The 72,089-nt window shown below is 47.4% G+C and overlaps 1 protein-coding gene across 1 annotated transcript; it reads right to left on the reverse strand.

The window, feature by feature from the left end:
- Window positions 1-4,180: 4,180 nt before the first annotated feature.
- Window positions 4,181-47,935, reverse strand: xkr9 (XK, Kell blood group complex subunit-related family, member 9). Its single transcript, XM_072467583.1, has 3 exons — window positions 47,408-47,935; window positions 17,586-17,773; window positions 4,181-7,105 (listed from the first exon to the last, which is right to left on the reverse strand). Exons 1-3 carry the CDS (start codon window positions 47,704-47,706, stop codon window positions 6,369-6,371), a joined length of 1,224 nt encoding a protein of 407 aa, XP_072323684.1. The 5' UTR covers window positions 47,707-47,935; the 3' UTR covers window positions 4,181-6,368.
- Between the last annotated feature and the right edge of the window lie 24,154 nt (window positions 47,936-72,089).

Consider the following 72,089-nt stretch of genomic DNA (forward strand, 5'->3'; position numbering starts at 1 on the left):
AACTTCATTGGAAAGTTCAAACCAAATCTCTCAGCAAAGCCAGCATGTCTTAGAGATATCCTGAAGAAAGTGAATAACTTCACTTGGACTGAACAGCATGAACAAGAATGGATAAGACTAAAGAAAACTCTAATGACCACACCAGTAACATTTTTCGATCCAACAAAAAATATCAATACTTTAACAGATGCATTAAAGGATGGTCTAGGTGCAGTATTGCTGCAACAAGAAAATGGTGGTGATTGGGAACCAGTAGCATATGCTTCAAGATGTATGACAGAATCTGAGTGTTGTTATGCCCAAATAAAAAAAGTGTTTCGGGCTAGTGAATGATTTGGAAAAATTTCATAGCTACATATATGATCTGCCTACGTTCATTGTCGAGACAGATCGTAGACCGCTGGTTGCAATAATCAAGAAGAATCTCAATGAGATGTCTCCTCGTCTTCAACGTCTAATGATGAAGCTTCAGAGATATGACTTTTGAATTAATCTATACACCTGGCAAGCATATTGTGGTAGTGGGTGCGTTGTCTAGAGAGCTACAACAGAACACGATGACAACTCCACTGGAGAGGAGGTGCAGGTTCATGTAGATATGATTATGGAAACACTACCAGTGTCGGATGCAAAGTCAAAACTGATTGTTGAAGAAACAGAGAAGGATGGAGTATTACAAATGGTGATACATAATCTCAACAATGGATGGCCGAAAGGTTCATGTTTTAAATATCATCACAAACGATCAGAGCTAAGTGTAGCAAATGGTTTGTACTGAGGCAAGAGAGAATCGTAATTCTGCGCAAGGAGTTGCTCCAAAAGATTCATGAGGGTCACCTTGGAATCGAGAAATGCAAGCGAAGAGCACGAGACACTGGATATTGGCCAGGAATAAACAAAGACATACAGAACATGGTGGACAAGCAAAGGAACCAATGAAAATAGGTGAAATTGTGTCAGTTCCTTGGCAAAAGATTGAGGTAGACTCATTCTACCTTGATGGTAAAGAATATTTGATAGTGCTAGATTATTACTCAAATTATCCAGAGATAGCACAATTATCGAGCTCAACAACAAATTGTGTAATCATGCATACAAAAGCAATGTTTGCATGGCATGGAATACCTGAGTTAGTAATGAGTGATTATGGGCCATGCTTTAACAATAAAGAATGGCAGGAATTTGCACGGCAATATGATTTTAAGCATGTCACGTCAAGTCCATTATACCCGCAATCAAATGGCAAAGTAGAAAAGGAGGTTCAGATAGTCAAGCAGTTACTGAAGAAGGCTATGGACAGTAAAGATGATCCATATTTAGCACTGCTAAGTTAACAAACATCTCCATTAAGTTGTGGTTTATCGCCAGCAGCAATATTGATGAATCGGAAACTATGAACAACTCTGCCATGCCACACCAAGCAAAGGCTGACTGAGAAGATCAGAGATCAAATGGAATCGCAGAGGAGGAAACAAAAGGAATATTATGACAAGTCTACCAGGAGTCTGAAACCTTTGAAACCAAATGACATGGTGAGAGTGGAGGATCCTGTTGGCTGGTCAAAACGTGCTAAAGTATTGCAGAAAACAGGTCCAAGGTCCTATACTGTGATAACTGAGCAAAGACAGGTTTTAAGGAGGAATAGACAAGCACTCTTAAATGTGAAACAACCTGTTGCTGAACAGCAAGGCGAGGATGTATATGAAAGGTTACATTTATCGAAACCGACATAAGCAGTGAACAGGTTAAATGTCAATATACAGAATGGTGTTCAGAGCAATGATACAATCATACTAGATGTACCAACAGAAGTTCAGAACTATCCACAGATTCACCAGATTTACCAAAGTTGAGATGATCAACGAGAAACAGAAAGAAACCGGTACGATTGAATCTGTCAATGGACAATATAACTGTACATGATGTAAAATACATTGTTATGCATATCATATGTAAAATTTACTGAAATATTGTATGTTTTCTTCAAAATCTCAAGGAAAGGGGGTGTAATGATATGCATTAACAATTGTACATGTAAATATGTATAGCCTCTGACCAGTAGGTGTCAGGCAAGAGGTAGCACGTGGCTCTATAGCCTGGGGGGGGGGGGGGGGGGGGAGTCTTGAGGAGAAACCATCGTGCTCAGTCGGGTTTGTATTAGTTCCAGTTTTACAGCATTAGTTTCCGATCCAGTTTTTTATACTATAATAACTTTTCTTTTTAATAAATTTAGAGTATCAAATTCTTTTTTACTAATTAAGGGACAATTTATCATGGCCAATTCACCTACCTTGCACATCTTTTTGGGTTGTGGGGGTGAGACTCACGCAGACACAGGGGGAATGTGAAAACTCCACATGGACTGTGACCCAGGGCCGGGTTCGAACCCAGGTCCTCGGCGCCATGAGCCAACAGTGCTAACCACTGCACCATCTTGCCGCCCACTGTAATAAAATTAACTATCTTGGACTAGATTTAATTTGGTACACCGACTCAGTAATTGTCTCTGTACAAGAACATAACACTGACTACACCTCCTCACCCGACTACACCTCCTCACCTGACTGTCATCCTGACTACTCCCCCTCACCTGACTGTCACCCTGACTACATCTCCACACCCGACTGTCACCCTGACTACACCTCCTCACCCAACTGTCACCCTGACTACACCTCCACACCCGACTGTCACCCTGACTACACCCCCTCACCCGACTGTCACACTGACTACACCCCCTCACCCGACTGTCACACTGACTACACCTCCTCATCTGACTGTCACCCTGACTACACCTCCTCCCCAACTGTCACCCTGACTACATCTCCTCGCCGACTGTCACCCTGACTACACCTGCTCATCCGACTGCACCCTGATTGGACCTCCGCATCTGACTGTCACCCTGACTACACCTCCTCACACAACTGTCACCACGCTGACTACACCTTCTCACCCGACTGCCACCCTGGCTACACCTCTTCACCCAACTGTCACCCTGACTACACCTCCTCATCCTGCTTTCTGTAAGAGCTCCTTTCCATTCTCCCAGTTTCACTGTCTCTGCCCAGTCAGTTTTGGTTATGCCAACTTCCCCAATGACGCTTCCAACTTGTCTTTCATTTTCTTCAGCCAAGGATTACCCCGCATTGACAGGGCCCTCAACTGTGTCATATCCATCTAATCTCTTCCCTTTCCTTTCAGAACCGTGATAGGGTTCCCCTTGTCCTCACTTTCCAATCCACCAGCCTCCCTATTCAAAGGCTAGTCTTCATAATTTCCACCAACTCTCGTAAGATATCACGTCACTCTCCTGTCAGCATTCTGAAAGGACCGTACCCTCCTCGACACCCAGCTGCAGTCTTCCATCATCCCCAATGCCTCACTCCTTTCCCATACCATTTCCCATGCAATCACAAGATGTGTAACACATCTCCTCCATCCTCACTGTCCAAGGCCCAAATACATCTTCCAAGTGAAGCAGTGATTTGCTTGTACTTCTTTCAATTTGTTCATTGTATTTGATGCTCACATTGTGACCGCTCTACATTGGGAGGGCAAATATAGACGGAGTGACCTCTTTGTAGAACACTGCCATTCAGTCCGCAAGCATGACCCCGACCTTCTATGTCGCTTGCCATTTCAGTTCCCTACCTTGCTTTCATGCTCAGAATTCTGCCCTGGGCCAGATGCAATGTTCCAGTGAAGCCCAATGCAAGCTTGAGAGACAGAACCTCATCTTCTGATTGGGCATTCTACAGCCTTCCGGACTCAACATTGAGTTCAACAGATCATTAACTCTGACCGTCATTTTATATTTGTTCCTCCACTCATTATTTTGTTCTCTGGGTCATCACTTTGTTCCTTTACAACTACCATTCCCGCTCTCTTTGCCTTTGTCCCACGATACCTTTGTCATGTAATCTCCCCTGCCCTGTAACCTACCCCTGAACTTCCCTTTTGCTCAACCTTATCCTCTCCCTTTTTTAACAACATAAAACCCATCACATTTCTACCTCTCTTCAATTCTGAAGAAGAGTCAAATTGGACACAAAATGTTAACTTTTTCTCTTGCCACAGATGCTGCAGACCTGATGGGTTTTTCCAGCACTTCTGTTTTTATTACATTCAGTGACTTCCGTTCCAAAAGGAGTCACCTGCCCAAAGGAAATCAGAATTGGCAGAATTAAAAAGAAACATACTTTATTCACAACAATAACAGAAATAAGTACAAGAGAATAAATACAAACAAATTCAGAGATTAGATGGCCTCAGAGACTCCAGTTAGGAAATCCATATCACAGTTGTACATACTGGTGAAGCAATGTTGCATGCTTCAGAATCAGGATGTTTAATTGTTGTGGACATTGGGAGAGGGATTTTCTAGACAAAGGTACATTTTTCCTTGTCTGAGTTTGACTTGCGTAGTCACTAAATTGCTTAGTAAGCAGCTGGAGCTCACTGGAATCAAGGATGCCTCTAAGTCTAGAATGTGCTTTCCAGTCTTACACCTGGACACATAATCTTGGTTGGCACACCAGTACAGCAGAGAGCGGTGCCAATCCTTGGATGAGGTGTCAAATCCAGCCTCTGGTTTCCCTCTCAGATGAATATGAGCATGGCACTATTCAAAGAACATCAGAGGAGTTCCCCTGCTATCTTGGCCAAGAATTATCACTCAACCAACATCATTAAAGCATATTGCCTGGTCATTCATCTCAATCTTGTCTGTGAAACCTTGCTGCGTGCAAACTACAGCATTTCCCAACATTATTGCAAGAAGATGCTTCAAATGTGCTTCATTGGTGAGGCCATGAAAGACGGTATGAAAATGCAACTTCTCTCTCTCACTGTTCTTATTGTGTCTGTAGCAGCAAGATGTCATTACAGCTCTCCTCTTGTTATCAGCCCAGCCCACTATCATAAATTCTAAGTTTCTTTTGTTTACTTGGTAATTACCGAGGCTAGAGACTTTTGAGCTTCCAAATGGTTCCTATTAATATTTGATGGAATTATTGTGAGAAGTTGATAAACTGTTTGGATATTCCTCGCCCAGATGTTCTGATGAATAGATTATGTGAATTTTGGTACACTGGCATAAAGTACATAGTTCATAATTTGCTAAGTTTGTCCTCTTTATTTGACATGCAACTTCTTGAAGTTTATTTATAAATCTGGCTTAATTCTTTTAGCACCCTATAGTAAAAATTATTATGTTAAATTGTGCAGAAACTGAAAGTTTTATGTGAAAATGAAACCACTGAATTGATTTTGCCAGGAACTTGTGTTTTTCAAAAAACAGAAAGAACTACCATACCAGTCACTAAGGATAAATGACCCGTTAAAGGTATCTCTATGGGTACATTTGAATTTGGATTTGATTTATTGTCACGTGTAACGAGGTACAATGGAAAGCATTGTTCTGTACAATCCAGACAGATCATTCCATACATGAAAAACATAGGACATACATAAATACACAATATAAATACATAGACCTCGGGTGAGCATATGGAGTGTAGTACTACTCAGTAGAGAAGATGTTGGAACAGATCAGTTCAGTCCATAAGAGGGTCATTCAGGAGTCTGGTAATAGCGGGGACGAAGCGTTTTTTAAAAAACGTTTTGATGCGTGTTCTCAGACTTTTGTATCTCCTGCCCAATGGAAGAGGTTTGGAAGAGAGAATAACCCGAGTGGGAGGGATCTTTGATTATGCTGTCCGCTTTCCCAAGACAACTGGAGGTGTAGTTAACATTCACTGAACATTTGGGCTTCATCTATTTAGCTGTAGCTAAATGTATTCATTGTTTTAATCTATAAATTCAGATCTAGATTTAAAATATGGAGTTAGAAATTATTGATAGCAATGCACAAGGATGTGTGCAACCAATTATATATATTACCGCAAATTGCTTTACACATGCTTTTTATTTATTCATGGGGTGGGAACAAACAACCCTGTCAATCTTTCAGCAATGTCACCAAGTACTTTTGGAGTATAGTGATCATCATTCAGCCATATAGTACAATGATTTTGCTTACAGGTGATCCCATGAGACGAGGGGAGTGATTATTTATGTTGTTTCTGTGTTAGCTGAGGAACGAGAAACATTACTCACTGCTGCCAGGTAAACTCCCTATTATTTTCTGAATGGTGTCACGGAATGTTTAATGTACACCTCGATGGCAGGAGGCTTCATTTTAACAACTCGCCAATCATCAATTCTAAATTGTAAATATAAATATAGCTTTCAGACTGGAAAGAACAACATCCACCAGTTATGAGAGCTGCTGTGAAACTTGAGAGAAAATGGATCCATGCAAGTCCAAAAGGTGTTCAAATAAAATCCGCTTGTGCCCTATTCTCATTTAATTAAAATGTTAAACAATTGGTTATTCTACTGTTTCCTATTCTAGGATTAGGGACCGGTGAATGAATCATGCTGCTGTTTTCATTTATGTTGTTAAGTCTCACTGCTGGAATTTCAGGCAGGACTCCATCAACTTCATCAGGAAACCTTTGAGAATTATTAGAGTCTTCATCAGTTGCAGCTTCTGAATAAATGTGAGGATGGAAACATTTATAGTACAGCACAAGACAGCCAATCCCTATAACTAATGATAGCCCTACAGTTATGCTGATGGGCAGATCATATCCTCTGTCGTGCAGAAAGCCTTTCATGAACCAATATAAGAGAAGTAATGCGGTAGTTTCAAAGGTTCTAAATAAATAATAGAGAGTCATCACTAGTCTTGTATTCTGACCTTTTATATTGAAAAAGGTGAAAAGTAAGATGACGCCGACTACTATCCTGTAAATAGTTTCTTGACAGTTAGATTTACCAAATGTGGTCTTTTGCATCAAGACACAGATAAACATGATTAGCCACAAAACAACCAGGTAAGCAACAGCAACCAAGGGATGCAGAATAACCAGTAGGGTTATGCTCAAAATCCTGGCACCAAGTGTTAACAGCTTGTAAGAAAAGTACGTCACATAAGGGAATCCACAAGTTAGTCTCCGTTGAGTGGACAAAGATTTCTTTAGTGCCGCATAGTAATCCAAAGTGGCCCATGAAATGCTCATGCAAGATGCAATCACAGAACCATCTGCAATAGAAAAGGAACATGATATGTTGATATAATTCAGTGTCCTTCATTACTTTATGGTATTAATAAACAGCAATATTGAGCACTTTAGAACTTCTCTATCATTGCAGCCTCAGGATCAATCTCAGAAGATACATAATGCTTCCAATCATGTTATTATTATTCATGGTAGTTTTATTCCAGGCCGCTAAAATGATTTTTGACACTCTATGAACCATCTTAGTCATGTTGTGTGTGGTCTATCATAACTTCACCACCAGGATGTAACATCGCTGTAAATTGAGTGGGGAATAGTATAATTTTAATGTTAATAATTTTTAGTGTTCCTACATTACACTTCAAAAGTACATCATTGACTGTAAAGTGCTTTGAATATCCAGTGAAAAAACACTAAATAAAGCAAGTCTTTCTATCTTTAGCACAGCCACTGTGGGCTGGGACAACATCTCCAGTGTAACTTGCTTTCACGCCAGGCATTAGCTGTAGTAATATCACAGCGACGATAGTGGAGTTTTATCCCCTTGCTCTTAAGTCTCAATGAACTGAATGGACACATGCATGAACGTGTCCTAGAACTATAGAAACATAGAAATTAGGAGCAGAATAGGCCCAACGGCCCTTCAGCCATTCAATATGAACATGGCTGATCCTCTACCTCAGCGTGCTCTCCCCATCTTTGATACCTTTAAAGCCTAGAAATCTATTTCCTTCTTCTTAAATATATTCAGTGTCTTGGCCTCCACAGCCTTCTGTGCTTGAGAATTCCACAGGTTTACCATCTTCCAAGTGAAGAACGTTCTTCTCACCTCAGTTCTAAATAGCCTACCCCAAATCCTGAGACTGTGACCCCTTGTTTTACACCTCCCAACCAGAGGGAAGAACATCCCTGCATATCGGTCATCATTTTATACATTTCAATGAGATTCTCTCTAATTCGTCTAAATTCCAGTGACTACAGTCCTAGTCAACCCAATCTCTCCTCAAACGGCAGCTCTGCCATCCCAGGAATCAGTCTGGTGAGCCTTCACTGCACTCTATCAATGGCAAGTATACACTTTCTTAGATAAGGAGACCAAAACTGCACACAATACTCCTGGTGTGGTCTCCCACCAAGGCCACTACAGCGGCAGTAAGACATTCTTGCTCCTGTACTCAAGTCCGCTTGCAATGAAGGCCTTCCTAACTGTTCACTGTACTTGCATGCTTGCTTTCAGCGACTTGTGTACCAGGACACTCATGTCCCTTTGTACATCATGTTACCACACACTGGGTTAGTGCCCGATTGATTCCAGCCCCACAGGCCCCAAAGTCCCAACTCAAGTGAATTAACCAATAATTCAGATACAATTCTCCAAATCTTTGGATATTGCAATAATCTGCAGTCATCTGGTTTACTACCTTATAAGTATATGGAATAACAGCAAGCTGGTATTGGCACGGTAGCATTGTGGATAGCACAATTGCTACACAGCTCCAGGGTCCCAGGTTCGATTCCGGCTTGGGTCACTGTCTGTGCGGAGTCTGCACATCCTCCCCATGTGTGCGTGGGTTTCCTCCGGGTGCTCCAGTTTCCTCCCACAGTCCAAAGATGTGCAGGTTAGGTGGATTGGCCATGATAAATTGCCCTTAGTGTCCAAAATTGCTCTTGGTGTTGGGTGGGGTTACTGAGTTATGGGGGTGGGGTGGAGGTGTTGACCTTGGGTAGGGTGCTCTTTCCAAGAGCAGGTGCAGACTCGATGGGCCGAATGGCCTCTTTCTGCACTGTATAATCTATGATACCTCTATGGTCTACTACCTTTAACTGCCCACTCTCTACCCATTCACACACATAAGACAGACACACACAGATGGGTGGAAAGGGGTGAAAATAATAAGGGTTAAGGGCAAAAGATAAAAGTCTTTGCTTCAGTTGATGATTTCTTCAGTGCACTTTCTTCCCAGTATAAGTGAGGTTTAAAGTCTCTAATTTTGCAGCCCGCACTGGTATTCCTGCAATTTTTAAAACATTGAACCTTTTTTAAACATTCCACGGAGGGTCAGAGACTTTGTTTCCTCAGACTGTGCATCAGCTCATGGGTTCTCCTCCTGGTGCTGTTTTCAGCAATCAAACACTCACAGGCTTGTTGGAGAGAAAGAGTTGGCTGGATCTTTTCTTGCAGAGGATTAGCAATCACTTTTTCTGGAGAGAACTCAGCTGGGTCTTACACCTCTGCTGCCAGAATTCAAACTCAAAGAAAAAATGGAACCTCATGTCTCTGAAGAACATTCCAGAAAGACAATATCCAATCACTACCCAGGACCGAGCAGACAGCCTCTTTGGCTCATTCATTGGCCACCAGCCAAGTCAGTCGACCTGAGACATCACTGATGTCAGTTAAATCGTTCTGGATTCTGATTGTTTGAATTAAAGGCAGCACAACCCTCTAGAATCTGCTGGTTGAAATTCCAGACAGCTCCACGCAGACTGCTTTGTCTTAGGGTCCAGTCAATCTTCAGTTTAAACCACCCAAGGCTTCTCCTCGAATTAAAGGCAAAATCCGCATTAAAGGCACAGGCCCATTAATTGTCCATGGACAAAAATTGCAATAATAAAAATAAGAGAAATAAAAGAATGGAGAAAACAGGAATAAACAGGGTTACAGGAGGATCCTTACAATCAACATTTCAACAATCTCTCACCATTTCAATAATATTCTACCATTTGGTTTCTCCATCTGTAGTGGATAGCTTCACATTTGTCCACATTATACTTCATCTGCCACGTATTTGCCCACTCACTCAATTTATCTCAATCACCTTGAAGCCTCTTAACATCCTCCTCACTGCTCATGTTTCCACTATGTTTTGTGTCATCAGCAAACTTGGAAATATTACATTTGGTTCCCTCATCCAAATCATTGATGTGTGTTGCGGATGTCTAGGGCCACTCACTGGTCCTTGCAGGACCCCACTAGTCACAGCCTGCCACTTTGAAAAAGACCTATTTATTCCTACTCGTTCTTTCCAGTCTGCTAGCCAATTCTCAATCCATGCCGCTATATTACCCCTAATCCCATGCCCTTTAATTTTGCACATTAACCTCTTATGTGAGGCTTTATCAAAAGCTTTCGGAAAATCCAAATTCACCACATCCACTAGTTCAGCCTTAGCTATTCTACTAGTTACATCCTCAAAATACTCCAGATTTGTCAAACATAATTTCCCTTTCATAAATCCATGTTGACTTTGTCTATTTTCCAAGTGTCCTGTTATTGCATCCTTTATAATGGACTTTAGCATTTTGCACCCTAACTTCTTATGTGGGACTTTATCAAAATCTTTCTGAAAATCCAAATACACCAGATCCACTGGTTCACCAGTGGAGAATAAAACATTCCAGTTGTAAGAGAGAACAGGAATTTGCTCTAAACAGTTTGTTGAATTGAAAGTGAAGACGTCACCAGACCCAGGTGACTTGCACTCGGGGCTGTTGAAAGAGGTCAGGGAAGAGATTGCAGAGGTCCTGGTCACAATTATCATTAGTTATGTCGACATCCAGTGAAACTGCAGAATTGCTTGTTTAATATGTTTATTCAGGAGGGGAGTCATAAACCAGTTAGTCTAGATCCAGCTATGTTAAATGTAGAATTCTGATTGCCAAACCAAAGAGCTGGCATTGACAAAATGGGCCAAATTACACCCACCTGTATAGTTCTCTGGTTCTAAATGGGCAAAATCCAATTGGAAAATTGAGCATGAATCATAAACTCTCCATCTAGTTTCAAAGCAGTGAATGAAGCAGGAAGCTGCTGCTTGAAGTTGTGCAAAAAAATATATCATTTTGACATTCACACAGTTTTCTGCTGTTATGTACAGTATTACACTGAGTGAGATAAGCACCCATATGAAATGGTGTATATGGTTGCAAGGGAATGAGCTTTATAGAAAAGTTAATTTAAAGAACCGAGTCAGAAGACAAAGCCAATGATTTTTAGAGCATTTTATTTGCTTATGTTTCTGCTGTCATTTAGGCAGTGTAGCAATTGCTGTATTGCTGCTATTTCCCCCACAGTTCCAATAATATCACAATAGGTTTCTCAATGGGAGACGAGGGCGGTCGATGAAAGGACACTTAACTCTTGAACCAGCAAGACTTTGAAGAAGCTGCCAGGTCCCCTGATGCTTAGGAAACCCGGCCGGCAACAGTTACATTTCAATTAAGCTTGCTGCCTCATTATCATATTTAAAGTTCCAGACCTCCTCTGTGGTCAGTGTCATGATATTCAAACACACACATCATGATGGACACACTAACAGGCAAATCAGAGTACACAACACCACAACCAATCACAGACAAGAACACCAACCATATAAAAAGCACGAGCACGACACCTGGTGGTCAGTAGGTCTGGGGAGAAGGGAACAAGAAAGAGCTGTTAAAACACCACAAGCAGGGAACCCCCCACGTGCAGAGTGCAAAGACCAAACTGTAAATACCAAGTTTAAATAAAGAAGCGTTGTACCATATGCAACTGTGTTGGCTCATCTGTGTGTCAGAACACCCAACACCACATGGTACAGGAGTGGATCGATACCTGCCTACTAACCTGCCATTCTGGACATGGACCACACCGGCAAACCGCAGCCGATGCAAGTCACGGGGAACCTAGGTACCAACTGGAAGCTCTACAGGCAGCGATTTGACCTGTACATCCGTGCCACCGAAAAACAGAATGTCTCGGATGACTCGAAGATTGCAATGCTCCTCTTCTACGCAGGTCCGCACGCAACCGACGTCTTCAACTCACTGGTGTTCGAAGAAGGCGAAAGCCAAGCCAAATATGACACGGTCATCCTCAAACTGGACCAGCACTTTCAAGTTGAAGTAAATGAAAGTTTTGAAAGATACCTCTTTCAGCAACGCCTGCAAGGTAAGGAGGAGCTTTTTCAACCCTTTTTGACGCACCTCCGGATTCTAGCGCAGTCCTGCGGTTACGGCACCACCACAGAGTCCATGATCAGGGACCAGATTGTTTTTGGCGTTGCCTCCAGTGGCCTACGCCAGCAGCTTCTTAAAATGAAAAGCCTCACCTTAGCGTCTGCTGTGGAAGCCTGTGTCCTCCACGAAAATGCTACCTGCCGTTTTGCCCGATTTCAGGCGTCCGAGTTGGCACGGAGGGGGTCCCCAGCCGTCGAATCGGCAAGCCAGGCCGCCCACGACGTCGAACGCATCCAGGCCGTCGATTACCTCCCGACCCACGGCCCGGACGACAGCGGCCGCTTCCCGCGCTTTTCGCGGTCTCCCGCGCAGGTGCGCGCCAAAAATAACGGCCACAACGAGGGACGCACTGCGCAGGCGCGCCCACCGCAAGATCGCACTGCGCATGCGCAGTGGCGCAACGAACGCCGTGACGTCATGACGTGCGGCAATTGTGGAGCTCTACATTTAAAAGGGCAATGTCCTGCAAAAAACCGACAGTGCCACAGATGTGGCACGATGGGCCACTACGCAGCCCACTGTCGTTCGGCTCAACCCATGGATCCGGCGCATCCTCGACAACCTCGCAGACGAGTCAGGACCGTCCAGCCCACGCATCAAGACTTCCAGTTAAGTGATGCAGATGACCAGGATGCCTTCCGAGTTTCCGTCATTGATGTCAACAAGGTCAATGCCATCAATCCAGCCGATGAGTGGTGTGCCACCCTGACGGTCAACCGATCTCGCGTCGCCTTCCGTCTGGACACCGGCGCATCTGCCAACCTGATTGCTTACTCTGCAGTCCAGGCCATGAAGGTCAAACCACCCATCACGCCATCCCGGCTCAAGATGGTTGACTATAACGGGAACGTCATCCCGTCCATAGGATCTTGCCAGCTACAGGTGACTCACAAGAGGTACACGGCCACACTCCCCTTCGAAGTTGTCAGCTCATCAAAGGACTCGTTACTGGGCGCACAGGCGTGTAAGGTCCTTCACCTGGTACAGCGCATTATGTCTCTCTCTCCAGATGAGACATCCGACTTCCCGGATGCTGAGTTCCACGCAAATCTCCATTCCCTCCTTGCTCACAACCAGGAGGTTTTTGAAGGCATGGGGACATTGCCATACACGTACAAGATTCGACTCAGACCGGACGCCATCCCTGTCGTTCATGCACCTCGCAGGGTTCCTGCGCCACTCAAAGACCGCCTCAAGGCACAACTGCAGATTCTTCAGGACCAAGGGGTCCTATCCAGGGTCACGGAGCCCACGCCATGGGTCAGCTCCATGGTCTGTGTAAAGAAGCCCTCTGGCGAGCTCCGTATATGTATAGATCCAAAAGATCTGAATAACAATATCATGCGGGAACACTATCCCATCCCGAAACGAGAAGACCTCACCAGCGAGATGGCGCGAGCCAAAATATTCACTAAATTGGATGCGTCCAAAGGATTCTGGCAGATCCAACTGGACCCGGCCAGCCGAAGACTATGCACATTCAACACCCCTTTTGGCAGATTCTGCTACAACCGGATGCCATTCGGCATCATTTCGGCATCTGAAGTATTCCACCGCATTATGGAGCAGATGATGGAAGGCATCGAAGGGGTACGTGTATATGTGGACGATATCATCATTTGGTCCACCACTCCGCAGGAACACATGCATCGTCTACGACGTGTCTTTACCCGCATACGACAAAATGGCCTGCGTCTCAACCGTGCGAAATGTGCCTTCGGCCAGACGGAGCTGAAATTCCTCGGGGACCACATCTCAAGGTCAGGGGTCCGTCCCGATGCAGACAAGGTTAGCGCCATCACAGCCATGCCACGACCGGCTGACAAGAAGACTGTCTTAAGATTCCTGGGCATGGTCAACTTCCTTGGGAAGTTCATTCCCAACCTGGCTTCTCATACAACAAATATGCGCCATCTCGTAAAAAAATCGACAGAATTCAACTGGCACCAATCGCATCAGCGGGAATGGGAGGAGCTCAAGCACAAACTGGTCACGGCACCAGTGCTGGCCTTCTTTGACACGACTCGCCCTACAAAGATCTCAACAGACGCCAGCCAATCTGGTATTGGAGCGGTACTCCTGCAAAAAGACAGCACGTCATCATGGGCCCCGGTTGCGTATGCCTCACGAGCCATGACCCCTACCGAACAGCGCTACGCGCAAATCGAAAAAGAATGCCTGGGCTTGTTAACTGGACTGGACAAGTTCCACGACTATGTGTATGGCCTGCCACGATTTACGGTCGAAACTGACCACCGCCCCCTGGTCAACATCATTAACAAAGACCTGAACGACATGACTCCTCGCCTCCAGCGCATCTTACTTAAACTCAGGAGGTACGATTTTGAACTGATCTACACTCCGGGGAAGGAACTCATCGTGGCGGACACTCTTTCCCGAGCAGTGAGCACACCACCAGATGCGGAGGGGTTCGTGCGTCAAATTGAGGCACACGTAACTCTGACAGCAGCAAATCTGCCAGCTGATGATCCTAGTCTGGCCCACATACGCGCAGAGACGGCGACTGACCCCCTTCTGCAGCGAGTGATGCGCCACATGACGGAAGGGTGGCTAAAAGGGCAGTGCCCCCAGTTTTATAATGTGCGAGATGATCTCACCAACATAGACGGGGTCCTTATGAAATCACACAGGATCGTTATTCCGCACAGCGTGCGCCAGATGATTCTTCATCAACTACACGAAGGCCACTTGGGCGTCGAAAAATGCAGACGAAGGGCCCGGGAGGCGGTATATTGGCCGGGTATTAATGAAGACATAGCCAACATGGTGCTCAACTGCACAACCTGTCAGAGGTTTCAGCCGGCGCAACCTCCGGAAACACTTCTACCACACGAGATGGTGACGTCCCCCTGGGCGAAGGTGGGTGTTGACCTATTTCACGCGCTCGGCAGAGATTACATTGTTATTATAGACTACTTCTCAAACTACCCGGAAGTCATGCCTCTCCATGATCTGACGTCGTCCGCAGTCATTGGGGCCTGCAAGGAAACATTTGCTCGCTATGGCATTCCAAGGACTGTCATGTCAGACAATGGACCTTGTTTTGCCAGCCGTGAATGGTCGTCCTTTGCCGCAGCATATGGTTTCACTCATGTGACGTCCAGCCCTCTGCATCCACAATCGAACGGGAAGGCTGAAAAGGGTGTCCACATCGCCAAGCGGCTCCTGTGCAAGGCGGCTGCTGCCGGATCGGACTTTAACCTTGCCTTGCTGGCCTATCGATCGGCCCCGTTATCCACGGGTCTCTCGCCAGCGCAGCTACTAATGGGTCGCTCCCTCAGGACGACGGTACCGTCCATCCTGGCACCAACGACAGACCATGAGGCGGTTCTTCGGAACATGCAACTGCAGCGTGATCGCCAGAAAAGTCGGTACGACACACGAGCGACGGACCTGCCCCCCCTGTCCTCCGGAGACAAAGTACGCGTCCATCAACCGTATGGTGGCTGGTCAGCACCGGCCGAAGTCCTCCGACAAGTGGCTCCCCGCTCGTTCCTGGTTCGCATGCCGGATGGTTCCGTGCGTCGCCGCAATCGGCGCGCCCTTCGCCGACTTCCACGCTCACAGCCACACAGCACGCACACGCCAGATCCTCAACAGGCTTCCGAGGATGACTTTGTGGAGCTGCCGCACATCACGCCCTTTCCGTCGCCGCCCATGGCCAGGCCTGCACAGCAGCCGGTGGTTCTTGATCCACCCTTGAGGCGGTCAACCCGAACTCGTCGCAAGCCCATTAGACTGGACTTATAATACCGTTCATATGTTTAACAAGTTGCACAATTTTACATGATAACCTGTTGTTGTTTATCGTTCCAGAGGTCGTCTGACTGGACAACTGTTCAAGTTTTTTTTCTTCTTCTCTCGTTCGCATTTATGTTATGGTACAACTTGGCTCATGTGACGCACCCGACATCGCCCCATGTACATAGTTCCGTCATATGCACATGCTGCACACGACACACACACACTCCTAGATGCACTCACGACACGATCATATTTATCACCACGTAGGCACATATCTTTGTAAAAAGGGGGGATGTCATGATATTCAAACACACACATCATGATGGACACACTAACAGGCAAATCAGAGTACACAACACCACAACCAATCACAGACAAGAACACCAACCATATAAAAAGCACGAGCACGACACCTGGTGGTCAGTAGGTCTGGGGAGAAGGGAACAAGAAAGAGCTGTTAAAACACCACAAGCAGGGAACCCCCCACGTGCAGAGTGCAAAGACCAAACTGTAAATACCAAGTTTAAATAAAGAAGCGTTGTACCATATGCAACTGTGTTGGCTCATCTGTGTGTCAGAACACCCAACACCACAGTCAGGTTGTAAAGAGAAGTACTTTGTCCGTATGCTGGTATTTCATACCCGCATCTTCAGACAGCGGTGTTCCAGGAGGTTACAAATTTCTCTGGTAACCTTCTTGGAAATCTTCATAGTCCTCAATTCATATGGGGAGAAGCAGCACCTGGAGTAAATATAGGATAGTGAGGCCGGAGTTACTGTGACAACGTCTAGACCCCATTAACATGGGAACTCAGCCCTCCGACCTCACCTCCCAAGATGCCTGTAACATCTATGGTGGTTTGTTTCCAAACTCGAATGGAAGATGAGCAGACACCCCAAAGATATGGTGTAAAGGTAATTTCATTAGTTTCTCCAGAGTTTGAACAAATATTGAGCCAATGTTATGATGGGAGATCAGTAAATCCCAGTGGAAATTCTACCATGGCAACAGGAAAACCATGGCTGGTCCTTTTGGGACATTAAATGAGGACTGTGAGATTGCACACAATTTTTAAAATGTAACAAAATATGTATTAAACTCATGAAAATATACCCTAAATAAACCATAAACCCAGTTCTTCAAACAACTATGTTTAGGACTAAATTTTTAACTGAAAATAAAAATAGTGGATTTGGATTGGGGGCCGGGGTTGGTGGTGATTAAAGTCTCAGGAATTTGTTTCTCCACCCAAACCTGTCTCCAACCTGCCCATTTCCAGCTTTAACTGAGGCCAGACGTTGGCCCGGTGAGAAATCCGATCCACAGAGGAGGTCTGGAACTTTAAATATGATAATGAGGCAGCAAACTTCATTGAAATGTAACTGTTGCCAGCAGGGTTTCCTAAGCATCAGGGGACCTGGCAGTTTCTTCAAGGTCTTGCTGGTTCAAGAGTTAAGTGTCCCTCTCTGGTCAGCCACCCTCCAATCGTGGCCCACCAGTTGACACTCCCGCCTCATTCCCATTCACATTATCATCTGTTACTGCGATTGCCACTGACTGGCTTTCTGCCTGACTAAAGGCCCAGCTGTCAAACATGCTGCACCTCTGAGCAGGGAACCTAACACTAATTTCAGAGAAACACTGTGGAGTTAAAACTCCTTGCAGATCAGGTCAGTAAAATTTCTGCCCCTGGGGCCAGTGACATTATAAGTAAAAGCAATATCAAATAAACTTACACTGAATATACTCTCGGTCAGCAGACACCAGGAGGATGAAAGTCTGAAGAACAAGTTGAGGTATGGTTTCCAAAAATGCCTCAAACAATCGTAACATGCTTAAGTCTGTTACTTCATAAATGACAGCCATGTGAGTATCTTCTTGTTTAAATGCTGCTTTGTATCCTGTCACAAGTGCTTTTATGAACCTTTAAAAGAGAAAAATGCTTTTGGAAGTAAAGGCAACATAGACCCACGTTATATTAACTATTTACTTTAAACACAACTGCCATATTGTTTTCTGATCAAAAGCAAATGAGAAGCATCAGGGCAGAGAAACTAGTCAACAAATATGTATTTTGTATGCAAGAACTTTGGTAGAGCTGAAGCATAGAAAGGATGAAACTTCTTGAGTGCTGTTGCAGCAGTGCTTGATCAGCTGGGTGATATCTATTCCAGCCTTCTACTGGTCTGAAGCTTATAGATGTTGGAAAGGCTTTGAGGGATCAGGATATGGGCCACTCATCAGAGTCTGACCTGCTCTTGTGGCTACTGTATTGATATGGCTGTTCTGGTTCAGATTCTGGTCAAGGGCAACACCTGGAATGTTGATGTTGGGAGATTGGTGTTGATGCTGCCACTGAAGGCCTAGGTTTACTATTATTAACAATGGTCATTACCTGGCACTTGTGATGCAGAGGTTAGCTGCCATTTGTCAGCCTGATTATGGATCTTAGGCCAAAACTGGTATTAGCCCAGACCTGCTGTAGGCTGGCATGGGCTGCTCCCTCATGAGAGAAATTGTAAATGGAGTTCTACCTTGTGGAATTAACAGTAAACAACGCACCCTGACCTTATGACACAAGGAAGGCCATTGCCGGAGTAACTGAGGGTGATTGGGTCAAGGATAATTCTAAGAGGAACTTCTATGGTACTTCTTTTGGGTTTTTCCTCATGAGTCTATTGCTCTTTTTCAAGGATCTAATTTCCTTTCAAAATCATTTATGGACTTTGCTTCCATATTATTTTGCAATTGATAATTCAATATCCTAAATATCTTCTATAGAAATAACTTTTTCCAACCTCCTTGTTGTTCTCTTGCTGACCAATGGTACAATGACCAGATTTTCAAAAATCAAAACCGGCATACATTGCAAAGCCTTGGGAAGGTGGGACTTGGTGATAATTGGCATGTTGGGCAAAAAATGGCAGACATTGGGGGAGGGGTAGTTGAAAATAGGAGGTTGTGTGATGACATCTCCTGAAAAATGTCCAGCCAGAGTTTGGAACCCTATTCCTTCGATTTAGAATCACTGAGACGTGCCCAATCAATTTACTATAACCCAGTATTGCTTCGCTGGAACACACTTCAAGTTTTCAAGAAACCATTTCAATTATTCTTCATTGTGCTACAATTTTACATATTGCACTGTTCCTCCACTTCTGTACCAACAACAATATGCAGTGGAATTGTAGTCATTATGAACAAGTAGCTCAGAACAGCATTGTCAGCAATCCAGGCATTAGTTACAGTTGAACACATATTCTGAACAGATTGTGTTGGCACGCAGAAGGACTGCATTTATGAACATTTATCACCTATCAGTGAATATCATTTTCACAAATATACGCATTTCCTCCTGGTAGTAGGTGCACCTTGAGTATTAGATACTCGAGTTACAATTTGTACACCTAGTCCATCTTTACCTAATTGGCATATCAAATACTTCTGAAGTTTAATAGGAGACTAATTGTGCAATTGAGTTACCTGCTATGAACATACCACTCTACCTCTTGAGGTCAACTGGAACAGTGGGACAGGACCATCCTAACTTGCAAAGTGACTGACATTTCCTTACCACACAGATGTTGGCGCATCAGCGAGGGTGACTTCCAGAGCAGGAGACAATGGGAATGTTGAAGAGGACTGAAGGGCAGAATGGTTATGGAGCACCAGCAGCAGGTTGGGCTGAGCGGTGCGTGTTGTGACGCCAGGCAAGCCAGACTAGTGACTTGGTGCCACAAGGATGTTTAAAAGGCATCATCAGTAATGACGGTGCCAAAAAGGCAGTGTTAACTCCCTTGGACTGAGCTACTGCTCTTCTTGGCTGTAAAATAACAGTGGTGGCCATTGCTAAATTGCTGCAGAATCCAGAGTGGAGCTGGCCCGATTCCCAGGATGCAGTGCAATGTGAAGGTTTTTTTCCCGACTGTAAGTTCAATGTGAAGGGCAGGGCAAAGGGGAGGAGCCTTAGCAGAGCTGAAAACTAAGACATTTGAGCAATTTGGAGAAAATTGTCAGGATACTGGGACACTTAGTGAAAAACTGAGACAGTCCTGGTCAAACCTAGACATCCAGTCACTCGAGCCAGTGAAAAAGTCAATCTAGTTATCCAATCATAAATCCTTGTAACCACAAAGACCTTGATCATTTCCCCCCTTAAATTTTTCAAACAAAGAATGTTCCTGCTTCTCTCCATAGCTGTAACCCTTCAGCCCTCATAACATTCTGCTGTATTAATGTCACTTAAGTAAAAAGTAAAGTCACTAGTCCCACATGGCCATATGCTGCTTTCCCTTTTGAGGGGGAGAGCTGACTGATGGTGATTTAACCCGAGGGTCACCACACCTCAGGCGAGAGGCGAGGTTCAGAAGGCAGGGCCTTCAGTTAAGTATGTAGTAAATAACAGCGCCGCAACCAAGTTCCCTGAGGAACAGTATTCACCACATGTTCACAACTTAATTTTAACCCCACTCTTTGTTTTCTCGCCTCCATCTCTTTCTTCTTAATTCAATTCAATGCACCTTTGCCATGAGTCCCTGATGTGATACCTTATTTTTGAAAATGCATGTAAATCACGGTGCTTTTAAATTTTGTGTTCCATTATTTCTTCAAAACATTTCATAAGTTTGGTCAAGCATGAATATGCAAGGAGACAACTGACAGGTCACTCAAGGATTCGCCATTTCTGATAAATAAATCATTTGGAAGAGGGACAGAAACAAGGCAGTCATAATTTGTTGTTGATGCCAACTGGGAAGTGGCAGGGTGGCTGTAAATAACAGGCTTGAAAAATTCAGAAGTTGGGCTGTCAAGCATCAGTTTTGTTTAATGTGGATAAATGCAGAGAGATAAGACTGAAGAAGGGGAATAAGCAACGAGAACATAAAGTGAATGGTGTGGGCTGAATTGCCATTGACCCCCCTGCCCACGCAAGTCAATATTAATAATAACATCCCTCTCTTAGTTTTTAAAAAAATATAATTTTTATTAAGGTTTTCATAAAATATCAATAACAAAATGAAAAAGGAACCCAACAGGGTTAAGTACAAAACACAGTCCAGAAAAACAACCCTCCATACCCCCCTCCTCCCTGTACATAAATAATAAATTAACATTAACACCCCGACTTAACACAACAGGTAAATACACCCCCTCAGACCCTCCAGTGTAAGTAACAAAAACAGGAATAAAGTAAGCCCCCCCCCCACCCCCCCCGAGTTGCTGCTGCCATTGACCAACGTCTACCGTTCTGTCAGGAAGTCTAAGAACGGTTGCCACCGCCGAAAGAACCCTTGTACCGACCACTCAAGGCGAATTTCACCCTCTCCAATTTAATGAACCCTGCCATATCGCTGATCCAGGATTCCACGCTTGGGGGCCTCGCATCCTTCCACTGAAGAAGAATCCTCCGCCGGGCTACCAAAGACGCAAAGGCCAGAATACCGGCCTCTTTCGCCTCCTGCACTCCCGGCTCCTCTGCCACCCCAAATATTGCGAGCCCCCAGCCCGATTTGACCCTGGATCCTACCACCCTCGACACTGTCCTCGCTATGCCCTTCCAAAATTCCTCCAGCGCTGGGCATGCCCAGAACATATGGGTGTGATTTGCTGGGCTCCCTGAGCATCTAACACATCTGTCCTCTCCCCCAAAGAACCGGCTCATCCTTGTCCCGGTCATGTGTGCCCTGTGCAGTACCTTAAACTGAATGAGGCTGAGCCTCGCACACGAAGAGGAAGAGTTCACCCTCCCTAGGGCATCTGCCCACGTCCCTTCCTCAATCTCCTCTCCCAACTCCTCCTCCCACTTACCTTTCATCTCCACCACTGAGGCCTCCTTCTCCTCCTGCATCACCTGGTAAGTTTCCGAGATCTTCCATACTCCCACCCACCTCCCCGAGAGCACCCTGTCCTGTACTGTGTGTGGCAACAGCCGTGGGAATTCCACCACTTGTCACCTGGTAAACGCCCTTACCTGTAAGTACCTGAAGGTGTTCCACGGGGGGGAGCCCGTACTTCTCCTCCACCTCACCCAGGCTCGCGAACTTCCCGCCCACAAACAGGTCCCCCAACTTTCATATCCCTGCCCTGTGCCACCCTGAAAACCCTCCATCTGTTATCCCTCTCTTAGTTAAACAATTAATTTTTCTATTCATTCAAGGACAGCATTTATTGTCCATCCCGCATTACCCTTGAGAAGGTGCTGGTATGCTGCCTTCTTGGATTGCTGCTATCTATCTAGTGCACATATACGAACAGTGCTGTTAGGAAGGCAGTTCCAGGTTTTTGACCCAGCAACAACGAGAGAATGGCGAGATAGTTGAAAGGGAACTTGCAGGTAGTGGTGTTCCTGTGCATCTGCTGCTCTTGTCCTTGCTAGTAGTAGAGGTCGCAGATTTGGAAGGTGCGATCAAAGATCGCTGCAGAGTATCTTGTAGATGGTACACACTACAATGTTTGTCACTGGTGGAAGGAGTGAATGTTGAAGACGGTGGATGGGATGTCAGTCAAGTGGTTTGCTTTGTCCTCCATAGTGCAGACTTTCTGGTGTGCCTTTGGAGCTGCACTCAACCAGATAAGTGGAGAATATTCCAACACACTCCTGATGTGTGCCTTGTAGATGGTGGACAGACTTTGGGGTGTCAGCAGGTTGGTTACTCCCTACAAAATTCTGAGCTTCCAACCTGCTCTGGTAGCCATACTATTTATATGGCTGATTCAGTTAGTTTTATGGTCAATGATAACACCCAGGTAGTTGATGGTGGGGTATTCAGTAATTGTAATGTCAAGAAGATATGGTGAGATTCTCTTTTCACAGAATTTTTACAGTGCAGAAGGAGGCCATTCAGCCTGTCGAGTCTGCAATGGCTCTCTGAAAGACCATTCAACCTCGCTCCACTCCCCTGCCTTATTCCCGTAACCTTACCCATTCTTTCATTTCAGATAGCAATCCAATTCCCTACTGGATACGTTGATCAAACTTGCCACCACCATCCACTCAGGACGTTTGTGTAGTGATCTGTACATCTGTACATACATCTGCACATACACCAGGGACTACAGACAGATGTAACAGCCACAGCATCACTAGAGGGCAGCATCAGAGACAGGTATAAAGGGTCCAGCCCAAGGTAGGATCTTTCAGAAGCACAGGGCTAGTGAGCAGCAGCAGACAGAGACAGCTCAGCATAGGCAGTTTACCTTAGCTTCACTGGTCATACCTCTGGACTGTATTATATCTAGTTAAGCTCTGGAAACAGAACAAACCCACTGAATAAAGTATTTGTGTTAACTGGAAGTCTACAATCTTTATTCAGACTGAGAGAATAACATAGTTTGTTCCAGGCTCCAACCATCCTCTGAGTGAAAAAATACTTTTGCCCATTTTTTGAATCTGTGCCCTCTAGTTCTTGGGTGGGAACAGTTTTGCACTGTTTACTCTGTCCATACCTCTCATGATCTTGAATAGCTCTACCATGTCTCCTCTCAGCCTTCTTTTCTGCAAGCAAAACAGACCCAAAACCTCCAATCTCTTGTTGAAGATGGCCATTGCCTGGCACGTGTCTGCTTTAAATTTTACTTCCCACTTATCAACCTAAGCCCGATTGTTATCCAGGTCTTGCTGCATATAGGCACAGACTGCTTCAGTATCTGAGGAGTTGCAAATAGTGCTGAATATTGTGTAAACATCAGCAAACATCATTACTTCTGACCCTATGTTGGAGGGAAGGTCATTTATTAAACAACTGACACTACCCTGAGGATCTGCTGCAGAAGTGTCCTGGGATTTGGCTTGATTGGCTTCCAACAGCCAGAAGGGCTATTGCTGGGTCCTTTGTGCTAGGTATGGCCTCCAACCAGTTTGGTAGATTTGGATGGGTCCCATAATTCGATCATTATTTCAAGATCTGCATGAATGTCCTTTTCAGTCCTCCGATGCGATACTTAGCCAGAAGTTAACTCCCTCCCCTCTTACTCACGGCGCCGAGGTCCCAGGTTCGATCCCGGCTCTGGGTCACTGTCCGTGTGGAGTTTGCACATTCTCCCCATGTTTGCGTGGGTTTCGCCCCCACAACCCAAAAATGTACAAGCTAGGTGGATTGGCCACGCTGAATTGCCCCTTAATTGGAAAAAATGAATTAGGTACTCTAAAAAATTTTTTTTTTAAAGTTAACTGTCCCATACAAAAGAGCACCTCCTGTGTGATTCTTTGAGTACCAGACTCTGAATCTCCATCATGCTATCTTAAATAGCCAGCCACCAACTCAGCAGCACTCAAATGATGCACCAAGCAACGGCGAACAGGAAGATGTGGCAGGAGTAGAGGAAAGGCCAGTACCTGACTGCACTTGGCTGAGGAACTGAGAAAACCAGAGCTCAGGGGTCCAGGAAAAAATTGATCATGGAGCACTGAATCTATGAGATCATTTCCATGGTGGTGGATCAGTTGAAGGATCCCAATCAGCAAATGCAAATGGAAGAGCTTGATTAGCTGTGTACAGATTATACTTCTCCTCAAAGCAATAATGGCAAACTGTGGAAACATTTCAATACCTTGAGTAAACACAAAAAACTGACAATATTTACGTTGAACCTGGCTCAACCTTTATTGATGTTACATTACCTTTAACCTCACTGAATTCCCCAGCCTCTCCTGTTTGTCTGCTTATTCTCAGCATGCTTCAACGTCATGGAGATTCAAAGTTTTTGGTAATAAAGGGCGGGATTCTCCACTACCTGGCGGGGGGTCCCGGCGGGATGGAGTGGCGTGATCCACTCCGGCGTCGGGCCGCCCCAAAGGTGCGGATTCCTCCGCACCTTTAGGGGCCAAGCCCTCACCTTTAGGGGCTAGGCCCACACCGGAGTGGTTGCTGTCCCGCCGGCTGGCGTGGAAGGCCTTTGGCGCCACGCCAGCCGGGGCCGAAGGGACTCCGCCGGCCAGCGGATGTCCGCGCATGCGCGGGATCGTCAGCAGCTGCTGACGTCACCCTCGCGCATGCGCATGGGGGGTCACCTCCGCGTCGGCCATCGTGGAGGCAATGGCCGACGTGGAGGGGAAAGACTGCCCCCACGGCACAGGCCTGCCTGCAGATGGGTGGGCCCAGGTCACGGGCCAGGCCACCGTGGGGGCACCCCCCTGGGGCCAGATCACCCCGCGCCCCCCCCCCCCCTTCCAGGACCCCGGAGCCCGCAGCGCTGCCAGTGCCGCTGGTACGGGAGCTGGTTTAATTCACGCCGGCGGGACTGGCATAGCGGCAGCGGGACTTTGGCCCATTGCGGGCCGGAGAATCACCGGGGGGTGCCTGCCGACTGGCGCGGCACGATTCCCGCCCCCACCGAATCTCCGGTGCCGGAAAATTCGGTGGCCGGCGGGGGCGGGATTCACGCCGCCCCCCGGCGTTTCTCCGACCCGGTGGGGGGTTGGAGAATGCCGCCCATTACTCTCCCAGTTCAACTAATCCAGCACCGGTTATGTGCAATGTTCTTCCTGTTTTATCTGCACAAATGGCTTAAAGAACGCTTGTGAGCTTGCATGTTTTTTTTGTTATTCATTCACGGGATGTTGACATCGCAGCAAGGCCAGCGTTTACTGCCCATCTGTAATTGCCCTTGAGAAGTTGGTGCCGATCCACCTTCCTGAACCACTGCAAGCCTTGTGGTGTAAGTACTGCCACAATGCAGTTAGGAAGAAAGTTTTGAGGTTTTGGCCTATGGTGGTAACCCTGAGGATGTTTATGGTGGAGGATTAATGATGTTTCAAAGGGCGGGATAGTTAATACTGGTGGGCCATTATTAATGGAAGCGATGTGGGCTCCTACCGGTTCTCCAACTGGCAAACAAGACTCTATCACAACCATTATATTTCACCCACTGCGTCAAATGGCCTAGTTTTGTGCTGCAATTTCTACTCGATGAACCCAAGTAGGCCACCATACTACAATTGGAACTTCCTGGTTTTTTGAAGGATACAACTAAGGACAACAAAATTGAAAGCTTAGGAGACAGAAAAAATTCTAAGAAGTGTAGATAAATTGAGCTTTGATAACACATTTATCACACTGACAAACAATGTTAAGAGGAGCATGGTTCAAAGTTAGAGGAAAGATTTGATTTGATTTATTATTGTCACATGTATTGGTATACAGTGAAAAGTATTGTTTCTTGCATGCTGTACAAACAATGCATACGTCCATAGGGAAGGAAGGAGAGACTGCAGAATATATTACAGTTATAGCAAGGTGTAGAAAAAAGATCAACTTAATACGAGGTAGGTCCATTTAAAAGTCTGATGGCAGTAGGGAAGAAGTTGTTCTTGAGTCGGTCGGTACGTGACCTCAAACTTTGGTATCTTTAGTTGAAGGGTAAATGGGAGGAGGAGCTGGGGGAGGAGATCGAGGAAGATCTGTGGGCGGATGCCCTAGGTAGGATTAATTCCTCCTCCTCGTGTGCCAGGCTCAGCCTGATACAATTTAAGGTGGTTCACAGAGCTCACCTGACGGGGGCGAGGTTGAGCAGGTTCTTTGGGGTAGAGGACAGATGTGGAAGGTGCTCAGGGAGCCCGGCGAACCATGTCCATATGTTTTGGTCATGCCCGGCACTGGAGGGGTTCTGGAGAGGAGTGGCGGGAGCAATATCTCAGGTGGTGAAAGTCCGGGTCAAGCCAAGCTGGGGGCTAGCAATATTCGGAGTAGTGGACGAACCGGGAGTGCAGGAGGCGAAAGAGGCCGGTATTCTGGCCTTTGCGTCCCTAGTAGCCCGGCGAAGGATCTTGCTAATGTGGAAGGAGGCGAAGCCCCCTAGCGTGGAGGCCTGGATAAACGATATGGCTGGGTTCTTAAAGTTGGAGAGGATTAAGTTCGCCTTGAGAGGGTCTGCGCAGTGGTTCTACAGGCGGTGGCAACCGTTCCTAGACTATCACACGGAGCGTTAGAGGAGGGTCGGTCAGCAGCAGCAGCAACCTGGGGGAGGGGGGGGGGGAGAGACGTCCGGGGAGGGGGGGGAGGGGAGGGGGAGCTGCCTGGGGGGGGTGGATGAGCAAGAGATAACATGAAGAGTCGGGGAAACTGGCACGTACGGGAGAGAGCCAGTGTACAAAGCTATGTAAATATACTATTTTGCCATGTATATATCTTGCTCCGCGCAATTTCTCGTTTCTTTTTACGGGGGGGGGGGGGGGGGGTATTGTTTGTAAGGGAGAAACATTGTGTTAAAAACTTTAATAAATATATATATATTTTTTAAACTTTGGTATCTTTTTCCTGACGGGAGAAGGTGGGAGAGAGTATGTCCGGGGTACGTGGGGTCCTTAATTATGCTGGTTGCCTTTCCGATGCAGTGGGAATTATAGATAGAGTCAATGGATGTGAGGCTGGTTTGCGTGATGGACTGGGCTACATTCACAACCTTTTGTAGTTTCGTGCGGTCTTGGGCAGAGCATGCTCCATACCAATCTGTGATACAACCAGAAAGAATGCTTTCTATGGTGCATCTGGAGAAGTAGGTGAGAGTCGTAGCTTACATGCCAAATTTCTTTAGTCTTCTGAGAAAGTAGAATCGTTGGTGGGCTTTCTTAACTAGTGTCGGCATGGGGGGACCAGGGCAGGCTGTTGGTGATCTGTACACCTAAAAACTTGAAGCTTTCGACCCTTTCTACTTCGTTCCCATTGATGGAGACAGGGGCATGTTCTCCATTACGCTTCCTGAAGTCAATGACAATCTCCTTAGTTTTGTTGACATTGAGGGAAAGATTATTGGCGTCGCACCAGTTCACCAGATTCTCTACCTCATTCCTATACTCTGTCTCGTCATTGTTTGAAATCCGACCCACTACGGTGGTGCCGTCAGCAAATTTGAAAATCGAGTTGGAGGGGAATTTGGCCACACAGTCATAGGTGTATAAGGAGTATAGTAGGGGGCTGAGGACACAGCATTGTGGGGCACCGGTGTTGAGGATGATCGTGGAGGAGGTGTTGTTGCCTATCTTTACTGATTGTGGCCTGTGGGTTAGAAAGTTCAGGATCCAGTCGCAGAGGGAGGAGCCGAGGCCAAGGCCGCGGGGTTTGGAGATGAATTTTGTAGGAATGATGGCGTTGAAGGCTGAGCTGTAGTCAATAAATAGGAGTCTGTTGCCATTTAGTTTTGTTTTTTAATTTTGATGTTGTTTATATATTATTTATTTCTTGCTTAAAACTGGCCATTGTTATTTATATTGTTATATTACTGTGTAAAGGATACACAATGTACTGTCATGGTTGGCCAAAAATTTTGAATAAAATATATTTTTAAAAAATAAATAAATAGAAGTCTGACATAGGTGTCTTTGTTATCTAGGTGTTCCAGGGTAGAGTGCAGGGCCATGGAGATGGCGTCTGCTGTGGACCTGTTGCAGCAGTAGACGCACTGTAATGGATCAAGGCAATCCGGAAGACTGGAGTTGATTTGTGCCATGACTAACCTTTCAAAGCACTTCATGATGATGGATGTCAGAGCCACTGGATGATAGTCATTAAGGCACGCTGCTTGACTTTTTTTTGGTACAGGGATGATGGAGCATAGAGATTAAATTTAATTGCTTTGCATAAGGGGTGGTGAATATTAGATAAAGACTGCCAGGGAAGGCAGTAGAGCCAAATCGTAACTGTGTATTCAAGAGGTAACTGGCTAGATATATGGCATAACAGTGAGAAATGGGACAGATAAAACATTGTTTTGGTAGTCCTGAATTTCGGAATCAAATATACCACATCGTGCTCTTCAGCTCCCGCACACTCCTGGGTCCCTAATCAACTTACAGTGATGCAACTCCCTGTTATTACCTGACGTGTTCGAATGAACGTTTGAGTTGAGTCATGACACAATTAAGTAAATCAATACTGAAATGCTTCGCAGCTATTTGCTCCGAGCATAGGAACAGTCGGTAACACCCATTGCCAATACTCTAGTGAATCAACTCATAAAACTTCATACAATATTGAAAGAATTCTTTAAACTAATTCAACATTTTCATCTGTACAAATCAGACCACCTTCAATTTACTGGTTACGCATGCTCGAACCAAACTTGTCACCAACAGCATGATGGTAAACCTTGCTTCAAATAGGTTTAACAAAGACCATGAACAATATTACAAGAGATAAAACTATTGCGGCAACGTTGCAGCTGTTCGAATAAAGGCCACAATAACCACAAGAGTCCGGAAAACCCAAGCGGTAGCAGCAGGGAATAAGCAAGAAAGAAATTACAGAAATATCCTGAAAATTGTTTTAAAAGTTTCTTTCGGGGCACTGTGAATTTGGTATCTCTTGCAATAGTGGACTCCCAATTTATATGGTTGGAGAGATCACTCAGTGTATGCAGCCTCACATTAAGAATTTGTGTGACCAACGTGATATCAGAAAATGATTTGCATGTTGACAAGCTGTTCCCACTGCTTCAGGCACCAGTTTCCTACACCCAACGAGACTCCCATCATAAATCTATATAGTGTAAAAATGAGCAAAATGAGCAGAGATCACATGAAACCATCTCCATTTCCTCTCAACATCGAACAAAACTCAAAATATAGGATGCTGCTAGTCAGAAAATATCGGCCGGGATTTGACGTCGGCGTAAACACCGGCTTGTATGCCAATGTATGCCGGCTTCAACGGGCCTCCTGGCCTTCAGGGGGCTAGCACTGCGCCAGAGTACTGCGCGTTGCTCCAGCACCGAAAGGCACCCCTGCACGGCCGGCGCGGGTCCGCGCATGCGTACGACAACCGTCTCCGCGCTGGTGCATGCGCATGGTTGCCGTCTCCGCGCCGGTGCAGAGCAACATGTTGGGGACCTTACAGCGGGCCGTGCGGAAGGAGGTAGGCCCCCTCCAGATCGCGGCTGCCCACCGATCGGAAGCCACCGATCACGGGCCTGGACCCCGTGGAGGCCTCCCCCAGAGTCATATCCCCCCGCCCCCCCACCAGGACGTCCACCGTGGCCGCGGGTCCGAGCTCCCACCGGGTGGTACCAGGTTGGAGCCATGCCGGCGGGACGCGGCGGAACTCGGCTTGAGTTCGGCCGGTCGCCTGTGGAGAATCGCTGCGGGGGCCTATTTCAGAGGCCCCCATACGCGCGGGCGCGGTTGTCGCCGATTCTACGGTCGCTGGAGAATCGAGGCCCAACATCGGAGTGGCGTGGCGAGAATTTCCCGCGCCTCCGGCGATTCTCCGACCCAGCGTGGGCTCAGAGAATCCCGCCCATGCTCTCTAGACTTATGTATTCACAGAGAAAAAAAGAGGTACTGACAGCTCATAAAACCAAATTAATAAATAAGGCATTACTAAAATCCTCACTTATTGTGTAAAAGTATTGGTTGTGTATGCCTGATATCAAACTATTGATCAATTATTATTTTCATTTACAATTGATGTTCACCAACATAGAGTAGGATATTTTCTTAACCATGTTAAATGCTGTGAGATAAAATCCAATTTAACTTAATTTAAGAAATTTACATTTGATACAAATCTTGAACCTCTGTTATTTACTAGTTTTGAGAGATTTAATTAGATTAAAATAATTAGGAATTAAATATTGACTGTTATTATCATTATTGTGTATGTTGGGATCGTGCCACCTTGCTCCTTCCACCTTGATCAAATCAGTGGCAGAATGGCCCATGGATGGCCTTCCCACCCTAGCTGCTGTTTGAGGCTCTTAAGTGGGCAGTTAATGCCGAATTAAGGGTCTCTACCTGTCACTGCTGACATGAAACCAACATAGAGCAGACATATTGCCACACAAGGAACATGACATGCAAGCCTGTGCAAATTGCTTGTGGTCTCCCAGGCAAGGTCCCTCATTCAAAGACATAGGGCGGGATTCTCCGCTCACCGGCGGGGAGGGCCGTACCGGCGCCGAGGAATGGCGTGAACCACTCTCACGTCGGGCCGCCCTGAAGGTGCGGAATCCTCTGCACCTTCGTGGGGCTAGGCCGGCGCCGGAGTGTTTGGCGCCACGCCAACCAGCGCCGTAGGGCCTCCGCTGGCCGGCGCGAGTTGGCGTATGGGCGGAAGCGCAAGCGTGTTCTGGCGCATGCGCTGAACTGCTGGCATAATCCCAGCGCATGCGCAGGGGGTTTCTTCTCCGCGCCGGCCATCATGGAGGTTCACAGCGGCCGGCGTGGAGGGAAAGAGTGCCCCCACGGCATAGGCCCGTCCGCGGATCGGTGGGCCCTATCGCGGACCAGGCCATCGCGGGGGCCCCCCCAGGGCCAGATCCCCCCGTGCCCCCCCCCCCCCCTCCGAGGACTCCGCAAGCCGCCCGCAGGGTCAGGTCCCGCCGGTAAGTACCAGTTGTGATTTACGCTGGCGGGACCGGACAAAAACGGGTGGCCGCTCGGCCCCTCGCGGGACGGAGAATCGCGGGGGGCGGCCGCCGACCGGCGCGGTGCGATTCCCACCCCTGCCACAGCCCCGGCGCCGGAGAATTTGGCAGCCGGCATCGGGGCGCAATTCAGGCCGCCCCCCCCCCCCCCCCGCCCCCCCGCCGATTCTCCGACCCGGCGGGGGGTTTGAGAATCCCGCCCATACTGTCTGATCAAAGGACCTGACGTAGGGAAGAGGGAGATGTCATGATATGAATATTGACTGGGATGTAAAGAGTTAACAAGTTAATGTTAATGCTTCTTACCATTAGAGGGAACCACAGAACAGTCATATAAATATAATGTGACTCCTGGGATTCTGGGAGAAGGTGTAAGATGGAGTAAGGAGAAGCTTGGAGTAGGTGTGAGTTAAGATAGATCACTAGTATAGAATTCTGTGGCATAGATAATCATAGAATTTACATTGCAGAAGGAGGCTATTCGGCCCATCGAGTCTGCACCGGCTCCCAGAAAGAGCACCCTACCCAAGGTCAACACCGCCACCCTATCCCCATAACCCAGTAACCCCACCCAACACTAAGGGCAATTTATCATGGCCAATCCACCTAACTTGCACATCTTTGGACTGTGGGAGGAAACCGGAGCACCCGGAGGAAACCCCCGCACACACGGGGAGGATGTGCAGACTCCTCACAGTGGCCCGAGCCGGAATCGAACCTGGGACTCTGGAGCTGTGAAGCAATTGTGCTATCCACAATGCTACCGTGCTGCCCAGATATAGTATTGTCTTATTTATTAGTCAATACCTTGTAACATGTTTGAATCATAATTTGTGTAGAGTAAATAAACTAGCTTTATTTGGTAACATAGCTTGATGTTCTTTGGCTACACTACAACTTTAATCCATCCTGAGAAACTCAACAAAGAACATCACAGGGGGCACTACAGCCAGTCCCTGCCCTTGATATGGCCCCCTGCATCCTCTCTCCCCTACCCTCGAAAATTTCTTATTGCCACTATTTACGTCTGGATTGAGTCACCCTGCGATACTGGGCCTCTGGTGGGTATCATTCCAGCATCAGCCACCACCTCCTTAGGGGCACTCCTGAACAAAAGAGTTGGCAATCTCTGATTGGCCAGTAGCTCTTAGTGTGTGGGACTTCTCATCCCCGGGCTTCCGACCCAATGCAAGGCCTGCCGATGACCTGTTACTTGCCTCATAATTCAGTGGTCTTCCCCAAAGGGGGCAACACATGTCTCTTGCCAACTCTCTAGCCAGCTGATAACAATCCAACTATTGCCACAAATTCCCTGTGAAGGGACTTCCAAGAGCAAGGTGGCTTCAAAATATCAAACTGAAATTTTATTTTCCCTCAGAATTTCCCTATTTTGTTGCAACAAATGTAGGCACGCCCAAACTTATTAAGGCTACATCTTAAATTTAACATTACATGCATACTTTATTTGGTAAATTAAAGCTACATTTAAAAATTAGTGCTGGCGCAGCTTTTCAGATGAGCATAGTAAATATGAACTGTAAGAATAACTGAATACATTTGAAAGTGCTTTTATTTGCCTATTAAATTCTGTAATTGAATGTTGCTAAATATGTATTTTCCTATGTTGTTTACAACGTAACAACTTGCCTTGCTACAGTGGTCCTCGCATATAGAGAGAATTCTCAGAGTGCTCTGAAGCAGTCTTTCTCAAAGCTTTTTGGTTACATGACCGTAAAAAATGTATTAGTAGCTATGGACCGCCCATCTAAATGGTAAAACTACATTATATTCATAATATAAAAATGCTGCATTTAAAATGTGTTTTAGTAATGTGTGGGGGCTCGAGGCTTCCAGTAGTAAACAAAAGGAGTTTATTGATGCAAGGCAAAAGGCAGTGAGATAACAGGCACAGAACACTATACACAAGTCTTTACTCTCGGCTCCCTGGTCCACATTGCCTAGGGTCCAGCTCCCAGGGTTCCGTGCAAACTCCCCATTGGCCGACTGTGCGCGCTCCTGTACGATTGGCCCCATGCCGGTCATGTGGTCAGTGAATCTTGCTCCCTTAAAGGGACCATGCTGCCACGTGCCTTCCTCCTTAAGTCTCTTAATACATTTCCCCATAACTATGAGCAAAAGTCACAATTGTTAACAGGGACAGCCGAGGTAAGAGTTCATCAAACATCAAAAGGTTAATCAGTCTGGAGCTCTCTGGGTCCTCCCGGACCTCCATAGCCACACCACAGGCTCAGCACCCCTTTGGGTGACCGTGTGGTCCACAGACGATGCCACCTCAGGCAGGACCAATTCCATAATACGAGAACTAGACTCACCAGCTTCGACAGATGCAGCTGGTTGAACAGATGTGGGACCCCCTTGGCTGGACCTAGTTACAGGAATATTCACGGTGCTCACTGGACTTGTCAATTCCACGCTGGGGGTCACCACTCGTCGACTTCTCAGGTGGTTGACATATTTCCTGACAATGTGACAGAACGGAATACAATAAGGCATTTGGAATGAATCGCATGTGACGAGTAAGGGTTTGGCAGGATCGTAGTGGGTCAGTAACCTGGAAGATGATAACTGCCACTTCACCTGCAGAAAAGCTGTTTCCTGCAGCTTCCCCCGTGACCGTGCTTGATTGTCCTTCAAAAGGAGGTGTAAAGGGGGCCAACACGGTCGCAAGATTTGGGATGAACTTACTGTAATAGTTAACAAGTCCTAAAAATGAACAAAGTGCTGAGCAGTCCGTCGGGGTGGGGCCTGCTGAATGGCTATGCCGTATAAGCCTTTGCGGTCCACCCAGTAACTGAGTAGAGTACCCAGTAAGGTAGACTGGGTGGGTTGAAATACTTCGGGCCCCTTGCCCAAAACTTCGCTTAGGCCCCTGGATCCCATCTGGAGGTTGCGCTGCCAATGTAACTGTAAATGGCTCAACCAATCACAGCCCAACAAACTGGGGCCTTGTCCCCTGTCCACAATAAGCGGGAGGCATGCTGATTGGTGACCATAAACCACCAAAGTCATGGTGGTACCTGCAATGGCCAATGGCTCACCAGTGATCTTGTTCGCAACAATGAAGAAACTGAACCGTTCGATGTACTGACTCCTTGACTCAACCCCTTGGGTCTGGTTTACTCAATGATGGACCTTTTCATTCACAGTTTGAATCATTCTGACTCTTGATGGAACTTCTCGGTTTACCCCCCTCTCTCCACCTTGATTCACAACATCTGTTGGCTGCAATCAAATTTATTTTCCTCCCCGCCGATGTGTTTGCACTGATACTCTGAAGGCTTCCAGTAGTAAAGAGGCTTATTGATCAAAGGCGGATAGATAGCAGGCACGGAACAGGTCTTTACGGTTCAGCTCCCTGGTCCATACTGCCCCACGCAAACTCCCATTGGCCAGGGTTTATGCGCTCCTGTGGGATTGGCCCCAAACCGGTCATGTGCTCACGTGATCGGCTAAAGGGGCCACGCTACTACATAATGTTTTTACAATAACTTACACATCTGTGAGATGTTCCAATATTCTTTCGAAGCTGCACAGATACACAGCCTTGTAGCTTTCTGTAATCTCTCAGACAGGGAATAATAATAATCTTTATTAGTGTCACAAGTAGGCTTACATTAACACGGCAATGAAGTTATTGTGAAAATCCCCTAGTCGCCACACTATGGCGCCTGTTCGGGTACACTGAGGGAGAATTTAGAATGTCCAATTCATCTAACAGCATGTCTTTCGGGACTTGTGGGAGGAAACCGGAGCACCTGGAGGAAACCCACGCAGACACGGAGAGAACGTGCAGACTCTGCACAGACAGTGACCCAAGCCGGGAATCGAACACTGGTCCTTGGCGCTGTGAAGCAAAAATGCTAACCACTGTGCTACCGTGCTGCCCATATAACAAACAGACCATACACAACCAATGTTCCCAATAAGATGTAAACATGCATGGTTGAATAGCCGTATTAAAGGGACCACACAGTGCAATAAACAGACTGCACATAGCAAAGAGAAATTATTGAGAACATTGCCTGCTTCTCATTACTGAGTCTGTCCATCCATGCTCCCCTCCTGAGTGAGACAGACAGCCCATTCTTCGCTGTACCTGTAGACAGTCACACACACTGCTCCCTCCTCCTGGCTCATGTTTCACATTACTTCGTACACCTCCCGGAAAGTCTCTACAGGCTCCCAAAGGTCTCCAAACCACAGTTATGAATCATCACTTTAAAGGGTAGTGGAAAAAGAAATGACAGCAACCAAGAGGAGAAAAGAAAGAAGTTAAGTTAAATAGAAGGATCTTAAGGAGTGTTTTCAAGGCAAGTAAAGGTGCCTTAGTGGAGGTGCTGGGAGAGAAAGTTCCAATAAACAAAAGGCATAGTGGAAGAAGGAACAGAGAGAGTGGTAAATAAGGAATGGTGATTGTGTGCAAGGCTGTTGGGCTGGTAGAGTTTGCTGCAGTAGGGCATGATGAGGCCATGAATAGTTTGAAGACAAGGATAAGTATCTTAACAATCACATGATTGGAGCTCAGTGTAACTTGGTGATAATGGCATCAGTGGAGATAACAGTATAGGCTGAGATATTTGGATGAGTTGTATATTGTGGTAAAACTCCGAGCAAATTTATAATGGGTACAACCATATGAAATATTAATAAACACTTTATATTCTAACATGCTTATTTTGAAATATGATCTCCTCAGCTCACTCATTATTAGCATGTTGTAACAAGTTAACTTATTACTCACTATGGTTTAAAATTAGCTTCCAAGTGAGTTCACCAATCATTTATTAATACAACTGGCCTCAATAATTTGTTCTATACACAGCTAGTCAGTTTAGCATCCTCATACGCAATGTAAAAACACAGGTATTGGGATGTGTTAGAAATTAATTATATGCCTACTATAGAACATAGAACATAGAACGATACAGCACAGTACAGGCCCTTCGGCCCACGCTGTTGCACCGAAACAAAAGCCATCTAACCTACACTATGCCATTATCATCAATACGCTGATCCAATAAACTTTTAAATGCCCTCAATGTTGGCGAGTTCACTACTGTTGCAGGTAGGGCATTCCACGGCCTCACCACTCTTTGCGTAAAGAACCTACCTCTGACCTCTGTCCTGTATCTATTACCCCTCAGTTTAAAGCTATGTCCCCTCGTGCCAGCCATTTCCATCCGCGGGAGAAGGCTCTCACTGTCCACCCTATCTAACCCCCTGATCATTTTGTATGCCTCCATTAAGTCTCCTCTTAACCTTCTTCTCTCCAACGAAAACAACCTCAAGTCCATCAGCCTTTCCTCATAAGATTTTCCCTCCATACCAGGCAACATCCTGGTAAATCTCCTCTGCACCCGCTCCAAAGCCTCCACGTCCTTCCGATAATGCGGTGACCAGAACTGTACGCAATACTCCAAATGCGGCCGTACCAGAGTTTTGTACAGCTGCGACATGACCTCCTGACTCCGGAACTCAATCCCTCTACCAATAAAGGCCAACACTCCATAGGCCTTCTTCACAACCCTATCAACCTGGGTGGCAACTTTCAAGGATCTATGTACATGGACATCCCTCTGCTCATCCACACTTCCAAGAACTTTACCATTAGCCAAATATTCCGCATTCCTGTTATTCCTTCCAAAGTGAATCACCTCACACTTCTCTACATTAAACTCCATTTGCCACCTCTCAGCCCAGCTCTGCAGCTTATCTATGTCCCTCTGTAACCTGCTACATCCTTCCACACTGTCGACAACACCACCGACTTTAGTGTCGTCTGCAAATTTACTCACCCACCCTTCTGCGCCTTCCTCTAGGTCATTGATAAAAATGACAAACAGCAACAGAACAGATCCTTGTGGTACTCCACTTGTAACTGAACTCCATTCTGAACATTTCCCATCAACCACCACCCTCTGTCTTCTTTCAGCTAGCCAATTTCTGATCCACATCTCTAAATCACCCTCAATCCCCAGCCTCCGTATTTTCTGCAATAGCCTACCGTGGGGAACCTTATCAAACGCTTTACTGAAATCCATATACACCACATCAACTGCTCTACCCTCGTCTACCTGTTCAGTTACCTTCTCAAAGAACTCGATAAGGTTTGTGAGGCATGACCTACCCTTCACAAAGCCATGCTGACTATCCGTAATCATAGTATTCCTATCTAGATGATTATAAATCTTGTCTCTTATAATCCCCTCCAAGACTTTACCCACTACAGATGTGAGGCTCACCGGTCTATAGTTGCCGGGATTGTCTCTGCTCCCCTTCTTGAACAAAGGGACCACATTTGCTATCCTCCAGTCCTCTGGCACTATTCCTGTAGCCAATGATGACATAAAAATCAAAGCCAAAGGTCCAGCAATCTCTTCCCTGGCCTCCCAGAGAATCCTAGGATAAATCCCATCAGGCCCCGGGGACTTATCTATTTTCAGCCTGTCCAGAATTGCCAACACCTCTTCCCTATGTACCTCAATGCCATCTATTCTAATAGCCTGGGTCTCAGCATTCTCCTCCACAACATTATCTTTTTCCTGAGTGAATACTGACAAAAAATATTCATTTAGTATCTCGCCTATCTCTTCAGACTCCACACACAACTTCCCATCCCTGTCCTTGACTGGTCCTACTCTTTCCCTAGTCATCCGCTTATTCCTGACATACCTATAGAAAGCTTTTGGGTTTTCCTTGATCCTACCTGCCAAATACTTCTCATGTCCCCTCCTTGCTCATCTTAGCTCTCTCTTTAGATCCTTCCTCGCTACCTTGTAACTATCCATCGCCCCAACTGAAACTTCACACCTCATCTTCACATAGGCCTCCTTCTTCCTCTTAACAAGAGATTCCACTTCTTTGGTAAACCACGGTTCCCTCGCTCTACGCCTTCCTCCCTGCCTCCGGTACATACTTATCAAGAACACGCAGTAGCTGATCCTTGAACAAGCTCCACTTATCCAGTGTGCCCGACACTTGCAGCCTACTTCTCCAACCTATCCCCTCCAAGTCACGTCTAATAGCATCATAATTGTCCTTCCCCCAGCTATAACTCTTGCCCTGCGGTGTATACTTATCCCTTTCCAACATTAACGTAAACGTCACCGAATTGTGGTCACTGTCCCCAAAGTGCTCTCCTACCTCCAAATCCAACACCTGGCCTGGTTCATTACCCAAAACCAAATCCAACGTGGCCTCGCCACTTGTTGGCCTGTCAACATATTGTGTCAGGAAACCCTCCTGCACACACTGTACAAAAAACGACCCATCTAATGTACTCGAACTATATCTTTTCCAGTCAATATTTGGAAAGTTAAAGTCTCCCATGATAACTACCCTGTTACTTTCGCTCTTATCCAGGATCATCCTCGCCATCCTTTCCTCTACATCCCTAGAACTATTTGGAGGCCTATAGAAAACTCCCAACAGGGTGACCTCTCCTTTCCTGTTTCTAACCTCAGCCCATACTACCTCGGAAGATGAGTCCCCATCTAGCATCCTCTCCGCCACCGTAATACTGCTCTTGACTAGCAGCGCCACACCTCCCCCTCTTTTGCCTCCTTCTCTGAGCTTACTAAAACACCTAAACCCCGGAACCTGCAACATCCATTCCTGTCCCTGCTCTATCCATGTCTCCGAAATGGCCACAACATCGAAGTCCCAGGTACCAACCCATGCTGCCAGTTCCCCTACCTTATTTCGTATACTCCTGGCATTGAAGTAGACACACTTCAAACCACCTCCCTGAACACTGGCCCCCTCCTGCGACGTCAAATCTGTGCTCCTGACCTCTATACTCTCATTCTCCCATACCCTAAAACTACAATCCAGGTTCCCATGCCCCTGCTGCATTAGTTTAAACCCCCCCAAAGAGCACTAACAAATCTTCCTCCAGGATATTTGTGCCCCTCAGGTTCAGATGTAGACCATCCTGTCTGTAGAGGTCCCACCTTCCCCAGAAAGAGCCCCAGTTATCCAGAAATCTGAATCCCTCCTGCCTGCACCATCCCTGTAGCCACTATATAGTTATGATGTGAAGATGCCAGCGTTGGACTTGGGTGAGCACAGTAAGAAGTCTTACAACACCTGAGGAAGGAGCAGTGCTCCGAAAGCTAGTGTTTGAAACAAATCTGTTGGACTTTAACCTGGTGTTGTAAGACTTCTTACTGTACTATATAGTTGACATATCTAGGGGCGACATGGTGGCAAAGTGGTTAGCACTGCCTGCTCATAGCTCTGCGTACCTGGGTTCAATGCCGGCCTCAGGTGACTGTCTGTGCTGTGTGGAGTTTGCAAGTTCTCCCCGTGTCTGCATGGGTTTACTCCGGGTGGTCCGGTTTCCTTCCACAGTCCAAAGATGTGCGGGTTAGGTGGAATGGTCATGCTAAATTACCCCTTACTGCCCAAAGGGTTGGGTAGGGTTACGGGGATGGAGTGGAAGCATGGGCTTGGGTAGAGTGCTATTTCCAAAAGCTGGGGTAGACTCGATGGGTCGAATGGCCTCCTTCTGCACTGTAAATTCTAGGATTCTATCTGTACAAATAACCAGCTCAAAACAGGTAAAGGAATAGGTTAGTGCTGTTAGTTTTATTTTACTGGAAATTGTTTATGATTCCATTTCCATTTTTTTAAAAAGCAAGTGGAATGATGATGACAGAAGCACTTAACCCGAAAGAGGGTCCATGGACAGATGAGGCCTGGCATGAGAGTAAATATTGGATACTTAGCTATATTAGGCTTTTCATTTATCCTTGCTTGATTACGATGCATGCTGAATTCTGTGAGCTCATTAGTGAGTGGATGTGGAACAAAAGTTACTTGAGTGAACAGCAGCATGGTCCAACTGCCTTGTAAGGAATAAGAACAGCTGAACTTAAATGGCCATTATGAACAACCTGTTAATAAGTCTTAGGAACAGCCTTTCTCATAAATAACTAATAACGGAATAGATACAGATAACTAAACTTTACAGTTGGTTTGATACATAAGAACATAAGAACTAGGAGCTGGAGTAGGCCATCTTCGAGCCTGCTCCGTCATTCAATGAGATCATGGCTGATCTTTTGTGGACTCAGCTCCACTTTCCCGCCCAAACACAACAACCCTTTATTCTTCAAAAAACTATCTATCTTTACCTTGAAAACATTTAATGAAGGAGCCTCAACTGCTTCACTGGACAGGGAATTCCATAGATTCACAACCCTCTAGGTGAAGAGGTTCCTCCTAAGCTCAGTCCTAAATCTACTTCCCCCTATGTTGAGGCTATGCCCCCTAGTTCTGCTTTCACCCGCCATGGAAACAACCACCCCGCATCGATCCTATCTATTCCCTTCATAATTTTATATGTTTCTATAAGATCCCCCCCCACCCCGCATCCTTCTAAATTCCAACGTCTACTCAACCTCTCCTCATAATCCAACCCCCTCAACTCTGGAATTAACCTAGTGAATCTCCTCTGCAAACCCACCAGTGCCAGTATGTCCTTTCTCAGGTCAGGAGACCAAAACTGAACACAATACTCCAGGTGTGGCCTCATTAACACCTTATACAGTTGCAGCATAACCTCCCTAGTCTTAAACTCCACCCCTCTAGCAATGAAGGACAAAATTCCATTTGCCTTCTTAATCACCTGTTGCACCTGTAAACCAACTTTTTGCGACTCATGCGCCCTATAGGGCACCCAGGTTCCTCCACACAGCAGCATGTTTTAATATTTAAATAATAATCCCTTTTGCTGTTATTCCTACCAAAATGGATAACCTCACATTTGTCAATATTGTATTCCATCTGCCAGACCCTAGCCCATTCACTTAAACAATCCATATCCCTCTGCAGATTTCCAGTATCCTCTGCACTTTTTGCTTACCACTCATCTTAGTGTTGTCTGCAAACTTGGACATATGCACTTGGTCCCCAACTCCAAATCATCTATGTAAATTAGCTACCACTAGCTACCAATTGCCAATCAGAGAAACACACATTAATACCCACTTTTTGCTTTCTATTAATTAACCAATCCTCTATCGATGCTACTACTTTACCCTTAACACCATGCATCATTATCTTTTGCAGCAACCTGTTGTGTGGCACCTTGTCAAAAGCTTTCTGGAAATCCAGATATACCACATCCATTGGCTTCCCGTTGTCTGCTGCGCTGGTAATGTCCTCAAAAAAATTCCATTAAATTAGTTAGGCACGACCTGCCCTTTATGAACCCATGCTGTGTCTGCCCAATGGGACAATTTCCATCCAGATGCCTTGCTATTTCTTCCTTGATGATAGATTCCAGTATCTTCCCTACTACCAAAGTTAAGCTAACTGGCCTATAATTACCCGCTTTCTGCCTACCTCCTTTTTTAAACAGTGGTGTCACGTTTGCTAATTTCCAATCCGGCGGGACCACCCCACAGTCTAGTGAATTTTGGTAAATTCTACTGGAGACGAAATGTTACTGGATGGTGAAACTGGTCAGGAAGAACTGCTTGAGATGTTGTTACGGTCCCAGACCAGACCCCGAAAATGTTATTACGATCCCTGATGTGGCCCTCAAATTTGTTACGATCCTAGTTAAGACCCCCAAAATTTTGTTACAATCCAATTAGGGGCCAGTAACCTTTTTTGTAAAAGTCGACAAAATTTGAAATCCCAGTTATTTACTAGGAGAATGTAGCCATAAGTTTTCACAGTTTTCAACAAACAGAAGAAATTTTACTTAACAATAATCAACAAAACAGTCGCTGCTTTATCTTATACTCTGACTTACAGAATTAATATGAGGTAAACATGAATCAAACTGTTGTCGTGCACACCCAAACTGCACATTAAATGGCCGACACAAACGACAGGTTCATCAAATTTCTCAGCAACCTACCCAGATGTCAGTGAGTTGCAAGCATTCTTTAAAACTCTTCCACCAGAGAGATTTCAGCTCTTCTCACTCTAGCCTCTGATTTACCTCAAAAACTGCTCCAACTCATACTGCCTCAACAATTTCCCACTTCCCTCGCACAATTCGACCTCTCTTGCGAACAACTGTGGCTTACAGTCTGTGCATTTCTCCAGCTGCCAGCTTCACAGACCAACCAACGAGTCACTGGCACAGTCCCAGCACTCCAGCTGCTCTGAGCAGAAGACTACTGGCTCCCAGGGCTTCACTGAGCCCCAGTCCCCTCAGCGGCATGCAGCTATTGGCAGCACTTCAGCTGCATGGAACCAACCTTTCTCTCGGTCTGCTCCCAACCAACTGATCTGTCCTGTTAATATCCCCCAACGGGGTTCCAAACCCTGGGCCTGCTCTTAGGTAGAGTTGAATGTATCAACCCTTGGTACATTTGTACATTAAGTGTTACAACAGTCAACCAAGGGTCACTCCCCACAGGTGCAAAATTAACCTAGTTCCACATCTAAAACACACACAGCCAAAACATTCAAAAAACACAGATTTCATCACACTGTGAGAAGGAAAAGATGAAGTAAGAGTGTCTGATCAAGGCCAGAAGATAGGTCTGAGGTCTCAAGAAGCCAATGACAGGTAAATGGCTTTAACGATTGGATTTAGACACAGAACCCACCATATATAGACTATTTTGAAATCATTATTGAATGAAAATGCCTTGTCAATAATCTATCCAACTTCACCCCTAATAAAGGGTATAAATTAAGACACTTTGGGAGGGATAAGTATAGTAGGTGGTGGAAAAGATTTTTTTTTAAAAGACTCGGGTCCAACACTCATGAAGGGAATGAGAAATTGAGAAGTGTTCAGGCACCAAGAATAAAATGGAAGAAGGAAAAAAAGAGCTGATTGTGCCTGCCAACCATCCTGCCTGATCTGGCCCGGTACTCACTACTTGTCATTGTCATATATTTTTGCTGTATAGCTATTGTATTTCATCACATCTCAAACGCTGCTAAACTACGCTAGCAACACATGCATAAGCACACATTTAGAGGCCGAGCTCCAAACTATTGTTGATGCATTAACAATGGCGTATGAAAGAATGGGCCTTAGGCTAAACATCCAGAAGGCAAGGGTCTTCTACTAGCCTTCTCCCTCTGCACAGTACACCCCCTTAACATCCATGGTGAACCATTGGGCAATGTTGATCATTTCTCATACCTTGGGAGCCTCCTCTCAGTGAGGGCAGACATTGATGATAAGAGTTAACATTGCTTCCAGTGTGACAACGCAGTTTCAGTCATCTGTGGAAAAGATCAATCTCATGATCTACAGGGTTGTAGTGCTTCCTGCTCTCCTGTTTGTGTCAGAGAGGTGGACAACATACAGCAGATACCTTAAATGCCTGAAGAGATATTACCAGTGATACCTTAGCAAAATCCTCCAAATTCAATGACAGGATTGGCACTCCAATAGCAGTGTCCCTCTCAAGTCAACGTCCCAATATCAAAGCACTGGTTATGAATAATCGCTTACATTGGGTGGGCACATCATCCACATGCCTGACATAAGATTCAGAAAACAAGCTGTCTATTGTCAGCTTCATCACGGAAAGTGATTACCAAGTGGGCAGAGGAAATATTTCAGGGACATCCTCAAAGCTTCCCTGAAAAAAATGCAACATTCCATTGGTATGTTGTAATCTCTTGTGTGAGACTGTCCAAATTGGAGAAGAACTATCGGTAAAGGCGGCAACCATTTCAGACATCTCCTACAGGCCCAGGTGGAGGACAGAAGCAAACAGTGGAAGGAGCATGCCAAAATCCGAGCACACCACCAAACCGCCTCAACAAGCACTACCCGCCCCACCTGTGGCAGAGTGTGTTGAGCCAGCTTTGGATTTTTTAGTCACCTCAGGAACTACAACCCTGGAGTGGAAGAAAGTCATTCTCGGTCCTCAGGAACTGTCCAAGAAGAAGAATATTCAAGTCCCCTTGAGATAAACCAGCATTCCATTAGCCTTTCAATTACAATGTAATGGGATTAGAATAGATAGGTGCTTGATGGCCAGCGCAGACACGATGGGCCAAAAGGCCTCTTGCTGTGCTGTAAAACCTTATGCCTATGAGATGGGGGATCCATGATTATTAATCTATTTGCAAAGAGATTCTTCAACCAAAACCTTTGAGGACCACTGGTCTAGCAACAAGAAAAACAAAAAGGAATATATATAATATATATATTACCACTGCGCATATTAATAAAGGCATATCTCGGTGATGTAGCATGTGTGTGTAATTTGGGCCTTGTTGCCGTTCATTGATTCTGTTGTGACTATGTTTGCAAAATCTGACCAGATTCCTCACACCCTCACCTAAATTAGGGAATGATCTCATCAAAGAAGAGAAAGGTAGATGTTGAATGCTGAATATTCAACAAAGAATGGTCTTATACATATTTAATATTTAAATAGCTGTTCTTAACATAATTGATATTACATGAACGGCTTTCAACTTGGTAAGTGACTGTCCAGCCTATACTACTGGCCAACCCTGGCCTATACTGTAACTGTGATGACTTATTCTTTCAACAAGCTGCTGTAAAATTACCTTCCAACAATTACATCACTAGACCACATCAGCTTCAAGCAATCCGAAATGCCAATGCAAATAGTGAATATTAATGCAATGACATCCACATTTTGGCGACATTTACAATACGTTACATTAGTGCAACATGATTTTGTTTAATTAAACCTTTAAATATATAATAAATCAATACCTGATTTAAAATTGAGCCAGAATGAAATTGGCTGGAGAGGGAGTAATCCACTGGAGTCAGCTCACACAACCTCTTTGCTCTGGTGTGAAGCAACATCACTTTAAATAGATATCTCAGTTCAGTGCAAAAGAGAGCTTTAAATTTTACAAGGTTGTAACTCCATTTTGACTACTTAAAGTGAGGATACTCCACTGATTCTCAGTGGACCTGCATTGATGAGTTGTCTCCAATTAGCAAATGTAGATATAATAATAATAATTGCTTGTTGTCACGAGTAGGCTTCAATGAAGTTACTGTGAAAAGCCCCTAGTCGCCACATTCCGGCGCCTGTTCGGGGAGGCAGGTACAGGAATTGAACCCTGCTGCTGGCCTTGTTCTGCATTACAAGCCAGCTGTTTAGCCCACTGTGCTCTCATTCACTTATGAGGTCCAATTTCAATGACATGAGGTCTGAGTGCAAGATATTTGCCAAAAGCAATCATTAACACTTTACTGCCTGGATTGCCTTCCAGAGACATCTTCACTGCTTCAGGTGCCACACAGTCAATACAGACTCAAATGTTGCTGAATATTACAAAAAAATGTTCCATGTTCAGAGAAAAGCCCAATTATTATAATAATAATAATCCTTATTGTCACAGGTAGGTTTACATTAACACTTCAATGAAGTTACTGTGAAAAGCCCCTAGTCGCCACATTCCGGTGCCTGTTCGGGTAATTCAAGAGAATGTCCTTTATTTAGAGTGGTTAAAATGTGGAACTTACTCTCCCAAGAATAGCTGAGACGAATAATAAAAATCTTGATTAGTGTCACAAGTAGGCTTACGTTAACACTGCAATGAAGTTACTGTGAATAACATAGACACGTTACAGACAAGTCAAGATAAAGAAACGAAGGAGAAATAAAGAGAGGAATATGTTGATGGGGTGAGATGAAGGGTGGGAGGAGGGAGGAAAATTTGACATTTTCAACAAATGTACAATTGATCGTAGCCCAGATACGTTGCTCCAGGTTGCACTGAAACAAGCTGATCCCATTTGATTCTCTAATTAAATAATCCCACATTGGCAGCATCTATGTACTCCTGTAGATAGTAATGGGCGACACGGTAACACAGTGGTTAGCACTGTTGCTTCACAGCACCAGGGTCCCAGGTTCGATTCCCGGCTTGGGTCACTGTCTGTGCGGAGTCTGCACAGTCTCCTCGTGTCTGCGTGGGTTTCCTCCGGGTGCTCCAGTTTCCTCCCACAAGTCCCGAAAGACGTGCTGTTAGGTAATTTGGACATTCTGAATTCTCCCAGTGTACCCAAACAGGCACCGAAATGTGGCGATTAGGGGCTTTTCACAGTAACTTCATTGCAGTGTTAATGTAAGCCTACTTGTGACAATAAAGATTATTATATTATTATAGGTTCTGGACTATTTGCAGTAGTTGCGTGAATACATTTGTGTGAAATTTTTGTCAAGTTGCATGAGTCATGTTGCCCAAAAGTAAGAGGTGACCCTACTTTGATGGACAGGATGACCAGGGGTCACATTTGCCAGCGCCAGTCAATTGTGGCTGCCACCAGGACCTCTATCCTTGACCCCAAGAGCTGTTTGCCCAATTAAAGGACCTGCGGACCTGCAGCTCAACAGCACCCTTAGGAGGGCTGGCCATTGGTAGGGCTGCACCTGTAGGATAAGGGTGCATCAAGGGCCGTGCAGCCTCTAAATTAGGTAAGGGGGGTCTGGGAACATCAGAGCCAATAAGGCATGCAGCAATCAAGGGGCAAAGGGCAAGGTGAGGGCAAGCACCAGTGTTTCCACACAGCGGCCACTGCCACCGGAGGCCATTCTAGGAGCTAAGGAGAGATCAAAAAGGAAGGTCCCAATCTCCTGAGCCTTCTGAGAGGCCAACAGGGTTTACTTGGCGGTCTCCCCAAATGGCAGTGGGCCCTCCCAATGAACTCAAAGTTCCCACAGAGATGGGAAGTGGCCCTTATTTGGTCACATAAGTGTGGGGGTCGATCTGCCAGCTTTCCTGCTGATGGCATAAAAGACATGGGGGCATAATCAGGCATGCCATCCTGTGCCATTATCCATTTTGACAGCTTTTCTGCCTCCCAAAGGACTGGTAAGGTCTTAAGAACTAAGAAATTTATAATGCAGAAGGAGGCCATTCAGCCCATCGAGCCTGCACCAGCCCTTGGAAAGCGCACCCTACTTTAGCCCTTGTCTCCACCCTATCCCCGGAACTCAATAACCCCACCTATCCTTTTGGACACTAGGGGGCAATTTAGCCTGGCCAATCCAGCTAACCTGCACATCTTTGGACTGTGGGAAGAAACCAGAGCACCCGGAGGAAATCCACACAGACACGGGGAGAACGTGCAAACTCCATATCGACAGTCACCCAAGGCCGGAAATGAACCCAGGACCCTGGAGCTGTGAGACAGCAGTGCTAACCACTGTGCCACCGTGCCACCCATGGATGGAAGTGAACTGAAGGCACCTACCTCAGGGGCATCCCCATCTGAAAGATATGCATCACACAGAGACCAGCATTTTTGCAGGCTTGGTTGTGGGGACAGTCCATTCTTTCCTCGTCATCTTTATACCAAGACCAGCTGAAGCTCTGAAGTATCGTTGCAGAAATCAGTGTCACCGTCACAACTAGCGCACACCAAATAAAACATCCTTCTGAAAAATACAATGCAGCGACCCATACGTCGGTCGTAATGTCTACCAGGTACAATACGAATCCAGCTAGGGTCAATAGAAAATCGAGCTTGGTGAACTCTCCCGGACTTGTCATTGTGAGCTGCAATCCTTCTCACAGTCAAACCATAGCGACTTGTTGAGCTGCTGTTAAATTCCCAACTTGAGTGAGGCTGACTTTTTCTTTCACTTTTCAATGTAGCCAGGGAACGTCACTCGAAATTAATCCAATGTTAAATGCATGTTGTTATCTGGGTGAAAACCTGTCAGTCATCATGTGATTTCGAGGAGAAATTGGCTGTCAAATAATGCAAATGACTGAGGAGCGAAGTCCCTCTGAGAAGCGCCTGAGAGCGTGGCCAGAGGCCAACTTTCCGTCTCCTCCCCCTTCCGTCCAATAAGACTGACATGTAGTCAGATTGCACATTGCTCAATCCCAGACTTTTCATTCATGTGCAATCGGTCTTCTGACCATTTTATGATGTCGTTTCGTCGACGATGCAATGTGGCTGTAACTTGAAAAAGTCAACCAACAATTCCAAAAATGAAACGCGGATTGCGACCTCAATTCGCGTTCTGTCCATTTCCTGAAAACAAGAAGGAAGTTCATTTTCGTTTTCAGTGCCTGTGGCAGCAATCCGGCAGATCAGCTCCCGCCTGGTTTTCCTGATGTGGAGATGCCGGCGCTGGACAGGGGTGGGCACAGTAAGAAGTCTCACAACATGAAAGAAATGTTGTGAAAGTCAGACGATTCTGTAATAAGCGGGAGATCCGCTCTGCCAGGCTGGCATGCGAAAGGCTGTGCCACTTAAATGGTGCCCAGAGCCCAACTAATATTCCTCCAATTGTATTGCAGGAAAGCATGTACATGAGAATCTAAAGGAGAAATCCAGCTGTTGATGGCACATAACTGTAATGCATTTCTAATGGATCCTGAGGCATGATACTCCCTGAAATTTTTTAAGAATTTATATTTTTCATTTTAACAAATAATGCAACAAAACCACAGGATATCAATCCGGGTGCTCTGGCCTAGTCCAGTCCACTCTGAGACAAAGGTGTCAATAGCCCAAGGACCCAGCACACACCCGGACCCACCACTCAGGCCAGTCTGCACGTCACCAATCCCACCTAGGATAGCGTACCAGCTCACCGACACCAGAATAGCACCCAGATGAAGAGGAAAAAAACACCCGAGGGAGGAATGCCCGGATAGACCCAAGAACATTAGACATAGACTAGCTCTGTATGCCATTGCAATGTATGCCTTTGCAAGAAGGTTAATAGGGGATAGAGCAGAACTACCTTAACAGAGACAAAACACTGCCTCCCCATGGAAGACCCAACCATAACAAGAAGGACAATCAGGAATCCACAATATAAGACCACTTGGAGAAAACCACCTAACTCCCCCATCAAGCTTACCCAACTGAGGAAGGGCTCCGACAAAGAAGAGACATCACATATAGACTGTCACTTCAACAAATCAAACAGGGATAAACCAACCACATCTAGGCGTGAGTCATCATTCATTTCCCCCGACCCCAATAGCCCTAAAAAGGCGAACCACAAAAAAGAATCTAAAGGAACTCAATCCTCTCCAGGGTACATGATCTGCGCAGGCCGTTCAAAGGAGACAAGTTCAAAGCTACAGCAAAAATAAATGCAATTTGAAAACCAGATACAATTAGCTCTAACTGGGGGCTATCGACTAATCTAATCCCACCAGCCAACACACCAACCATCCACCCATCACCCCACCATGGCTCCATTCATCCATGCGGGGTGCTTAAAATGCAATCCCTTCTCATGGATGCAAGGATTACAGCATTAAAAAAAAGGATAAGACTGCTCTAACCACATATCAGTTTACCGATCCACTATGGTTTTTGTTAAAACAAAATAACAAATAACCCCCGCCCTCTTGCGCAAGCATCGTACACCCTTGTTAGGAGAAAAAACAATAATATTAAATCAACAGCATAATCACAAAGGAATAAAGTCCAGAATTATTGATGAACTGACAAGTGATGGGTTGACAAGTGGCAAGTTACATTTGTACTACACAAGTGCCAGGTAATGACCATCTCCTACAGGAGAGAATCAAACCATCGGCCCTTGACATTTAATGGCATTACCATCACTGAATCCCCCACATTCAACATTCTGGGCGTTACCATTGATCAGAAACTGAATTGGACTAGTCACATGAATATTGTGGCTACCAGAGCAGGTCGAAGACTAGGAATCTTATGGTGAGTAACCCACCTCCTGACCCCAAAGCCTGTCCCCCATCTACAAGGCACAAGTCAGGAGTGTAATGGAACACAACCCACTTGCCTGGATGAGTGCAGCTCCAACAGTTTTAAACTAGTATGGCAGGGGGGTGGGCACGGGAACAATAGGTCAGAAGGTGAGAGCATTGAGGGAGAACTAGGGAATAAAGACAGTGGGGCTCTGAGGCAGAGCAGACAGGGAGAAGTTGCTGAACACAGCGGGTCTGGTGGCCTGAAGTGCATATGTTTTATTGCAAGAAGTATTACGGGTAAGGCAGATGAACTTAGAGCTTGGATCAGTACTTGGATCTATGATGTTGTTGCCATTACAGAGACCTGGTTGAGGGAAGGGCAGGATTGGCAGCTAAACGTTCCAGGATTTAGATGTTTCAAGCGGGATAGAGGGGAATGTAAAAGGGGTGGCGGAGTTGCGCTACTGGTTAGGGAGAATATCACAGCTGTACTGCGGGAGGACACCTCAGAGGGCAGTGAGGCTATGTGGGTAGAGATCAGGAATAAGAAGGGTGCAGTCACAATGTTGGGGGTTTACTACAGGCCTCCCAACAGCCAGCGGGAGATAGAGGAGCAGATAGGTAGACAGATTTTGGAAAAGAGTAAAAACAACAGGGTTGTGGTGATGGGAGACTTCAACTTCCCCAATATTGACTGGGACTCACTTAGTGCCAGGGGCTTAGACGGGGCTGAGTTTGTAAGGAGCATCCAGGAGGGCTTCTTAAAACAATATGTAGACAGTCCAACTAGGGAAGGGGCGGTACTGGACCTGGTATTGGGGAATGAGCCCGGCCAGGTGGTAGATGTTTCAGTAGGGGAGCATTTCGGGAACAGTGACCACAATTCAGTAAGTTTTAAAGTGCTGGTGGATAAGGATAAGAGTGGTCCTAGGATGAATGTGCTAAATTGGGGGAAGGCCAATTATAACAATATTAGGCGGGAACTGAAGAACATAGATTGGGGGCGGATGTTTGAGGGAAAATCAACATCTGACATGTGGGAGGCTTTCAAGTGTCAGTTGAAAGGAATTCAGGACCGGCATGTTCCTGTGAGGAAGAAGGATAAATACGGCAATTTTCGGGAACCTTGGATAACGAGAGATATTGTAGGCCTTGTCAAAAAGAAAAAGGAGGCATTTGTCAGGGCTAAAGGGCTGGGAACAGACGAAGCCTGCGTGGAATATAAGCAAAGTAGGAAGGAACTTAAGCAAGGTGTCAGGAGGGCTAGAAGGGGTCACGAAAAGTCATTGGCAAATAGGGTTAAGGAAAATCCCAAGGCTTTTTACACGTACATAAAAAGCAAGAGGGTAGCCAGGGAAAGGGTTGGCCCACTGAAGGATAGGCAATGGAATCTATGTGTGGAGCCAGAGGAAATGGGCGAGGTACTAAATGAATACTTTGCATCAGTATTCACCAAAGAGAAGAAATTGGTAGATGTTGAGTCTGGAGAAGGGTGTGTAGATAGCCTGGGTCACATTGAGATCCAAAAAGACGAGGTGTTGGGTGTCTTAACAAATATTAAGGTAGATAAGTCCCCAGGGCATGATGGGATCTACCCCAGAATACTGAAGGAGGCTGGAGAGTACAAAAGGTGAAGTCACACGGGATCAGGGGTGAGCTGGCAAGGTGGATACAGAACTGGCTAGGTCATAGAAGGCAGAGAGTAACAATGGAAGGATGCTTTTCTAATTGGAGGGCTGTGACCAGTGCACAGGGATCAGTGCTGGGACCTTTGCTGTTTGTAGTGTATATAAATGATTTGGAGGAAAATGTAACTGGTCTGATTAGTAAGTTTGCAGATGACACAAAGGTTGGTGGAATTGTGGATAGCGATGAGGACTGTCAGAGGATACAGCAGGATTTAAATTGTTTGGAGACTTGGGCGGAGAGATGGCAGATGGAGTTTAATCCGGACAAATGTGAGGTAATGCATTTTGGAAGGTCTAATGCAGGTAGGGAATATACAGTGAATGGTAGAACCCTCAAGAGTATTGAAAGTCAAAGAGATCTAGGAGTACAGGGCCACAGGTCACTGAAAGGGGCAACACAGGTGGAGAAGGTAGTCAAGAAGGCATACGGCATGCTTGCCTTCATTGTATAGAACCTTAGTTAGGCCACACTTGGAGTATAGTGTTCAATTCTGGTCGCCACACTACCAGAAGGATGGGGAGGCTTTAGAGAGGGTGCAGAAGAGATTTACCAGAATGTTGCCTGGTATGGAGGGCATTAGCTATGAGGAGCGGTTGAATAAACTCGGTTTGTTCTCACTGGAACGAAGGAGGTTGAGGGGGCGACCTGATAGAGGTCTACAAAATTATGAGGGGCATAGAAAGAGTGGATAGTCAGAGGCTTTTCCCCGGGGTAGAGTGGTCAATTACTAGGGGGCATAGGTTTAAGGTGAGAGGGGCAAGGTTTAGAGTATATGTACGAGGCAAGTTTTTTACGCAGAGGGTAGTGGGTGCCTGGAACTCGCTACCGGAGGAGGTGGTGGAAGCAGGGACGATAGTGACATTTAAGGGGCATCTTGACAAATACATGAATAGGATGGGAATAGAGGGATACGGACCCAGGAAGTGTAGAAGATTGTAGTTTAGTCGGGCAGCATGGTCGGCACGGGCTTGGAGGGCCGAAGGGCCTGTTCCTGTGCTGTACATTTCTTTGTTCTTTGTTTGTAACACCACTCAAGAAGCTCAACATCATCCAGGTCAAAGCAGCCCGCTTGATTGCTCCCCTTCCAAAAACATTCAAACCCTCCACCACCAATGAACAGTGACAGCCATGTGTACCATCTACAAGATGCAGTAACTCATCAAGGTTGATTAGACAGCACCTTCCAAACCCACGACTGCTACTGTGTTAAAGGGCAAGAGCAGAAGATACCTGGGAACCCCACCACCTGGGCATCCCAAAAGAAGATAATGATGAAATGTGCACCAGGATAAATAAAGGATTAAAAGATGAGTGGAGACAGAGCTCCAAAAACATGGCAGCTTCTGTGCTCACATCATATGACTCCGCCCCCCCCACCCCCCCCCAAAAATTAGATTTTACTATTAGAGGATACATTCTGATTTATTTTAAGTAATAATTATAATCGTTATTAGTGTCACAAGTAGGCTTACAGTAACACTGCAGTGAAGTTACTGTGAAAATCCCCTAGTCGCCACATTCATACACTGAGGGAGAATTCAGAATGTCCAATTAACAAGCACATCTTTCGGGACTTGTGGAAGGAAATGTGAGCACCTGGAGGAAATCCACACAGACACAGGGCGAACGTGCGGACTCCGCACAAACAGTGACCCAAGCCAGGAATTGAACTTGGGACCCTGGAGCTGTGAAGCAACAGTGCTAACCACTGTGCTACTGTTCCTGCAGCTGGCCAATGGGATTTCTTTCCCATTGTCAACACCTCAAGCCATCTGGAAACACGTGGGCGCGCTGCCGAGGGTCCTGCCGATGGAGAATTCTGCTGAATGTGCTGGATCTCATACCTAACACCTTTGTTACCACCCATACCCCTTCAGTGACATCCATAGCTTTTATCATTGACCTTCATTCATTCTCTACAACCCTTTGTTGAACACACTCTTTTACCTTCAAAGAGAGAGAGGTCTTTACTGCTCTTTTCCGGCAGTGTTTTTAGATGACTGTCATGTTTCATTTTCCTCCTCCTTCAGTGTGTTTGGCAGAACAAGATTTTTAAACTCCTGCCCACAACGGAATTTGATTAATATGTCTTGCAGTCATTGTAGCAGACCAACTAGTCTCAGTTTTTTAAATCTTTTCCTCTCCAAACCTTTTGATACATTTCAATATAAAAATCAACACAAAATTGGGATGCTTTGTCCTGCACAAGGGGTTTTGAATATCTGATGAATAGATGGCTGGTTAACAGTTCCCATTGTCTTGATGGAATGACAGTTCATTAAAGTCCGGCATTCTGCATTTTTAATGACATTCTTTCAAGAGAGTCCCTATTGAAGTGGACTTTGACGAGCCCAGGTGTAAAATTCCATGCAATAGAATCACAGTGCAATTCTTTTTTTATATAAAGTTAGAGTATCCAATTATTTTTTTCCAATTAAGGGGCAATTTAGCATGGCAAAACCACCTAACCTGCACATATTTGGGTTGTGGGGGTTACGCCTATGCAGACACAGGGAGAATGTGCAAACTCCACACAGACAGTGACCCAGGGCTGGAATCGAACCCGGATCCACAGCGTCGCAGGCAGCAGTGCTAACTACTGCACCACCGTGCCGCCCAAACCACAGTGCAATTCATGTGGAAACGTTTCAAAGTTCATATCCATCTCTGCCAGTTTATACTGACTCACTCCTGTCCATATCCAGCTCTGCCAGTTCCCACAGGTTTCTCCAGCCAAAGCCCAAGACAAGTGAACAGCCGCGGGCTATCATTGCGAAACTGCACTGGTACCAAGACCTGGAATAGCTCTGCCAGTTCACACTCACTCACTCCTGTCTATATCAAACTCTGTCAGTTCACACTCACTCACTCCTGTCTATATCCAGCTCTGCCAGTTCACACTGACTCACTCCTGTCCATATCCAGCTCTGCCAGTTCACACTGACTCACTCCTGTCCATATCCAGCTCTGCCAGTTTACACTCACTCCTGTCCATAGCCAGCTCTGCCAGTTCACACTCACTCCTGTCCATATCCAGCTCTGCCAGGTCACACTGACTCACTCCTGTCCATATCCAGCTCTGCCAGTTCACACTCACTCCTGTCCATATCCAGCTCTGCCAGTTCACACTGACTCACTCCTTTCTATATCCAGCTCTGCCGGTTCACACTGACTCACCCCTGTCCATATCCAGCTCTGCCAGTTCACACTCACTCCTGTCCATATTCAGCTCAGCCAGTTCACACTGACTCACTCCTTTCTATATCCAGCTCTGCCAGTTCACACTGACTCACGCCTGTCCATATCCAGCTCTGCCAGTTCACACTGACTCACTCCTGTCCATATCCAGCTTTGCCAGTTCACACTGACTCACTCCTGTCTCTATCCAGCTCTGCCAGTTCACACTGACTCACGCCTGTCCATATCCAGCTCTGCCAGTTCACACTGACTCACCCCTGTCCATATCCAGCTCTGCCAGTTCACACTGACTCACACCTGTCCATATCCAGCTCTGCCAGTTCACTCACACTCCTTTCCATATCCAGCTATGCCAGTTCACACTCACTCCTGTCCATATCCAGCTCTGCCAGTTCACACTGACTCACTCCTGTCCATATCCAGCTCTGCCAGTTCTCACTGACTCACTCCTGTCTATATCCAGCTCTGCCAGTTCACACTCACTCCTCTCCATATCCAGCTCTGCCAGTTCACTCACACTCCTTTCCATATCCAGTTCTGCCAGTTCACACTCACTCCTGTCCATATCCAGCTCTGCCAGTTCACTCACACTCCTTTCCATATCCAGCTCTGCCAGTTCACACTCACTCCTGTCCATATCCAGCTCTGCCAGTTCACACTGACTCACTCCTGTCCATATCCAGCTCTGCCAGTTCACACTGACTCACTCCTGTCCATATCCAGCTCTGCCAGTTCACACTCACTCCTGTCCCTATCCAGCTCTGCCACTTCACACTGACTCACTCCTGTCCATATCCAGCTTTGCCAGTTCACACTGACTCACTCCAGTCCATATCCAGCTCTGCCAGTTCACACTGACTCATCCCTGTCCATATCCAGCTCTGCCAGTTCACACTCACTCACTCCTGTCCATATCCAGCTCTGCAGTTCACACTCACTCCTGTCCATATCCAGCTCTGCCAGTTCACACTGACTCACTCCTGTCCAGATCCAGCACTGCCAGTTCACACTGACTCGCTCCTGTCCATATCAAGCTCTGCCAGTTCACACTCACTCCTGTCCATGTCCAGCTCTGCCAGTTCACACTGACTCACTCCTGTCCAGATCAAGCTCTGCCAGTTCACACTCACTCCTGTCCATATCCAGCTCTGCCAGTTCACACTGACTCACTACTGTCCATATCCAGCTCTGTCAGTTCACACTGACTCACTCCTGTCCATATCCAGCTCTGCCAGTTCACACTGACTCACTCCTGTCCATATCCAGCTCTGTCAGTTCACACTGACTCACTCCTGTCCATTTCCAGCTCTGCCAGTTCACACTCACTCCTGTCCATATCCAGCTCTGCCAGTTCACACTGACACACGCCTGTCCAGATCCAGCTCTGCCAGTTCACACTGACTCACTCCTGTCTATATCCAGCTCTGCCAGTTCACACTGACTCATTCTTGTCTATATCCAGCTCTGCCAGTTCACACTGACTCGCTCCTGTCCATATCCAGCTCTGCCAGTTCACTCTCACTCCTGTCCATATCCAGCTCTGCCAGTTCACACTGACTCGCTCCTGTCTATATCCAACTCTGCCAGTTCACACTGACTAACTCCTGTCTATATCCAGCTCTGCCAGTTCACACTCACTCCTGTCCATATCCAGCTCTGCCAGTTCACACTGACTCACTCCTGTCCATATCCAGCTTTGCCAGGTCACACTGACTCGCTCCTGTCCATATACAGCTCTGCCAGTTCACACTGACTCATCCCTGTCCATATCCAGCTCTGCCAGTTCACACTCACTCACTCCTGTCCATATCCAGCTCTGCCAGTTCACGCTCACTCCTGTCCATATCCAGCTCTGCCAGTTCACACTGACTCACTCCTGTCCATATCCAGCTCTGCCAGTTCACACTGACTCACTCCTGTCCATAACCAGCTCTGCCAGTTCACACTGACTCGCTCCTGTCCATATCAAGCTCTGCCAGTTCACACTCACTCCTGTCCATATCCAGCTCTGCCAGTTCACACTGACTCACTCCTGTCCAGATCCAGCTCTGCCAGTTCACACTCACTCATCTCCATATCCAGCTCTGCCAGTTCACACTGATTCACTCCTGTCCAGATCCCGCTCTGCCAGTTCACACTGACTCACTCCTGTCCATATCCAGCTCTGCCAGTTCACACTCACTCCTGTCCATATCCAGCTCTGCCAGTTCACACTGACTCACTCCTGTCCGTATCCAGCTCTGCCAGTTCACACTGACTCATTCTTGTCCATATCCAGCTCTGCCAGTTCACACTGACTCACTCCTGTCCAGATCCAGCTCTGCCAGTTCACACTGACTCACTCCTGTCCATATCCAGCTCTGTCAGTTCACACTCACTCTTGTCCATATCCAGCTCTGCCAGTTCACACTGACTCACTCCTGTCCATATCCAGCTCTGCCAGTTCACACTGACTCACTCCGGTCCATATCCAGCTGTGCCAGTTCACGCTGACTCACTCCTGTCCAGATCCTGCTGTGCCAGTTCACACTGACTCACTCCTGTCCATATCCAGCTCTGCCAGTTCACACTGACTCACACCTGTCCATCTCCAGCTCTGCCAGTTCACACTCACTCCTGTCCATATCCAGCTCTGCCAGTTCACACTGACTCACTCCTGTCCAGAACCAGCTCTGTCAGTTCACACTGACTCACTCCTGTCCATATCCAGCTCTGCCAGTTCACACTCACTCCTGTCCATATCCAGCTCTGCCAGTTCACACTGACTCACTCCTGTCCAGATCCAGCTCTGCCAGTTCACACTGACTCACTCCGGTCCATATCCAGCTCTGCCAGTTCACACTGACTCACTCCTGTCCAGATCCAGCTCTGCCAGTTCCCACTGACTCACTCCTGTCCATATCCAGCTCTGCCAGTTTACACTGACTCACTCCTGTCTATATCGAGCTCTGCCAGTTCACACTCACTCCTGTCCATCTCCAGCTCTGCCAGTTCAAACTGACTCACACCTGTCCAGATCCAGCTCTGCCAGTTCACACTGACTCACTCCTGTCCATATCCAGCTCTGCCAGTTCACACTGACTCACTCCTGTCCATCTCCAGCTCTGCCAGTTCAAACTGACTCACACCTGTCCAGATCCAGCTCTGCCAGTTCACACTCACTCCTGTCCATATCCAGCTCTGCCAGTTCACACTGACTCACTCCTGTCCATATCCAGCTCTGTCAGTTCACACTGACTCACTCCTGTCCATATCCAGCTCTGCCAGTTCACACTCACTCCTGTCCATATCCAGCTCTGCCAGTTCACACTCACTCCTGTCCATATCCAGCTCTGCCAGTTCACACTGACTCACTCCTGTCCAGATCCAGCTCTGCCAGTTCACACTGACTCACTCCTGTCCATATCCAGCTCTGCCAGTTCACACTCACTCCTGTCCATATCCAGCTCTGCCAGTTCACACTGACTCACCCCTGTCTATAACCAGCTCTGCCAGTTCACACTGACTCACTCCTGTCCATATCCAGCTCTGCCAGTTCACACTGACTCACTCCGGTCCATATCCAGCTGTGCCAGTTCACGCTGACTCACTCCTGTCCAGATCCTGCTGTGCCAGTTCACACTGACTCACTCCTGTCCAGATCCAGCTCAGCCAGTTCACACTGACTCATTCTTGTCCATATCCAGCTCTGCCAGTTCACACTGACTCACGCCTGTCCATATCCAGCTCTGCCAGTTCACTCTCACTCCTGTCCATATCCAGCTCTCCCAGTTCACACTGACTCGCTCCTGTCTATTTCCACCTCTGCCAGTTCACACTGACTCACTCCTGTCTATATCCAGCTCTGCCAGTTCACACTCACCCCTGCCCATATCCAACTCTGCCAGTTCACACTGACTCACTCCTGTCCATATCCAGCTCTGCCAGTTCACACTGACTCACTCCTGTCCATATCCAGCTCTGCCAGTTCACACTCACTCCTGTCCATATCCAGCTCTGCCAGTTCACACTGACTCACTCCTGTCCAGATCCAGCTCTGCCAGTTCACACTGACTCACTCCTGTCCATATCCAGCTCTGCCTGTTCACACTGACTAACTCCTGTCCATATCCAGCTCTGCCAGTTCACACTGACTCACTCCTGTCCAGATCCAGCTCTGCCAGTTCACACTGACTCACACCTGTCCAGATCCAGCTCTGCCAGTTCACACTCACTCCTGTCCATATCCAGCTCTGCCAGTTCACACTGACTCACTCCTGTCCATATCCAGCTCTGCCAGTTCACACTGATGCACTCCTGTCCAGGTCCAACTCTGCCAGTTCACTCTGACTCACGCCTGTCCATATCCAGCTCTGCCAGTTCACACTCACTCCTGTCCATATCCAGCTCTGCCAGTTCACACTGACTCGCTCCTGTCTATATCCAACTCTGCCAGTTCACACTGACTCACTCCTGTCCATATCCAGCTCTGCCAGTTCATGCTCACTCCTGTCCATATCCAGCTCTGCCAGTTCACACTGACTCACTCCTGTCTCTATCCAGCTCTGCCAGTTCACACTGACTCACTCCTGTCCATATCCTTCTCTGCCAGTTCACACTTACTCACTCCTGTCCATATCCAGCTCTGCCAGTTCACACTGACTCACTCCTGTCCATATCCAACTCTGCCAGTTCACACTGACTCACACCTGTCCATATCCAGCTCTGCCAGTTCATGCTCACTCCTGTCCATAGCCAGCTCTGCCAGTTCACACTGACTCACTCCTGTCCATATGCAGCTCTGCCAGTTTACACTCACTCCTGTCAATTTCCAGCTCTGCCAGTTCACACTGACTCACTCCTGTCCATATCCAGCTCTGCCAGTTCACACTGACTCATTCCTGTCCATATCCAGCTCTGCCAGTTCACACTCACTCCTGTCCATATCCAGCTCTGCCAGTTCACACTGATTCACTCCTGTCAATTTCCAGCTCTGCCAGTTCACACTGACTCACTCCTGTCCATATCCAGCTCTGCCAGTTCACACTGACTCATTCCTGTCCATATCCAGCTCTGCCAGTTCACACTCACTCCTGTCCATATCCAGCTCTGCCAGTTCACACTGATTCACTCCTGTCTATTTCCAGCTCTGCCAGTTCACACTGACTCACCCCTGTCCATATCCAGCTCTGCCAGTTTACACTGACTCACTCCTGTCCATATCCAGCTCTGCCAGTTCACACTCACTCCTGTCCATATCCAGCTCTGCCAGTTCACACTGATTCACTCCTGTCTATTTCCAGCTCTGCCAGTTCACACTGACTCACCCCTGTCCATATCCAGCTCTGCCAGTTCACACTCACTCCTGTCCATATCCAGCTCTGCCAGTTCATGCTCACTCCTGTCCATATCCAGCTCTGCCAGTTCACACTGACTCGCTCCTGTCTCAATCCAGCTCTGCCAGTTCACACTGACTCACACCTGTCCATATCCTGCTCTGCCAGTTCACACTGACTCACTCCTGTCCATATCCAGCTCTGCCAGTTCACACTCACTCCTGTCCATATCCAGCTCTGCCAGTTCATGCTCACTCCTGTCCATATCCAGCTCTGCCAGTTCACACTGACTCACTCCTGTCTATTTCCAGCTCTGCCGGTTCACACTGACTCACCCCTGTCCATATCCAGCTCTGCCAGTTCACACTGACTCACTCCTGTCTATTTCCAGCTCTGCCAGTTCACACTGACTCACTCCTGTCCATATCCAGCTCTGCCAGTTCACACTGACTCACTCCTGTCTGTATCCAGCTCTGCCAGTTCAGTCTCACTCCTTTCCATATCCAGCTCTGCCAGTTCACACTCACTCCTGTCCATATCCAGCTCTGCCAGTTCACACTCACTCCTGTCCATATCGAGCTCTGCCAGTTCACACTGACTCACTCCTGTCTATATCCAGCTCTGCCAGTTCACACTGACTCATTCTTGTCCATATCCAGCTCTGCCAGTTCACACTGACTCACACCTGTCCATATCCAGCTCTGCCAGTTCACTCTCACTCCTGTCCATATCCAGCTCTGCCAGTTCACACTGACTCGCTCCTGTCTATATCCACCTCTGCCAGTTCAGACTGACTCACTCCTGTCTATATTCAGCTCTGCCAGTTCACACTCACTCCTGTCCATATCCAGCTCTGCCAGTTCACACTGACTCACTCCTGTCCATATCCAGCTCTGCCAGTTCACACTAACTCACTCCTGTCCATATTCAGCTCTGCCAGTTCACACTCACTCCTGTACATATACAGCTCTGCCAGTTCACACTGACTCACTCCTGTCCAGATCCAGCTCTGCCAGTTCACACTGACTCACTCCTGTCCATTTCCAGCTCTGCCAGGTCACACTGACTCACTCCTGCCCAGATCCAGCTCTGCCAGTTCACACTGACTCACACCTGTCCAGATCCAGCTCTGCCAGTTCACACTCACTCCTGTCCATATCCAGCTCTGCCAGTTCACACTGACTCACTCCTGTCTATATCCAGCTCTGCCAGTTCACACTGACGCACTCCTGTCCAGGTCCAACTCTGCCAGTTCACACTGACTCACGCCTGTCCATATCCAGCTCTGCCAGTTCACACTGACTCACTCCTGTCCATATCCAGCTCTGCCAGTTCACACTGACTCACTCCTGTCCATATCCAGCTCTGCCAGTTCATGCTCACACCTGTCCATATCCAGCTCTGCCAGTTCACACTGACTCACTCCTGTCTCTATCCAGCTCTGCCAGTTCACACTGACTCACTCCTGTCCATATCCAGCTATGCCAGTTCACAGTGACTCGCTCCTGTCCATATCCAGCTCTGCCAGTTTACACTCACTCCTGTCCATAGCCAGCTCTGCCAGGTCACACTGACTCACTCCTGTCCATATCCAGCTCTGCCAGTTCACACTCACTCCTGTCCATATCCAGCTCTGCCAGTTCACACTGACTCACTCCTGTCTATTTCCAGCTCTGCCAGTTCACACTGACTCACTCCTGTCCATATCCAGCTCTGCCAGTTCACACTGACTCACTCCTGTCCATATCCAGCTCTGCCAGTTCACTCTCACTCCTTTCCATATCCAGCTCTGCCAGTTCACACTCACTCCTGTCCATATCCAGCTCTGCCAGTTCACACTGACTCACTCCTGTCCATCTCCAGCTCTGCCAGTTCACACTCACTCCTGTCCATATCCAGCTCTGCCAGTTCACACTGACTCACTCCTGTCCATATCCAGCTCTGCCTGTTCACACTGACTCACTCCTGTCCATATCCAGCTCTGCCAGTTCACACTACCTCACTCCTGTCCAGATCCAGCTCTGCCAGTTCACACTGTCTCACACCTGTCCAGATCCAGCTCTGCCAGTTCACACTCACTCCTGTCCATATCCAGCTCTGCCAGTTCACACTGACTCACTCCTGTCTATATCCAGCTCTGCCAGTTCACACTGACGCACTCCTTTCCAGATCCAACTCTGCCAGTTCACACTGACTCACGCCTGTCCATATCCAGCTCTGCCAGTTCACACTGACTCACTCCTGTCCATATCCAGCTCTGCCAGTTCACACTGACGCACTCCAGTCCAGGACCAACTCTGCCAGTTCACAATGACTCACGCCTGTCCATATCCAGCTCTGCCAGTTCACACTCACTCCTGTCCATATCCAGCTCTGCCAGTTCACACTGACTCGCTCCTGTCTATATCCAACTCTGCCAGTTCACACTGACTCACACCTGTCCAGATCCTGCTCTGCCAGTTCACACTCACTCCTCTCCATATCCAGCTCTGCCAGTTCACACTGACTCACTCCTGTCCGTATCCAGCTCTGCCAGTTCACACTCACTACTGTCCATATCCAGCTCTGCCAGTTCACACTGACTCACTCCTGACCGTATCCAGCTCTGCCAGTTCACACTGACTCATTCTTGTCCAGATCCAGCTCTGCCAGTTCACACTGACTCACTCCTGCCCATATCCAGCTCTGCCAGTTCACACTCACTCTTGTCCATATCCAGCTCTGCCAGTTCACACTGACTCACTCCTGTCCATATCTAGCTCTTCCAGTTCAGACTGACTCACTCCTGTCCATATCCAGCTGTGCCAGTTCAAACTGACTCACTCCTGTCCATATCCAGCTCTGCCAGTTCACACTGACTCACTCCTGTCCATCTCCAGCTCTGTCAGTTCACACTGACTCACTCCTGTCCATTTCCAGCTCTGCCAGATCACACTCACTCCTGTCCATATCCAGCTCAGCCAGTTCACACTGACTCGCTCCTGTCTATATCCACCTCTGCCAGTTCACACTGACTCACTCCTGTCTATATCCAGCTCTGCCAGTTGACACTCACTCCTGTCCATATCCAGCTCTGCCAGTTCACACTGACTCACTCCTGTCCATATCCAGCTCTGCCAGTTCACACTGACTCACTCCTGTCCAGATCCAGCTCTGCCAGTTCACACTGACTCACTCCTGTCCATATCCAGCTCTGCCAGTTCACACTCACTCCTGTCCATATCCAGCTCTGCCAGTTCACACTGACTCACTCCTGTCCAGATCCAGCTCTGCCAGTTCACACTGACTCACTCCTGTCCATATCCAGCTCTGCCTGTTCACACTGACTCACTCCTGTCCATATCCAGCTCTGCCAGTTCACACTGACTCACTCCTGTCCAGATCCAGCTCTGCCAGTTCACACTGACACACACCTGTCCAGATCCAGCTCTGCCAGTTCACACTCACTCCTGTCCATATCCAGCTCTGCCAGTTCACACTGACTCACTCCTGTCTATATCCAGCTCTGCCAGTTCACACTGACGCACTCCTGTCCAGATCCAACTCTGCCAGTTCACACTGACTCACGCCTGTCCATATCCAGCTCTGCCAGTTCACACTGACTCACTCCTGTCCATTTCCAGCTCTGCCAGTTCACACTCACTCCTGTCCATATCCAGCTCTGCCAGTTCACACTGACTCACTCCTGTCCAGATCCAGCTCTTCCAGTTCACACTGACTCACTCCTGTCCATATCCAGCTCTGCCAGTTCACACTGACTCACTCCTGTCCATATCCAGCTCTGCCAGTTCACACTGACTCACTCCTGTCCATATCCAGCCCTGTCAGTTCACACTGACTCACTCCTGCCCATTTCCAGCTCTGCCAGTTCACACTCACTCCTGTCCATATCCAGCTCTGCCAGTTCACACTGACTCACTCCTGTCCAGATCCAGCTCTGCCAGTTCACACTGACTCATTCCTGTCCATATCCAGCTCTGCCAGTTGACACTGACTCACTCCTGTCCATATCCAGCTCTGTCAGTTCACACTGACTCACGCCTGTCCATATCCAGCTGTGCCAGTTCACTCTCACTCCTGTCCATATTCAGCTCTGCCAGTTCACACTGACTCGTTCCTGTCTATATCCACCTCTGCCAGTTCACACTCACTCCTGTCCATATCCAGCTCTGCCAGTTCACACTGACTCACTCCTGTCCATATCCAGCTCTGCCTGTTCACACTGACTCACTCCTGTCCATATCCAGCTCTGCCAGTTCACACTACCTCACTCCTGTCCAGATCCAGCTCTGCCAGTTCACACTGACTCACACCTGTCCAGATCCAGCTCTGCCAGTTCACACTCACTCCTGTCCATATCCAGCTCTGCCAGTTCACACTGACTCACTCCTGTCTATATCCAGATCTGCCAGTTCACACTGACGCACTCCTGTCCAGATCCAACTCTGCCAGTTCACACTGACTCACGCCTGTCCATATCCAGCTCTGCCAGTTCATACTGACTCACTCCTGTCCATATCCAGCTCTGCCAGTTCACACTGATGCACTTCAGTCCAGGTCCAACTCTGCCAGTTCACACTGACTCACGCCTGTCCATATCCAGCTCTGCCAGTTCACACTCACTCCTGTCCATATCCAGCTCTGCCAGTTCACACTGACTCGCTCCTGTCTGTATCCAACTCTGCCAGTTCACACTGACTCACTCCTGTCCAGATCCTGCTCTGCCAGTTCACACTCACTCCTGTCCATATCCAGCTCTGCCAGTTCACACTGACTCACTCCTGTCCGTATCCAGCTCTGCCAGTTCACACTCACTCCTGTCCATATCCAGCTCTGCCAGTTCACACTGACTCACTCCTGTCCGTATCCAGCTCTGCCAGTTCACACTGACTCATTCTTGTCCATATCCAGCTCTGCCAGTTCACACTGACTCACTCCTGTCCAGATCCAGCTCTGCCAGTTCACACTGACTCACTCCTGCCCATATCCAGCTCTGCCAGTTCACACTCACTCTTGTCCATATCCAGCTCTGCCAGTTCACACTGACTCACTCCTGTCCATATCTAGCTCTTCCAGTTCACACTGACTCACTCCTGTCCATATCCAGCTGTGCCAGTTCACACTGACTCACTCCTGTCCAGATCCTGCTGTGCCAGTTCACACTGGCTCACTCCTGTCCATATCCAGCTCTGCCAGTTCACACTGACTCACTCCTGTCCATCTCCAGCTCTGCCAGTACACACTCACTCCTGTCCATATCCAGCTCTGCCAGTTCACACTGACTCACTCCTGTCTATAACCAGCTCTGCCAGTTCACACTGACTCACTCCTGTCCATATCCAGCTCTGCCAGTTCAAACTGACTCACACCTGTCCAGATCCAGCTCTGCCAGTTCACACTCACTCCTGTCCATATCCAGCTCTGCCAGTTCACACTGACTCACTCCTGTCCATATCCAGCTCTGTCAGTTCACACTGACTCACTCCTGTCCATATACAGCTCTGCCAGTTCACACTGACTCACTCCTGTCCATATCCAGCTCTGCCAGTTCACACTCACTCACTCCTGTCCATCTCCAGCTCTGCCAGTTCACACTCACTCCTGTCCATATCCAGCTCTGCCAGTCCACACTGACTCACTCCTGTCCATCTCCAGCTCTGCCAGTTCACACTGACTCATTCCTGTCCATATCCAGCTCTGCCAGTTCACACTCACTCCTGTCAATATCCAGCTCTGCCAGTTCACACTGACTCACTCCTGTCCGTATCCAGCTCTGCCAGTTCACACTGACTCATTCTTGTCCATATCCAGCTCTGCCAGTTCACACTGACTCACTCCTATCCATATCCAGCTCTGTCAGTTCACACTGACTCACTCCTGTCCAGATCCTGCTGTGCCAGTTCACACTGGCTCACTCCTGTCCATATCCAGCTCTGCCAGTTCACACTGACTCACTCCTGTCCATCTCCAGCTCTGCCAGTTCACACTGACTCACTCCTGTCTATAACCAGCTCTGCCAGTTCAAACTGACTCACACCTGTCCAGATCCAGCTCTGCCAGTTCACACTCACTCCTGTCCATATCCAGCTCTGCCAGTTCACAGTGACTCACTCCTGTCCATATCCAGCTCTGCCAGTCCACACTGACTCACCCCTGTCCATCTCCAGCTCTGCCAGTTCAAACTGACTCACTCCTGTCCATATCCAGCTCTGGCAGTTCACACTGACTCACTCCTGTCCGTATCCAGCTCTGCCAGTTCACACTCACTCCTGTCAATATCCAGCTCTGCCAGTTCACACTGACTCACTCCTGTCCAGATCCAGCTCTGCCAGTTCACACTGACTCACTCCTGCCCATATCCAGCTCTGCCAGTTCACACTCACTCTTGTCCATATCCAGCTCTGCCAGTTCACACTGACTCACTCCTGTCCATATCTAGCTCTTCCAGTTCACACTGACTCACTCCTGTCCATATCCAACTCTGCCAGTTCACACTGACTCACTCCTGTCCAGATCTAGCTCTGCCAGTTCACACTGACTCACTCCTGTCCATATCCAGCTCTGCCAGTTCACACTCACTCCTGTCCATATCTAGCTCTGCCAGTTCACACTGACTCATTCTTGTCCATATCCAGCTCTGCCAGTTCACACTGACTCACTCCTATCCATATCCAGCTCTATCAGTTCACACTGACTCACTCCTGTCCAGATCCAGCTCTGCCAGTTCACACTGACTCACTCCTGCCCATATCCAGCTCTGCCAGTTCACACTCACTCTTGCCCATATCCAGCTCTGCCAGTTCACACTGACTCACTCCTGTCCATATCCAGCTCTGCCAGTTCACACTGACTCACTCCTGTCCATCTCCAGCTCTGCCAGTTCACACTCACTCCTGTCCATATCCAGCTCTGCCAGTTCACACTGACTCACTCCTGTCTATAACCAGCTCTGCCCGTTCACACTGACTCACTCCTGTCCATATCTAGCTCTGCCAGTTCAAACTGACTCACACCTGTCCAGATCCAGCTCTGCCAGTTCACACTCACTCCTGTCCATATCCAGCTCTGCCAGTTCACACTGACTCACTCCTGTCTATATCCAGCTCTGCCAGTTCACACTGACGCACTCCTGTCCATATCTAGCTCTGCCAGTTCAAACTGACTCACACCTGTCTATATCCAGCTCTGCCAGTTCACACTGACGCACTCCTGTCCAGATCCAACTCTGCCAGTTCACACTGACTCACGCCTGTCCATATCCAGCTCTGCCAGTTCACATTGACTCACTCCTGTCCATATCCAGCTCTGCCAGTTCACACTCACTCCTGTCCATATCCAGCTCTGCCAGTTCCCACTGACTCGCTCCTGTCTATATCCAACTCTGCCAGTTCCCACTGACTCACGCCTGTCCATATCCAGCTCTACCAGTTCACACTCACTCCTGTCCATATCCAGCTCTGCCAGTTCACACTGACTCGCTCCTGTCTATATCCAACTCTGCCAGTTCACACAAACTCACTCCTGTCCATATCCAGCTCTGCCAGTTCATGCTCACTCCTGTCCATATCCAGCTCTGCCAGTTCACACTGACTCACTCCTGTCTCTATCCAGCTCTGCCAGTTCACACTGACTCACTCCTGTCCATATCCTGCTCTGCCAGTTCACACTGACTCACTCCTGTCCATATCTAGCTCTGCCAGTTCACACTGACTCACTCCTGTCCATATCCAACTCTGCCAGTTCACACTGACTCACTCCTGTCCATATCCAGCTCTGCCAGTTCATGGTCACTCCTGTCCATATCCAGCTCTGCCAGTTCACACTGACTCACTCCTGTCTCTATCCAGCTCTGCCAGTTCACAGTGACTCACTCCTGTCCATATCCTGCTCTGCCAGTTCACACTGACGCACTCCTGTCCAGATCCAACTCTGCCAGTTCACACTGACTCACGCCTGTCCATATCCAGCTCTGCCAGTTCACACTGACTCACTCCTGTCCATATCCAGCTCTGCCAGTTCACACTGATGCACTCCTGTCCAGGTCCAACTCTGCCAGTTCACACTGACTCACGCCTGTCCATATCCAGCTCAGCCAGTTCACACTCACTCCTGTCCATATCCAGCTCTGCCAGTTCCCACTGACTCGCTCCTGTCTATATCCAACTCTGCCAGTTCCCACTGACTCACTCCTGTCCATATCCAGCTCTGCCAGTTCATGCTCACTCCTGTCCATATCCAGCTCTGCCAGTTCACACTGACTCACTCCTGTCTCGATTCAGCTCTGCCAGTTCACACTGACTCACTCCTGTCCATATCCTGCTCTGCCAGTTCACACAGACTCACTCCTATCCATATTCAACTCTGCCAGTTCACACTGACTCACTCCTGTCCATATCCAGCTCTGCCAGTTCATGCTCACTCCTGTCCATATTCAGCTCTGCCAGTTCACACTGACTCACTCCTGTCTCTATCCAGCTCTGCCAGTTCACAGTGACTCACTCCTGCCCATATCCTCCTCTGCCAGTTCACACTGACTCACTCCTGTCCATATCCAGCTCTGCCAGTTCACACTGACTCACTCCTGTCTCTATCCAGCTCTGCCAGTTCACAGTGACTCACTCCTGCCCATATCCAGCTCTCCCAGTTCACACTGACTCGCTCCTGTCTATTTCCACCTCTGCCAGTTCACACTGACTCACTCCTGTCTATATCCAGCTCTGCCAGTTCACACTCACCCCTGCCCATATCCAACTCTGCCAGTTCACACTGACTCACTCCTGTCCATATCCAGCTCTGCCAGTTCACACTGACTCACTCCTGTCCATATCCAGCTCTGCCAGTTCACACTCACTCCTGTCCATATCCAGCTCTGCCAGTTCACACTGACTCACTCCTGTCCAGATCCAGCTCTGCCAGTTCACACTGACTCACTCCTGTCCATATCCAGCTCTGCCTGTTCACACTGACTAACTCCTGTCCATATCCAGCTCTGCCAGTTCACACTGACTCACTCCTGTCCAGATCCAGCTCTGCCAGTTCACACTGACTAACACCTGTCCAGATCCAGCTCTGCCAGTTCACACTCACTCCTGTCCATATCCAGCTCTGCCAGTCCACACTGACTCACTCCTGTCAATATCCAGCTCTGCCAGTTCACACTGATGCACTCCTGTCCAGGTCCAACTCTGCCAGTTCACTCTGACTCACGCCTGTCCATATCCAGCTCTGCCAGTTCACACTCACTCCTGTCCATATCCAGCTCTGCCAGTTCACACTGACTCGCTCCTGTCTATATCCAACTCTGCCAGTTCACACTGACTCACTCCTGTCCATATCCAGCTCTGCCAGTTCATGCTCACTCCTGTCCATATCCAGCTCTGCCAGTTCACACTGACTCACTCCTGTCTCTATCCAGCTCTGCCAGTTCACACTGACTCACTCCTGTCCATATCCTTCTCTGCCAGTTCACACTTACTCACTCCTGTCCATATCCAGCTCTGCCAGTTCACACTGACTCACTCCTGTCCATATCCAACTCTGCCAGTTCACACTGACTCACACCTGTCCATATCCAGCTCTGCCAGTTCATGCTCACTCCTGTCCATAGCCAGCTCTGCCAGTTCACACTGACTCACTCCTGTCCATATCTAGCTCTGCCAGTTCACACTGATTCACTCCTGTCTATTTCCAGCTCTGCCAGTTCACACTGATTCACTCCTGTCAATTTCCAGCTCTGCCAGTTCACACTGACTCACTCCTGTCCATATCCAGCTCTGCCAGTTCACACTGACTCATTCCTGTCCATATCCAGCTCTGCCAGTTCACACTCACTCCTGTCCATATCCAGCTCTGCCAGTTCACACTGATTCACTCCTGTCTATTTCCAGCTCTGCCAGTTCACACTGACTCACCCCTGTCCATATCCAGCTCTGCCAGTTTACACTGACTCACTCCTGTCCATATCCAGCTCTGCCAGTTCACACTCACTCCTGTCCATATCCAGCTCTGCCAGTTCACACTGATTCACTCCTGTCTATTTCCAGCTCTGCCAGCTCACACTGACTCACCCCTGTCCATATCCAGCTCTGCCAGTTCACACTCACTCCTGTCCATATCCAGCTCTGCCAGTTCATGCTCACTCCTGTCCATATCCAGCTCTGCCAGTTCACACTGACTCGCTCCTGTCTCAATCCAGCTCTGCCAGTTCACACTGACTCACACCTGTCCATATCCTGCTCTGCCAGTTCACACTGACTCACTCCTGTTCATATCCAGCTCTGCCAGTTCACACTGACTCACTCCTGATCATATCCAGCTCTGCCAGTTCACACTCACTCCTGTCCATATCCAGCTCTGCCAGTTCACACTGACTCACTCCTGTCTATTTCCAGCTCTGCCAGTTCATGCTCACTCCTGTCCATATCCAGCTCTGCCAGTTCCCACTGACTCGCTCCTGTCTATATCCAACTCTGCCAGTTCCCACTGACTCACTCCTGTCCATATCCAGCTCTGCCAGTTCATGCTCACTCCTGTCCATATCCAGCTCTGCCAGTTCACACTGACTCACTCCTGTCTCTATCCAGCTCTGCCAGTTCACACTGACTCACTCCTGTCCATATCCTGCTCTGCCAGTTCACACTGACTCACTCCTGTCCATATCTAGCTCTGCCAGTTCACACTGACTCACTCCTGTCCATATCCAACTCTGCCAGTTCACACTGACTCACTCCTGTCCATATCCAGCTCTGCCAGTTCATGCTCACTCCTGTCCATATCCAGCTCTGCCAGTTCACACTGACTCACTCCTGTCTCTATCCAGCTCTGCCAGTTCACAGTGACTCACTCCTGTCCATATCCTGCTCTGCCAGTTCACACTGACGCACTCCTGTCCAGATCCAACTCTGCCAGTTCACACTGACTCACGCTTGTCCATATCCAGCTCTGCCAGTTCACACTGACTCACTCCTGTCCATATCCAGCTCTGCCAGTTCACACTGATGCACTCCTGTCCAGGTCCAACTCTGCCAGTTCACACTGACTCACGCCTGTCCATATCCAGCTCTGCCAGTTCACACTCACTCCTGTCCATATCCAGCTCTGCCAGTTCCCACTGACTCGCTCCTGTCTATATCCAACTCTGCCAGTTCCCACTGACTCACTCCTGTCCATATCCAGCTCTGCCAGTTCATGCTCACTCCTGTCCATATCCAGCTCTGCCAGTTCACACTGACTCACTCCTGTCTCGATTCAGCTCTGCCAGTTCACACTGACTCACTCCTGTCCATATCCTGCTCTGCCAGTTCACACAGACTCACTCCTATCCATATCCAACTCTGCCAGTTCACACTGACTCACTCCTGTCCATATCCAGCTCTGCCAGTTCATGCTCACTCCTGTCCATATTCAGCTCTGCCAGTTCACACTGACTCACTCCTGTCTCTATCCAGCTCTGCCAGTTCACAGTGACTCACTCCTGCCCATATCCTCCTCTGCCAGTTCACACTGACTCACTCCTGTCCATATCCAGCTCTGCCAGTTCACACTGACTCACTCCTGTCTCTATCCAGCTCTGCCAGTTCACAGTGACTCACTCCTGCCCATATCCTCCTCTGCCAGTTCACACTGACTCACTCCTGTCCATATCCAGCTCTCCCAGTTCACACTGACTCGCTCCTGTCTATTTCCACCTCTGCCAGTTCACACTGACTCACTCCTGTCTATATCCAGCTCTGCCAGTTCACACTCACCCCTGCCCATATCCAACTCTGCCAGTTCACACTGACTCACTCCTGTCCATATCCAGCTCTGCCAGTTCACACTGACTCACTCCTGTCCATATCCAGCTCTGCCAGTTCACACTCACTCCTGTCCATATCCAGCTCTGCCAGTTCACACTGACTCACTCCTGTCTCTATCCAGCTCTGCCAGTTCACAGTGACTCACTCCTGTCCATATCCTGCTCTGCCAGTTCACACTGACGCACTCCTGTCCAGATCCAACTCTGCCAGTTCACACTGACTCACGCCTGTC

Source organism: Scyliorhinus torazame, chromosome 11 (genome assembly GCF_047496885.1).
Source record: "Scyliorhinus torazame isolate Kashiwa2021f chromosome 11, sScyTor2.1, whole genome shotgun sequence".
Taxonomy (NCBI): domain Eukaryota; kingdom Metazoa; phylum Chordata; class Chondrichthyes; order Carcharhiniformes; family Scyliorhinidae; genus Scyliorhinus; species Scyliorhinus torazame.

Coding starts and splice junctions, on each gene's coding strand:
- xkr9 (XM_072467583.1), bottom strand. CDS start 47,706: ATGACAAGTCCGGGAGAGTTCACCAAGCTCGATTTTCTATTGACCCTA. Junction 17,774..47,407: donor CAGATGGGGATGCCCCTGAG/GTAGGTGCCTTC, acceptor TCTCTTTTAAAG/GTTCATAAAAGCACTTGTGA. Junction 7,106..17,585: donor TGACCGAGAGTATATTCAGT/GTAAGTTTATTT, acceptor TTTCTATTGCAG/ATGGTTCTGTGATTGCATCT.